Consider the following 60,259-nt stretch of genomic DNA (forward strand, 5'->3'; position numbering starts at 1 on the left):
AAAATCTGGCTTGCTTGTCCCTATCAGAGCTAGTCATTGTGGGGCCATATCTGAAGGCCCCAGGAAATCCAACCTACTTGATGCAGGTTGAAGTGCAGCCTCTATGTCACCTATTGAATCCTTGCTCTCTGGCAGGAGGACAGGGTTGTATATGGTTGAGGAGAGTTAAGCTCTCATTTATCCACTCAGCCAGGGCATGACCCGCTCCATCCTGCACTCAGCCTCTACCACCACCCAACATACTCCAAGCTGTGCCAACCACATCTTGAGAGCTCTTCTCTCTTTAGGAAACATGGTCTGTTCCCAACACAAAAACTAACAGGTATAAATTGCCTCCCCAGGTTCCTTGTCATCTCTCACAGAACCGAGATGAAACAATAACCAGATAAGATGGACTGGCCCCAAGAATGGTCCCCAGTATTCAAAGTAACCCACAAGATATGTGCCAAGCAGAACCAGGGTGCAGTCCAGCTGAGGCCCTGGCACAGACAGCAGCGTGGGATTCCAGGTATCTAAGGTGAGGATCAGCTGCTCCTAAGTTTCCTCCTGAGCCAGGAGGGCTGTATGAGGCTGAGCCAGTAGGTAAGACATGGAGCTGACCCGTGCTGGGCCTTCCTGTGCTCTCAGAGCCTGATGTCCAAGAAGTCTCTGGAGTGCTATCTGAGAAGGGCAAATGGATATATGGCAGAGATTTCTCTATCTCAGCTAACATGGGCAGGAGCATGGTGATGCTGGTGCACACATCAGCTCTTGAAAACCATTATCCAGAGGCTTCCATTAGATGCTCAAACATGCCACCTGATGCTGTCATCAACTATCAGGATGTTAGAGGTGCGGGCTGTGAGCCTCCTGCCCAGATGCCCTGAGCCTTCACCAGGCACCACCAGCATTGTAGATGCCTGGACTCGGAAGTTCGACAGTGGCACATGTACATGATTGCAATCTAGAATGTTTACCTTTGTTCTGGGGAAGCCACACATTATTTACTGTGTCTTCATCAGTTTTGGTTTTCTACTCTCCTCCCTTCCCTACTGTCGACTCTCCTTCCAAGTCGTTAAAAGTCTTCTGCCCTGCTGCCACAATTTGCTTATTTCACTTGGCCATTTGTTGATATTTTAGCCTGTCATGTAGAAGGAACATGGGACTTTCAAGCTTTGATAAGTCATGTATTTCGATTAAACAGAGATCCAGGGTCTATTTTCCTATAAACATCTCTTAATTCTTTCTTCTTTATGGCTAAAAATCTTACATTATAAATATATACCACATTTTAAAAATCCACCTGTAAGTTGATTGGCTTCTAGGCAGCCTCTTTTATTGACCTGCTGTGTAATGCACTACCAACATGAGTGTGTGCATATCACTGCAATATGGGGGCTTCAACTCTTCCAGAAAAATACCCATCATTGACGTGGCTAAGTAAAATGCGATTTCTGTTTTTAATATTTGGAATGATCTCCAGACTGGTTTCCCTAAAGGTTGCCCTAGTTAACAGTGCCCACGTCTTCTCCAGTATTTGTTGTTCTTTGAGTACTTGAATGGATCTCGCTGTTGACTTGCGTTTCCTTTATGGCTGAAGATGTTGAAATGCTTTGTGTACTTCTGGATGATTTGAGTTTCTTCCTTTGGGAAATGTCTATATATTTCCTAATTATGTGAGAGTTAAGAAAAATTTCCTCCCACTTCTAAGAAGGTCTCTTTATTGCTTTCTTTGATTTCAACAAGATTTTACACTTAATATACTCACTTTGACAATTCTTAGTAACATTTCTTGCACTACTGGAGTTATTGTTCTCTATGGCTATGGAAATCTTTGTCCATAGCCATGGCTTGAGATGTTTCCCTGTTTTATCTTCTAGCACTTTCAGTGTTTCTGTTATTATGCGTTTGATCCATTTTGATATGATTATAGTACAAAGTGAGAGATATGAGCTTAGTTTCATTCATTGTGCTTCTTATCCATTTTCCTCAGAACCACCTGTTAAGTAAGCTACCTTTTCTCCAGTGAAGCTTTCAGTCCCTTTATCAAAGATCAAATGGCTCAGTAAGGCTGGTGATGTTTGTCTTGTCTATATTGTTGGTCATTGTGTCTATCATTATGCCTGCACTATGCTTTTTTTCTTCCTACTTCTTCATTGTTGCTATGGTTTATGTTGGTGGCCCCCAATCCTTATACATGTACATTATGCATCTGTGATTTGTTCATTGTATATTGCTTAGATTGATGATGGTTTCAGTGCTTCACCCACATAGGGGAGGGGCCAGGATGTAGTGTAATGTCAGCAAGAAGGCATTTGCTCTCTTGCCGGTTCCTGCTTTGTTATTGGCAGCCACCATGAACTGCGGCCCAGCCATGCCACCCTGCCTTGGAGCCAACTGAGTATGGACTGAAACCTCCAAAATCTGTAAGAAATAAAACTTTCCTTTCCCAACTTCGGCATCAGGTATTTTGTCTCAGCGATGAGTAAAAAGTAACCAAGATAGTTGTATAATTTGAAATCCAGGATTATAATTCTTCAAGCTTTGGATTTGCTAAGAATTACTTTGGCACTCTTGAACTCTTGATTCTATACAAAAAAATTTATTGGAACTTATTCATAGTACATTACGATTCTCTTCATCATGGAGAGCTGATACATGTACGTGATATTTTTCAATTCCTTTCTTAAGCACTCCACTCCCTCTCATTCCCTCTCTGTACCTCCTGTGCCCCTCCACTGATGTGTATATTCTTTCTTTTCATAAGTACATGTGTGTAGTGGATGATGCTCCTAGTCCTTGGAGGGCCTTGGTGCACGTTCTCAGCACTACACGATTCCCCATTTTTCATTGATCTCTGCACTTCCCCTCCCACCTCCCTCCTTCTGACTTTCAGCTTCCTTGTCATGTGCTCTCTTGTTATTTACTGCTGTCTGTCCTTTGCTTTTTTTTTTCTTTATTTGTATATTGGTATTCTCATATGAGAGAATAGCTTATGTGTCTAATTCACTCCAGTTAACATATTCTCAACATGCATGAGGACTGTTATTTCTAGTTCTACAAAGAATGTCGTATTTTGATATGAATTCTGTGAAATGTACTCATAATTTTTGGTGGTACAAGCATTTTGACACTATTCATTCTGCCTAAGAAGAGGGGACATCTTTCCATTTTCTAATGGTCTCTTCCATTTATTTCTTCAGAGTAATATAGTTTTCATTATAGAGATCTTCCACGTCCTTGGTTATTTGTATTCCTATTCAAATTATTTAATCTTTGTGTAGTTACAGTGAATGCAATCATTTTCCTGATTTCTTTCGCTATGGGTTAATTGTTAGTGTATAGAAATTCTGTTAATGGTCATTAATTTTTAATTTTCTATAATTTTATACAGTATAAAATTGATTTTGTATCCTGTCACCTAGATAGGTTGCCTTGTGAGCTCTAAGAATATTCTCACAGCATTTTGGGTCTTTGGAATAGAGGATAGTATGACAACTTTTCTATTTAAAAAAAGATTAAGATAAAAGAGGACAGAACAATTTAAGTAATATAGTGTTTCAACACTAGATAAACCACTTAATAGTAGCTACCATAGTGTCTCTTTCCTTGAAATATTTAAGTGTACATTGATATATCATAGTATCAAACATAAAAAGACAGTGTAAAACCATTCAAGAGAATGAAAGCATTATAGAATATTCAGAATGAACTACAGGAAATGAACAATGGTTACTATAATATCTCCTTCTCTATAAGAAATTTGTTTATACTATCACACAGAATAAGATCCAATAAGACACAACATGATAAACCAATAGAGGCAGAAGAACAAAAGCTTGATGGGACTTCAAAATATCATCATATCATTATATCATTACTATATATCGTTATATCATCATTATATCATTACTATGTATCATTATATCATCACTAGCTAATATAGTGTCTCCTTTTCTTCAAAATAGCTATTCATACTATCACAGACAATAAAATCAAACAACCCAGAATAAAACTATTCAACTTAATGAATGAGAACATTATAAGGCTTCAAAGCAATACACTTGGGAATCACGATTACCACATACTTTCATGTATTCTTACCATTTCTTACATTAGGGAAACTATTTAGTATTTATATATGTGTTTGATTTATTTCACTTATGAGTATGCTCTCAAGCTGCGCTCATTTATTTATAAATATGTCAATATGATCATTCTTTATAGCTGAGTAGTACTCCATTGAATAAAAATACCACAACTTTTTTATCCTTTCCTCAGTTGATGGACACTTAGGTTGTTTCCAAGATCTGGCTATTACAAATTGTGCTGCTATAAACATGGGTGCACATATATCACTGTGGTATGATGTTTTCAGTTCTTCTAGCAATATGCCTTGCAGTGGAATACCTGGAACAAATGGGACTTCCAATTCCAGTTTCCTGAGAAACCTCTAGACTGACCTCCACAATGGCTAAACTCCCACCAACAGTGCAGGAGAGTTCCTTTTTCCCCACAGCCTCTCCAGCATTTGGTGTTGGCAGTTTTCTTGATCCGGGCAATTCTTTCAGGAGTGAGATGGCATCTCAGTGTGGTTTTAATTTGCATTTCTCTAATGACTAATGATGAATATTTTTTCATATATTTATTTGCCATTTGTATTTCTTCATCTGAGAAGTATGTTTTCATCTCAGATACCCATTTTTGGATTGGATCTTTGAATTTTGGGGATCAGATTTTTTAAATTCATTATATTTTAGGCAGAAGTCCTAGATTGGTTCCCAGTTTTTAGGTTTTATTTTCACTAGAAATTTCTTTTTATGTGCAGAAACTTTTTAATAAGACATGATCCCAGGTGTTGATTCTGGGAAGTATTTCCTGTACGGTTTGATTTATGTTCATGAATTCTCTACCTACTCCTATGTCTTCAAGGTTTTTACTCAACTTGTCTTCCAATAGATTTAGCATTTCTGTTTTAATATTCAGATCTTTGATCCATTTAGATTTTAATTTAGTGTATGGTGAAAGGCTTGGGTCTAGTCTTAGTTTTTGGCATGTGGAAAGCCAGTTTTTCCAACACCATTTATTAAAGAGACCGTCCTTCTTCTAGTGAAAATATTTGGCCCCTTTATCAAAGATAAGGTGGTTGAATGTGTTTGTAGTTGTGGTTGTATCTTCTAATCTATTCCATTGATCTTCAGCTTTGTTTTGATTCCAGTACCATGTTGATTTCACTACAGTTGCTTTGTAGTATAACTTCAAATCAGGGATTGTGATGCTTTCTGCCTTGCATTTGCTGCTTGGAACTATCTTTGCTATTCTAGCTCTCTTCTGGTTCCAGATGAATTTGAGAAGAGATTTCTCTAGATCTATGAGCTATGTTGATGATATTGTTATTGGGGTTGCATTGATTCTGTATCACAGTTTTGGGAGAATGGATATTTTCACAATATTTATTGTTCCTATCCATGAGCAAGGGAGGTCTTTCCATTTTCTGAGATCCTCTTCAATTTTTTTCAGTGTATTATAATTTTCCCTATATAGATCTTTCACTTCTTTTGTGAGAATAATACTTCAATATTTCATGTTATACTTGCTAGTGTGAAGTGTGTGTTTTCTCTTACTTCTCTCTCCCTGATTTTGTTGTTAGTATATAGAAATGCTATTGATTTTTGAGTATTGATTTCATATCGAGCTGTATTGCTGAATTTATTATATATAGGATTTTTTTCAATGGGAGTTAGGGGTCTTCCATGTAGAGTATCATGTCATTCGCAAAGAATGATAATTTAACTTCTTTTCATATCTTTACCCCTTTTATTTCTCTTTTTTGTCTAATTGCTCTGGCCAGTATTTCCAGTACTATATTAAATAGGAGTGGTGATAAGGGACATCCATGTCTTGTGCCTGAGTTTAAAGTAAAGGCCTTCAATTTTTGGCCATTTACTATGATACTGGCTGTTGGTTTGTCATAGATAGCATTCATTATATTGAGGTAAAGACCATCTATTCCAATATGTAAAGTTTTTATCATAAATGAATGTTGGACCTTATCAAAAGCTTTTTCTGCATCTATAGAAATGATCATGTGATTCTTACATTCGGCTCTATTGATATGATGGATTACATTTACTGATTTACATATGTTGAACCATTCCTGCATGCATAAGATGAATCCTACTTTGTCATGGTGTATAATCTTCTTGATGATTTGTTGCATCCTATTTGCCAATATTTTATTGAGTATTTTTGCAGTTGTGTACATTAAGGAGATTGTCCTGGAGTTCTCTGTTTTAGTTGAGTCTTTCTCAGGTTTTGATGCTAGAGTAATATGTGCTTCCAGGAATGACTTAGGATGGATTGCTTCCCTTTCAATTTCATTTAAGAGGTTGAGGTGTGTCGGCATTAAGCCTTCTTTGTATTTCTTGTAGAATTCCACGGTGAATCCAGCTGTGCCTGGGCTCTTCTTTGTAGGTAAGGAGTTAATTACATTTTCAACTTCATTAATAGAAATTGGGTTACTCAGCTCTTTTACATCTTCTTGATCAAGCTTTGGTACTTCATATAGTTCTAAGAATCTATCAATCTCTCCTGTATTATCAAACCTTGAGAATAGAGGTTTTCAAAATAGACGTTGTTGATCTTCTGTATTTCTACAGAGTCTTTAGTGATTTTGCCTTTTGCATTCCTTATTGCATGAATTTGAGCTTTTTCTTCCCTTTTTAAATAAGGTTTGCTAGGGGCCTCTCAATTTTATTTATTCTGATAAAGAGCTGACTTTTTGATTCATTCATTCTTTGGATTGATTTCTTAGTCTCTATTGCATTAATTTCTGCTCTGATTTTTATAAATTTCTTCCTTCTTTTGACCTGGGCTTGACTTGCTTTTCTTTTTCTAGATGTTTGAGGTGTAGCATCAGGTTATTTATTTGTATTTGTTCTGTTTTCCTGATGTCAGAAATTAGTGCAATACATTTTCCTCTGAGAATAAATGTCATTGCATCCCACAGATTCCATTAAGTTGTATTTGTATTTTTGTTTGCTTGTAGGTATTTAATTTCTTCTTTAATTTCCCATGTGACTCACTAATCACTCAATAGTGAGTTATTCAGTTTCCATGTGTTTGTGGGAATTTTGCAGTACCTTTTGTCACTAATTTCTAATTTCATGATGCTATGGTCTGATAACATGCATGGGATAGTTTCAACTCTTTAGCATTTATTTAAATATGTTCCATGGGCTAGTATATGGTCTATTTTAGAGAATGACCCATGTACTGCTGAGAAGAATGTGTATTTTAATATTGTTGGATGGAACACTCTGTATATGTCTATCAAGTCCATTTGTTCACAGGTGTGATTCAGTTTTGTTATTTCTTTGCTGATTTTCTGTCTGCTTGATCTGTCCCTTGGTGTAATGGTGTGTTAAGGTCTCCTATTATAATTATTTTATTGCTAATTCGGTTTTTCATTTCTATTAACACTTGATTTATATTACTGGGTGCTCTGGAATTTGCTGCATATATTTTTAAGATTGTTATCTCATGGGCTGGAGATTTAGCTAAGAGGCATAAGTGACTGCTTTGAAAGTGCATGGTCATGAGTTTGATCCCTGGTACCAAAAAAAGAACAAACAAGATTGTCATCTCTACCTCTTGAAGTTTTCCCCTGACCAGTTTGTAATGACCTACTTTACCTCTTCTGATCATTCTTGGTTTGAAGTTCACATTGTCTGCAACTATAATAGCTATCCCCGCTTTTTTTGGGTTCCTTTTGAATGAAGTATTCTTTTCTGACCTTTGACTTTCTGTCTGTATAATTTTTTGTTAGATTGTTTTTTTTATAAACAGCATATGGATAGATGTTATTTCTTGATCCATTCTGAAAGTCTGTTTCTTTTAATTGGTGCATTGAGAACAATTACATTAATGGTTATAACTGTTATACATTGGTTGACATGTTATCTTTCTGCTGTTGCATCTTTATCTTTCCATTCTGTTTGTCTGCTTTGTTTAGTGTTTTTTTCTTAAGTGTATTTAAACTCTCTTTAAGTACTCTTTGGAGGGTTGCTGTGGTGATCACAAAGTTCTTCAGCTGTTCTTTGTTATGGAAGTATCTTATTTCTCCATCCATTTTGAAGGACACTTTTACAGAGTACATCAGTCTAGGTTGAAAATCATTTTCCTTGAGGATCTGAAATACTTCACTCCATGGTATGTTTTTAAAATTTTATTTAAGGAGGAAAAGAAAAAAACAGAAAAAAGGTACAAATAATATAGAATTTCAAAAAAATAAACAATAGGAAATCACTAGTTAATAGATTACATATTGTCATTTTAGAAGTAGTTGATCAAGTTACAAAATTAAAGCATACAAAGTGGACATTCAAACAGTGAGACTGCAAACAGTTCTGTTCCATGACCCAAAAAAACTCAGGAATAGGGTTATCTCTTATACACTTAAATATATATGTAGTTATATCCTTGAGAGCACTTTCTTTTCCTCTCTTTTTTACAATAACAATTACACATTTTGGGTTTTATTACTCCCACAGTTCTTATTACTTTTTTTGAAGAGAATAAAACCAAATGTGACATAACAAAACAGAGTCAGTCAAATCAAAAGGATGGACATAGTACATGATGTAAAAACAGAATACAAGGTGATAAACAATGGTTACCATGATGCCTCTTGCTTCCTTAAAAAGAATCGCTTATTTGATCAGTTATAAAAAAATTGAACAAAACAGTTCAGAACAAAACCAATAAAACTTAAACATTGGAGACAGTACAAGAGTTCAAAAGAAGATAATAGTCAAACCAGAATTGGCATCATAGTAAATCTTATTGTCTTCAAAGTAGTTGCCTATACCCACAAATTGGATACTATCAAGCAAAACAGAATAGAGTAAAATCAGTCAAAACAAGATGGTGAGTGCAATACAGGATTTCAAATCAAATCCATAGGAAATCAAAGTGGGTTACTATAATATATCCTGCTATTTTTTTACTTATGTTTTCTGTTAATTAAAAAATAAAAAAAATAATTTAAAAAGGCGATTGACATAAAAGAGGACATAACAACTCCACAGCACAGATCAGAACATAACAATTTAAGCAACATAGTGTTTCACCACAAGATATCCCGACATAACAGTAGTTACTATATTGTCTCTTTCCTCGAAATATTTGAGTATAACTTTGTATAATGTAGCATCAAACATATCAACACAATGTAAAACAATTCAAGAGAATGACAGTATTAAAGGGTATTTAGAACCAACTAACAGAAAATGAATAATGGCTTCTATATTATCTCCTTGTCTATAAAAGCTTTTGTTTATACAATCACATGTAATAAAATCCAATAAGATATAACATGTTAAGACCAATGGGGACAGAAGAACAAAAGCTTGATGGGACGTCAAAACAAGATGATATAAAATCATAACTAGCTATTATGATGTCTTATTTTCTCCAAAATAGCTGTTCATACCATCATAGTCAGTGAAATCAAACAGCCCAGAATAAAACAATTACAATTAATGAATGAAACATTATAAGGCTTCAAAGCAATATAATGGGGAATCATGATTACTACATACTTTTATATATTGTTATCATTTCTTACTATTCATTATTTACACATGTGGGTTTGATTTATTTCACTTATGAGTATGGTCTCAAGCTGCATCCATTTACTTATAAATATCTCAATGTGATAATTCTTTATAGCTGAGTAGTACTCTATTGTATAAAAATACCACAGCTTTTTTGATCTATTCCTCAGTTGATGGACACTTTGGTTGTTTCCAAGATCTGGCTATTACAAATTGTACTGCCACAAACATGGGTGTACATATATCACGTGGTACAATGTTTTTAGTTCTTCTGGGAATATGCCTAGAAGTGGAATAGCTGGAAAAAATGGGGCTTCCAATCCCAGCTTTTTGAGAAATCTCCAGACTGACTTCGACAATGGTTGCAGGGATTCTATCTTTTTGTTTAGCTTCTCCAATTTTTTAACTGTGTCTTCTTTAGATATGTTCAGCACCTCTTTCTTTTCTTTTATGATTTCTTCTTTTCCCTGCTAGATCATTTCTAGTTTGAACTCCTTTAAAGTTTCCCATAGTTCCTTCTTTACTTCAGTTGCTATTATTTCAGGTGTATAGCATATGTTTTCTTCTATGTACATAGCTCTTAAGGATTCTTGGGATGGGCTGGAGGCTTGAGATTGTATGTTGGTCTTTTTCATTTTGTCATTTTCCTATATTTCCATGTTTCAAGTGCTATTCCAAGGGTTCCCCTGGGCCTGTTTGAAATCCTCTTCTATGCTCTCAGCTTCTGGGACTCTGTCCTCCCAGGTCCACGGATTGAGACAGGGTCACTGGGTGTGGGGCACTCAGGCTCAAGCCCTGCTGAGCTGGCCCAGTGTGTCAGGAACCTGCAAAGTTCCCTAGCTGATGGGATAGATGATCATAACTCCCTCCGGAGCTCAGGATGATGCAGGGACACTCACCTCAGGCCACCCAGTCTCCAGAGTTGAGAGCAACTTAGTTTCTTTCAAGCTGTTATGCCAGTTTTCATTAGAGCTTTTAGTTTCCTGTTAATCTCTTTGAACCTGCTTCATGTATTCTATGTTTTCTCTATTTTCTCCATCAAACAATTCTGCCCTTTTTTCTGTTCTTCCATTCCACCATCTGTTTTTTCTTGGGTGGTGCTTAGCATTTCTCTAACTATTCTGCTTATGTCTTGCTTCAGGTCATTAATAACTTCATTCCTGAATTTGTCTATGAAGCTCTGGAGATAGCACTTTATGTCTATTGGTGCCGTGTCTGCTATTGCATATTTCTCATGATTGGGGGCCGAGGAGCCTTTCTTGTTGCTCCCTCTTCACATATTAAATGCTAACAGTACATCTTAATTTCTTTATTTCTCAAATCTATCTGGACTTTAGCTATACTTAATTCTATCACCAAACAATTTTTAAATGACTAAAACTATAACATAGTTTTAATACTGTATCATGTATTATAAAAATATACATGGCACATATATTTACAGTATATATTTTAAAAACTCAACTTCAGATTGAGTGTGAGAAAAGGATTCAGGGATACAGCACAGCCTAGGACAGAGCAGGGTGGGGATGCTGTGGAAAGGATGAACCACGAGCCCTAGGAGGGGATGGAGGCTGGACCTAGGGTCTCAGAGCCCAGCAGCTTCTGGGCAGCTGTGTGCCTAGCACCAGTGTCTGTCCCCAGACTTCTGAGCACAGAGAGGGAGAGCAGGTCATCAGTCAAGGGCTTCAGCAGCCACCATGAGTCGCAGCACTTGAAAGAAAACAACAAAGTCTGGAAATAGAATCCCAGGAGGAGATGAGGCCACCTGCAGTGGGGATCTGGCTGTACCATTGTCACCTGCCTGTTGGTGGCCCAGGAGGGCTGCACATCAGCACTGACTGAACACAGAAGTGGCCAGGACCCAGGTGGTGCTGGGTTCTTGTGAGTCGGGCCCTTCTGTGTATATCCCCTGAGTACTGTTCTCAGAAGTTGGAATGGGCCTGGCCCTGGAGACAGTAGGGGCATATTGAGCATTTATAACCCTGTGACCCGCCCAGAAAGTCACCCTTGAGTGGGACAGACCTACCTTTCCTCCATTGCAGTTGGGAGAAACAGGTCTGACCTTTCAGGAAACCTGTACTTGGAGCCACAGGGGAGTGTGCTGGAGACAGTTACAGGCTTCCAAACATTTTGTAAATAGCAGCAACCTTGTTCCCCATGAAATCTAGCTGAAAGCCTAGTTTCAAGAATAAATGATGTCAAGGCAGAACTGCTTGGTGGTCATGGCCAGAGGGCAGGAAGTGCAGTTCCTTTTGGGGGTGATCACAGTGTCTGTTGTGCAAGCCTGGTCCTGAGACTGGCACATCTGCAGAAAGGCAGCTCTCACACATTCCACCCTTGTCTGTGTAGGTCCAGCCTATGGGCTGGGGCTTCTAACTCAGCAGAGGCCAAGAGTCTGGGTTCTCTGGGGCATGTGAATCACTTGAATTCGGTTCTCCCCCTTGCCCAATGCTGAGTTATGCCAGATGTTTATTCTGGGACTAGGGATGTTGTCTGGGTCTCCTCTTGTGGGACCAGGAGGCCCTGATCCTACTAAATTCACAAGATACTTTTTATTTGCATTTCAGTGGTTTGGTGCACAATTGACCTTGCACATCTTGGTGTGACTTGGGCAGGACTGTGTGTCCACACAAAGCTGCCGTGGTGGTAAAGGTGTTGGGTGGCTTCCTTCCTTTTCAGAACCACAACTCCTTATCTGGAAACCTGACCTTCCAGCTCTGTCCTGAGTCCTCACAGCCTAGCCCTCATGGGACCAGACATCCCAAACCCAGAGCCCTGTGTCCCCAGTCTGTACTTTTTGTGATCCTCTGGAGCTCTGGGCCACCTGCAGCTCAGGGACACCCCATCTCCAGACTCACTGCACAGCCACCTTCAGGAACCAGCACAGTTTGGGGCCTGTGGGTCCTCCATTCAGCTGGACTAACTCACTTCCTGAGGTCTGCAGGTGGTGCCCAAAGCTTTGGGATTTCAGCAGATGAGGCAACCAGGGAAGGAAGGTGACCTCTAATGGCCCTGGAGTTTAATGAACCAGGTGAAGTGTGTCTCTGTAAAAGCACAGCCCCCTACCTGCACACCTGAGTTTGCCCAGTTACACTAGGAGATTCCTCTGTGTGTAGCCAGTGCAGGCATGAGGCTGTGTGCCCCACTGGTCATGCTGGAACATACTGTCTTGGCAGCTGCTCTATCTCTGGGCTGGAGGCTGCCAGGCCACGGCCACAGATTTGAGTGGCCAGGGACATGGTGCTTAGCAGCAGATTCTCTATTCTGCAGTTCTAGTATAATGCTGTCCAGCTTGACATCAAGGTACTGCCAGCAGGGCTGACATCCTCAGGGTGTGAGGCCCTGGATACCCAAAACTGTGGTGGAGCTGATCCTGGAACTGGAGCTCTGCCTGGTCCTCCCATTACCTCTGATGCTGCATTATTCTGTGGCCTGGCCCCAGGGTCTGAGCTCAGGGATCCAAGTGTAGGCACTGATTCTTGTCTCTCTCTACCTCTGGTGATGAGAACAGGGCCAAGAGACAGATGTCTCACGAATAAAGGTAAGTTCTTATACCTCTTCCTAAGCTGTGGCCAGGGCTACTGTCTGCCCATTTTCCCTTTGCCTATTTCTATCCTGTGAGCCACATGATGGAGCCGGGGGCTCCTCCTACAGGAAATGATCTATGGATGCACCCAGAACTACTCTACTGATGCCCTGGGTGTTTCTTAATCCCTTTACAATAACCTCCTATCACAATTAACTGTCTGGCTACATCTTTGTCCTTCTTTCACTTTTAATTTTGGTCACTAAGTTGCTAACTAAGGTACCAGGGGAGATTCCATATTTAGACTGTCCTGCCTCAACTCCAAAAGTTCTGGAATTAACTATATGCAACACCTGACTTGGCTCCAGATCTTCCCTCACAGACTAATATTGTCCTTTAGACCTGTGCTGAAAAAGTTCTACATTTGCAAGCAGACCTCAGAATCTGTACCAGAGAAGGATGCAGAGAGATAGAGCTGGACAGCGCTGATGTGGGGCAAGAGACAACGGGACTGAGCACTAGGGAGAGCTGGGCCCAATGCCCTGACAGGTCCTGACCACCCTGTGCAGCTGCATGCTGGGCACCCTGTGTCTGAGGCCCAGAGAGGACAGCGGGTCTATAGTCCTGGCCATCAGGAAACACTGTGACCTGCAGCCCCAGGAAGCAGCAGCCCCAGGAGGAGGTAAGGAGGCCTGGAAACAGAGCTGAAAGGAAGGGAAAACACCTTTGCTTTGTTGGCCTTGCTGCACCTCTGTTCCCTGCGGGCTGCTGGCCAGGAGGGCTCAACTCAGCACTGGGAAGGAGGTAGTGCACAGGGCTCTGATCTGCAGGGCTGTGATTCAGGCCCTGACCCCAGGCTTCCTGGCATCCTGTTGTGGGAGTTGCACCTGGCCTGGTCCTCAAGGCACTGGTGGTCTCTGTGCCACAGTAACTCTGTGCCTTCCAGGAAGCTCCCTTGAGGTACTCCAAGTTTCCTATGCTGGAGTTGGGAAGGCAACTGTCACACTCAGCGCCCTTGTCTTTCTCTCTGGCACTGAACTTGGTAGAGGCTTCTAATCCTTTAGTAAAAAACAGAAACCTTCATTCAAAATTCAGTCTATCTCCACACCCAGTTTTAAACTGAAATCAGCTCAAGTCAAAATTCTGTGGTGCCAGTCACCAGTAGGCAGGACATAGGGTCCTCTTGTGAGAATGGTGGTTACGGGTTTGTACCATAAGGTCTCCAAGCCGGCACTGAGCCCTGTGGATCTGCCAAGCCTGGGGCTGTGCTCAGTGGATCTGTTCTCCCCACTGAAGTCTTCTCGGGTCCAATCTGCCAGGGCCCCAGAGTTCAGCCCAGGCCAGAAGTTTGTGTTCCATGGTGGCACTGGTTGGGGCCTGTGAGTCCTGGAACAATTTCCCTTGCCCAAGAGGGCCAGGAGGGTACAGTGGGTGCAAGATGGCTGCAGTGGCTGCAGTGGGTGCAGGATGTCCCTTATGCCCCCCAAGCTCCACTTATTAAATTTTTGAAACAAGTTCTGTTAAAGCACAAAGTGGCTCAAACTGGGTTCAGATGTGCAGTACTCCTGCTTCCCAGAGTGGTGGGATTATAGGTGTGCGCTACCCCACCCAGCTCTCTGTATGTTTTTGCAAATGGACTCATTTCTGAGCCTCACATGTACAAGCAGTTTCCTCTTTGAAGTTCTCAGATAGTGTCTTCTCTCCATGCTCAGAAGCAGGACCTGGTGGACCCTGGAGAGGAGGACCCTGACATGGCATACATGCTGGGAGAGGTAGGCTTGAGAGAACTGGGGGCACAGAGACATCTGAGTGTCTGGGCCCACAGGGAGGATGATGTCTTTGTGGGGGGTAGGATGTCTCAGGCCAGTGGGGTGGTGGGGTCCCAGAAGCTGCAGGAGTTTCTAGGAATCACTGGACATGGAGAGACCAGGCAGCTGGCCTGGCCTCTGCTTGGGAGAGTACAGGAAGGAGTCACAGTTGGCACAAGGTCCTTAAGTCTGGTGATATGTTTAAAGTGCTAGGATAGGAAAGGAAGCTTTGTGGGGACCAGGCAGCTGCAGACACTGCATGGGAGCTGCAGGACAAGAGGATAAACATGTGGACCCACAGTGAACTCCAGCTGGAGACTTAGGCAGGGCAATTAAAAGCTTAGGTCCAGCCTGTGCTACTTGGTGTGTTCTACGTCACCCAGTCTATTTACAAACCCCGAATTCACTTACAAACTTTACTTATCAACTTTCATATTTACTTTATTTTAAATATTTTAAATGTGTTTCACATAAACAATTTTTATTTTTTAAGTTTTAAAATTTTTTGTTTGCTTTTTTGAAACAGGATTTGGCTACATTGTGCAGTACAGGCCCTACAAATAGCTCAGATTTTGCGTCAATTATAAACTGCAAAATAGCACGGGGTTTTACTCTGAAAGGAACTCCTACTTCATAGCAGGCTGGAGTTAGAGAAGAGATCCAGTCCAGGGTTTGCCATATTGGAGAGTGTTTAATTAGAAATGGTTATGGTTGATACACTGTGTCAACTTCAGAAGCTTAGAAGTTTATCTGACAGACTCAGGTGGAAGCCAAGATCCTTGCTTGTAAATGTCCTCATCTTGTGCAAGAAGGGGGCATAGAGATTTTGAGAGGGATATACCGGCCCTGGAAGAGGGTATTCTGTGTATAACATAAAGGAGAAGAAGAGGCTTGTTCTTCCCCATTTTGCTCTGGCTGCTTTTGCTGGCTGCTACCTTGAAGTACTGCCATGGTGCAAGCAGAATATGGACTGAAACCTCCACAAACTGTAAGCTAAATGAACTTTTCCTCCCTTTCTCTTGAGCTGTTGAGTATTTTGTCTAAGAAAGGAGAGAATAGTAATCAAGACAGAATTCATTTTGAGAAGGGGTTGTTGAAGCCTAAAATACAGCATGTCTTCAGTTTCTGTTGTTGCCCTACTACATGTAGGAGGAATTTTTGAGGGGTCTTTTCAAGACAAAATTCATAATGCAGTTCAGGCTGATCTTAACCTCGATTTGTAATATACACTGATATCGAACTTGCAACAATTCTCCTACCTCAGCCTCTCAAGTGCTGAAATGACTGATATGCACCAACATGCATGGCTCAACGTGTTGAGATTTTTTTAAAACCATGCTTTTTCATTTTTTCCCATTGATTTTGTAGTATAATAGAATTTTCCTCTTTTTTCTTCCTTTTTTATTTTGAAAATAATAAAACAAAATGTTATCTTCAGTAAAATTTCCCATATCATTTCACGGTAAAATTGAACATAGAAGTACAGAACACAATCAATAAAAACAAAACATTGGAGACTTATAGGACTTCAAAAGAGGGTAAGAGTCAAACCAGAATGGGAATCATAGTGAATCTTATTGTCTTCAGAGTAGCTTCCTATGCGCCCAGACTTGATGCTATCAAACATAACAGATTCAAATAAAATCAGTAAAGACAATACAGCAATCAAACAAAACAGATTCAAATAAAATCAGTCAAAACAAGACAATGAAACGAATACAAGGCTTCAGATTAAGTTAATGGCAAATTAAAAATGCTTACAATACTATACCCTATTATCTTTGAAATAGCTGTCCAAGCAATCAAATCTACTTCACGTAGACAAACAGGAACAGAATATAACCAAATTAAACAGGGCAATGAAAAAAATATGGGTTTTAAATCATGATAATAGATTAACAATGTCCACTGCCTTCTCTTTTAGACAATTCCTCCCCTTTCACTTTCACAGGGTGTGTTGTACATTTTGGATCCCACTAACAGATTTAAGTTTTAGATTAGGGAGGCAAGCTGCTATTAACTTAAATGATTCTGAAGCTTTTTACCCATGAGCATGATCTCAAGTTGTATACGTTTATGTCCAAAGAGCCTCAAAGTTTTCCTTTATTATAGCTGAGCAGTTCTCCGTTGTATAAAAGTGTTATGTCATTCCAACCAATCTGCAGCTGATGGGCGAGCTACCACACTTTTTTCTGGTTCTCTGTCACATGGAGTATTATTTTCTCATCTTTAACCTTTAGTCCATAAACCATCTTTCAGGTTAATTATATTTCTTATATTGAGCATCTTGATGGACCCTATCTTCTGATCCATTCTGTCTGTGTTTCTTTTTATTAGTAGAGGAAGGCCATCTAGGTTAGTGATTATGGCCAACCTTCTCTGCCTCATCTTTGCCATGCTTTTTTTCTGCCACTGGTTGTCTGTTTTTCACCTTGAATCCACTGTCTGACCCATTCATTAAGCCCCCTTTGCTGCTGTTCCTGAAACCATGGTCTTTTTTCTGTCTCTCTAGACTGTCCTTCAGTATTTTTTGTAGGGTTGCTTTGGTGGTCAGGAACTCCCCTAGTTCTTCTTTGTCATGGAACCACCTTGTTTATTCATTAATTTTGAGAGAGTTTTGCAGAGCACATCAATCTGGGTTGGAGAATATTTTCTTTCAGGGTTTTGAATACTTTGCTCCAAGTTCTTCTTGATTTGATGGTTTATGTTGAGGAGTCTGTTGTGATTCTGATGGGTTTTCCTTTACAGGTGATCTGTTTCTTTTCTCTCACAGCTTTTAATATTCTGTTCTTGTGTTGAAATTCTGGGATCTTTATTATTATATGTCTGGTTATAGATTAATTTTGGTTATAGCTGGCTGGAGTTCTATATGCCTCTTATATCTGAATATCATTCCTTTTTCCTACCCTTGGGAAGTTTTCTTTCAGTATTTCTGTAAATAGCCTTTGTATTTCATTTGTGTTTACCCCTGCTTCTTCACTCACATTTTTTTATTCTTAAGTTATAGATCCTCTTGTTGTCTTCTAGCCTTTGTATTATTACTTCCTGATTTATTTGTAAGAGATCTTTCCTTTCATGATCACATGTTGCAAACCTGTCTTCAAGGTTTGATGGTCTACCTTTACTTTCTTTCCAGCAGTTTTGCCAGCTTTCAATGGAGTTTTTAATTTCCTAGTAATCTCTTTGAATCTGTTTCATGTACTCTTGACTTTTTTTACATTCTTCATCAAAGGTTTCCCTTCTATTTCTATACTCCTCTATTCTTCCATCTGTCTTCTTGAGAGATGTTTAGCATTTCTCTTATTATTTTTCCTATGTTTTCCTTTACTTGTATTAATATTTCTGTTTTGAGTTCTTTTATAATGTCATGAAGATATTTCTTTATGTCCGATGCTATTTCTTGAGAAATTGTACATGTGCAACCCCAGATCTCTTCTGTGTTTACCTTTCCTGGGCCAGTACTGTTTGGGTTAATGGTTGGCAACTTCCTTTTGTTTCTTCTTCTTGTCATGTTTCTGGTTTATTCCAGAAAAGTGAGTAGTGGGTCCCTGGCATGTGCTGTATTGGTTACCATCACTCTGAAATATGCTGGCCATAGATTGATGACCTCCCTGTCTAATGATGACCACTGAAATACAAGCAGGATCAGGGTGGGCTGGCCTCTCCCTTGTGATCTGGACAACCACTGGGAGTCTTCATCCCATTGTTGTGTGCCTTGTGGATGGGAACATTCAGAGATAGTTTCAGGGAAACCTCATCCTTGGCTACTGGATCACACACAAGGGCAGGACTCAGTCCAAGCAATTCTTGCCAACCTGCACTGTGCTAGGAGTGGCTGTCTGAATCCACTGCAGTTCTGGTTCCAGGCTTATCATGCCTGACTCCAAAAGGTCACTTGGCCAATCACACACTTCCATGGGAAGACTGAGTTTCCCAAACTCATCTGCAAATGATGCAGATATCCAAGACAATGTTGTTCTCCACTGTGCTGTTCTCCTCAACAACCACATGCTCCCACCAAGGCCCTTGTGTTTGCCAACCCACAACTTCACCAGGACCACATGTCTTTGGATTCTAGCAACATTTCATGCACAGTGGGACCTGCTCTGGGGAGACTGCATCTGGCTACGGCCTTCAGTCCATGCATTTCTTTTCCATTTTTTCTTTCTTTTTTTTACCCTTTAGTTTCTTCCTGGGTTGAGAGGATGTATCTCCTTTCATCCGATCTTCTTCAGGAGGCTATATTCCCGCATGTGAGCTGTTTCTCTCATAGAGCTCTTCACTTTGCTGCTTACTGATTCACTATGTTCCCAGATTCCACTATTTGCTCCCTTTTAAACTGTGTAATGTTTCTTCTACTTTTTTCTTATTTGGCTGGTTTTTTATCATTTTTCTTTGTCAATTCTGTTGCTTTTATCTGAACCTATTAATTTTCTGTTACTTCTTAATAGAAGCATTTAATTTCACATTCCACTCTCTTTTCCTTTGTTCCTTTATATATTTCAAATTTTGCCTCATTCATGCATCTATTCCTTACCCAGTTCATCTCTACTATTACTTATATTCAGTCTTATAATTGTCAGATATTCATTTAATTCTATGTTGTAATTGCTGAATTCTTTTCTGTTGTTTATGATTCTTAGTTTTTGAATTTCACAGATTTTATTATCTATCAATGTTTTTTAAATTATTTTTATTGTCAAAATATCACAAAAATTTAGCGATGATTAAGGCCAAACTTTGGAATTGGTAATTATTTTCCTTTTATAAAACACTAACTTTATTGAAATATAATTCACATAATATACAACTGATCACCTAAAGTATGGTTTAATAGTTTTAACTATCTTTATACAATTGGACCACCATCATCAAAAATCAATCTGATAATCTCATCATCCCCTTAGTCATTACTGGAACTTGCAATCTGCCAACCAAACACCAGGAAAATATACCCTACACTGGGTCCCCTGAATTTGCCTCTTCTGGGAAATGTTGAGGCCTGGGATCTTGCATCACTCAATGCTCTTCATTTGGCTGCCTTCTCTCAGCATAGTGGTTCTAAGGTTCCTCCAAGCTGCATTGTGGACTAGTGTTTCCTCCACCACAAATACCATTTAATGCTTGAAGAGATCCGTGTTTATCTGTGTATCAATTCATGGATACAGAATGACATACTCACTACCATGTAGTCAATACAGGAACCAAGAATTGAGAGCCAGGATCCTGCTGCTGACTGGGAGGCCTAGCTGAAATGGTGCTGTTGGAATGGATGGCTTGGAGGGTCTCCCTTTCCCAAGTCCCTTTGAGCAGAGGGTTCATGCCTCAAACTCGGTGGAGTATTCCTCTCAGGTTTCAGCAGGATGAGATAGCATTTGGGGAAGAAGATACCACCCAGCAGCCCTGCAGTAGAGGCCAGGATGGAGAAGACCTCCACAGCTACTGTGGCCTTGCCCCGTGCACTGAAGTATAGGGGCAAGAAAGCTGTCCAGACGCTGCAGAACAACAGCATGCTGAAAGTGAGGAACTTGGTCTCATTAAAGGTATCTGGCAGGCCCCGGGCCAGGAAGGCCACAGAGAAGGTTCCTATGGCCAAGAGGCCCAGGTAACCCAGCACACAGGAGAAAGCAATGCCAGAGCCCTCGTGACACTGGAGCACAAGGTGGCCAGGCTCTGAGGCTGTGTCTCTGTGTGGGAATGGTGGGGAGGTACCCAGCCAAACCCCACAGAGAATGATCTGTACTAGGGAGGCAGCCAGCACCACAGAGGACGAGGCACAGGGCCCTAGGCATATGCGGACTCTCTGTCCTGGCCTAGTGGCCTGGAAGGCCAGGACCACAGTGAGGGTCTTGGCAAGGACACAGGACACAGCCACAGTAAACACCACTGCAAAGGTGATCTGGCGCAAGAGGCAGGTGGTGGTTGAGGGACGACCAAGGAATAGCAATGGACTCAGGGCACACAGGCTCAAGGAGACTAGGAGCACATAGCTGAGGGCTCTGTTGTTGGCCCTCACCACTGGTGTTTTCTGGAACCACAGGAACACCCCGAGGATCAGGCATGCCAGGCTGGCCAGTGCCAGTGACACTACTGTGAGCACAAGGCCCAGGGGCTCATCAAAGGCCAGGAAGATCTCTGTCCTGGGAAGGCAGTGGTCTTTGCTCTGGCTTGAGTACTGCTCATCAGGGCACTGAAGGCAGCTCTTCATGTCTGTGGGAGACACACAGAACTGTGTTGGGCATGTCCCCTATACAGAAGCAGCTCTACAAAAGAAAGGTAGTGCCACATTTATGGATTATTCTTAATCACCCCTAAAATAAGGTGGGCATAGAGTCAGTGGAAGTTGGAAAAATGTTGACCTATGTATTTGTGGAGTTTTAAAATAATTTTATGCTTTTGCAAGAGGTCAAGCCCAAACCTTTGTGCTGAGCTACATTCTCAGCCACTTATTAGATCTTCTTTTGACACAGAGTCTCCCAAAATCACTATGTCAAATGACTGGGCTGGAAATTGTAGTCATTGCTTTATTAAAAGTGTCTGGGTCACATTGTATGTTTAAAACTCATTTGTCTAAGGCTTAGTCTCCAGAACATAAGAAGGTGTTTGTAATTGCACATAGGAAAATTGGATGAGAACTAATTAAGGTTCAGTGAATTCTTAAATTGGGCATAATCTCACATACCTGGGCTCCTCAGAAGAAGGGACTGGGACCCCAGGAAGACATACCTACAAACCCAGGAGACAGGACTCAAAAATCCCATCCTGCTGAAACAAAGCTCAGACTTCTACTTGCAGAGCTGGAAAGAATTGTATTTGCATGACAAAACAAGCCTGGGCTGTGGGGTTAATTACCATACACCCATGGGAGGGGACAGCACACAAATGGAAAGCAGAAGACATCATGAAATGACAAGAATCTCACCAAGGCCTCCAAGGATGGAAGGTTAAACCAAACCCAAAGGTCAGGATGAGGGGAACTGGGCGGGGTAACCCTGCTATAGGCCAAATACAGATGAGTGCACATGAGGGGAGGGTTCCTTGGGATGCCATCTCCACTATGCTTGTCCACGGGGTGCAGTTCAGGACACATTTTCCTAAGCATAACTGACAATGGTTTTTATTCACCAAAAGTTCCCAGAAAATGGAGATCCTGTACCCTCTTATGTGAGTGGTCATCCAAGATTATGCTTGATACACTAGAATGCAGCAGTCCACTTACCTCTCTGGTCTGCAAACTGTCCCTCTGGGCAGGGCCGGCACTCAAAGCAGCAGTGAGGGGCTCCCTGTTGGGGGATCTGGCTGGATCCTGGTTCACAGCTGGTGCTGCAGACAGAGCTGGGCACCTGAGGGCAGGCAATGTGCAGGGGGTCAGTAGAGACCCTATTGGCACAGGGCCCAAGAAATCTTGACGCAGCAGAGAGGAGTTCTTTTCTCTGCACCAGCCATTGTGCAGGGAAAGTGTCCTGTCTGCTCTCAGGATCCATATGCAGAGGGAGTAATCATGAGACTACTGGGCTTCTGGTCCAGAGGATGCATGTGGCTTCCTGGGGGTTGAGGACATTCAGAAAACTCTGTACGCAGGCCCCCTCCCATTGCTGTTGGGTCCCATATCTGGAATCTCTAGTGCCTGCCCCACATCATCTCATACACACATATGCTAAGTCTCCTGCAGCACAGGGGATCTGTACAGCCATGTTTATCCCTCCTCTGCCCAGTGCCAAGCTCCAGGGACTAACAGAGTAGAAGGACTGGGTACAGACACATGAAGAGAAGCATGAGTGCTGTGTTCCTCAAAAGGAAGCAGGAAGCTGGGCATAGAGTGTGTGCCTGTAATCCTGGTATTTGGAAGGCACACACAAGAGAATCTCCATGAGTTCAAGGCCAGCCTGGGCTACATAATGAATTCAAGGCCAGCATGGACTACAGAATGACACACTGTCTCTAAAAACCAAAACAACGAAAAAGGAAATAGGAACCCCACATCAAACCCACAGAAAAGCTCACAAGTCCACTGAACATGAAGCTGTATCCCTGTAGGAAAAAGTCAACAATGGAACCTACATCTCCTATGAAAACATGGGGCACCATGATAGAGATGCTACAGGGACAGAGCCAGTCCAGGCTACACAGAAGGTGACTGAAGTGACTCCTGAGCCAGAACAGCCCTAAACATCACTGCCAATAGTGAGAACATGTGGCACTGGGTCATGGAAGAGGCCAGCCCTGCCATACAATGCTGCCTGGGACAGGTGTGGTGAAGAGTTGTGGCCACCCAGATCCTCATGAGCCTGACTTTGAGACCGAAGTGGAGAAAAACCACCAAAGATTGCCACTGCCCCAATTCACTAAACTGGTGTGGTTCTCTTTCTTTCTTTCTTTCTTTCTTTCTTTCTTTCTTTCTTTCTTTCTTTCTTTCTTTGTTTAATATCCTCCCTGTCTACAAAGAGTAAATCAAGAACTTTCTCACCAGCCATGTTTCTTCATTTTTCATTTTAGCAAAAGCTCTCAATATGTCACCAGGCATGGCCTACAACTTGCAATTCTCCTGTCTCAGTTTCTTGGGAAGGTGGAATGAAAAGTGTGCAACACCAAACACAGAACAATGATTTTGTATTTTTGGGGACTAAATGCCTTTTAACGCTCACAAGAGTCCACTTTGGACAAACAGCATAGCTGAACTACAGCTGGCCGATTTATAACCATTCCCATTTCATGGCTCAAGAGACAAGCTCCTTGGAACTGAATTTCCCCCACTCCAAGGTTCAGGCCCGAGTCTCTCTGTGCACACATCAGACATACCTGGACACTGTCCTTCAAGAGGATCATCATTCTGTTCTCCAAAGATGGATGAGGATCCACCTTTCCAATGTGAACAAAGTAGAACTGGCCCTCAGGACTCCACTGCCCTTGGAGAACATCAAATTTTGTCACCAAATCTCCATTGGCATCGAACATGATGTGGGTCCCATCAGGGGTCTGGAAGCTCACTTTCCTGAGGGGTTGCAGGAGCTGGGGAAGGAGGGTGACATGTAGCCTGGCCAGTGCCTTGGTTTGGGTTGGCAAGTGGAGCTCCAGTAAAGGCCACCTTGTCCATTAGGCACATGGATCGCAGGTGCCCAGGAAAATGCTCCACCTTTAACTTTCGGTAGAATCAAAGAAAAGTTTAAAAATAAGCCATATTTAGCAATAAATCAGATCATCATTAACTTTACAAGAAAGTTATTCATTACATTTTCATTATCTGTTCCATGGAAGCAGGAACCCAGGGCTACTATGGCTGTTGTGTCCCATCCTGGGCTTCCTGTCCTATCCCGAGTTCAATACCTCCTCTATTGGTGGCATCCAAGCAACTCCCTGCCGTCTGCACTCCCAGCACAATCCAGCCCCTACATCTAGCCTACTTTCAGCCCTATGTTGATTCTTCTCCTTTGCATGGCCTTATAACAGATACCACTGAGGCAACCACTCTCCTGCCATGGAAGCAGTTTACACTGCAGGCTGAATCTCAGATCCATCCTCCTTCAGGGAGGATGGATCTGTCTTGTGCCCACCACTCATTCCTCACTCAACCATCCACCTCACCACACACAGACATCACATCTTTGTGGGTTTCTAATCTCTCTAGCCTGCCCTGCAGTCAGCATCCTGACTGTCCATCCATTCCGAGCCACATGTATTCTTAGTCTCCAACCAGGAGAGGTCCCTGAATCAGAGTAGAGGTTACAACAGCACTCCATTCTTCCTCAGCCTCCACCCTGACCTCCAGCAGCACTTCCCCAGGAGACAGCTCTCCACTCAAGGCAGAGGATATACACTTGTGCTGTGCCTTGGTGGGGAAGATGTTTTTCACCGGTTTTGCCATCCATTGGATGGCAGCATGTTGGAGTCATCAGGCATCACAAACGGGAGAAAGTTAGAATCCAAGCATTAAACACACACAGCAAATCATCAAGCAGCATACACACCATGACAAAGTAGGATTCACCCCAGGGATGCAGGCATAGTTCAATGGATGAAAATCAGTAGGTGGCACTACATGAACAGAACCAAGGGGGAAAAAACTATAGGATCATATTAATACATGCACAAAGAGCATTTGAAAAAGTCCAGCAACCACATGATAAAACCTCTATAGAGAACTGGAATAGATAATCATTATTGCAATTTAATAAAAGCCATCTATAACAAACCAATAGCCAACATTTTTCTAAATGTTCAAAAACTCGAAGCTTTCACTTTATATTCACAGAAAAAGAAAAGGCAGTCCAATATCACCACTCTTATTCAACAGAGTTTTGGAAACATTAATCAGGGCAATTAGGCAAGAGAAAGAAAATCAATGAAGATTGCAAAGGAAAATTTAAATTTCCATTATTTGTGGATGACATAATACTCTACATAGAAGACTCCAAGAACTCCATCAAAAGACTTCTATGTTGAATAACCAATTTCAGTCATGTAGCTGGACACAAAATCAACCTTGAAATTCAATACCATGCCTGTATGCAAATAACAAACTCACTGAGAGAGGAATTAGAGAAACCACACTTTTTACAATGGCATAAAAAGTGAAATACTTAACAAATAATCGAAAAACAAAATAAAAGAAATTTGCATAGAAAACTACAGTATGCAAAAAAGAGATCATACAGGATACCACAAAATGTAAAGATATTGCTTGATCTGAGTACGAATAACCAATATAGTGAAAATGGCCATACTCCCCAAATTGTTAATGCAACCCCATTCAAAGTACCAATAGCATACTCCACTGAATTAGGGAAAAAAAATCCTAAAATTCATTAGGAACCAGAACGGACCTAGAAGAGCAAAAGCAATTCATGGCAATGAAAGTAAGGCAGACAGCATCACAATCACTGACTTGAAATTATACTATAAAGCTACCATGATAAAAACAACATAGTGCTGTTTAAAAAAAGACCTGAGAATCCATGGAACAGATTAAAAGATACAGAAGGAACTCCAAACACACTCAACCACCTTATATTTCTCAAGGGAATCAAGCAACTTCACTGGAAATGAGATGGCCTGATGAAAAATATAAAAAAAATATAGAATATATGAAACAGATTCAAAGAGATCACCAGGAAATTAAAAACTCTATGGAAAGATAGCAAATCAGCTTGCAAGAAACTAAGGATAGATTATCCAAACTGCAGGACAATTTTGCAATGTGGGAGTATGAAAGGGTAAACCTTTTAAAAATAACAAGGAAATAAGCAGTAACAATACAAAGGCTAGAAGATGACGAAAAGATCTATTATTTCAGAATAAAGAATGTGAATGAAGAAGCTGGGGTACAAACAAAGGAACTACAAAGGTTATGCACAGAAATAACTAAGGAAAACTTCCCAAACATAGGAAAAGGAAATGATATTCTGATATATGAGGCATACAGAACTCCAGCCACCTACCACCAAAACAGAGCTACACCCAGGCACATAATAATCAAGACCCCAGTAATTGAATATAAGAACAGAATATTAAAAGCTGTTAGAGACAAGAAACAGATAACCTACAGAAGAAGGACCATCAGAATAACAGCAACTTCTCGACACAAACCATCAAGTCAAGAAGAGCGTGGAGCAAAATATTCCAAGCCCTGAAAGAAAATAACCTCCAGCCCAGATTGATATGCCCTGCTAAACTGTCTCTAGAAATTAATGGAGAAACAAGATACTTCCAAGACAAAGAGGAACTTGGGAAATTCTCAACCACCAATCCAAGTCTACAGAGAATACTCCAGGGCATTCTAGAGAGAGAAAAAAGTACTAGGATTACAGGAACAGTGGCAGAGAGGTCTCAATGAATGGACCAGAAAACAGAATGAAGAAGATAAACAAATCACTGATGACAAACAAGAGCAAAACAGAAATGAGGCAGAAAAGATTTTATTCAAAATTGATATGATTGATAGTATCAAGTCTGAGAGTACAGGCAACTACACTGAAAATGAGAGACTCTACAATACACATTCTGGTTTGATAAATGCCAGTTTTTGAAGTTCTATACTTTATACAAAGTTATGTTTTCATTAATACTGTTATGTACTGATATATTCAATTATACTAGGTCTGATGATATAGCCAATTCTATTGGAGATAACAAGAGACAACACAGGAAACATGGTAGAACTCTTTATACAACAGTCTTATATGTTTATTTCATTTCATGTGTTTATAGAAATATGTTTTGTTTTGCCATGCTTTATTTTGTTTCTCCCTCTAATATAGAAAGGATAGAAATACATGTTAAGACTCATACATGTATAGAATCTGTAAACAGTTTATGAGAACATATCTTGTGACACATGATGAAATGAACAGATACTTTGAAGAAAAAAAGACACTAAAACCCAGTGCTGAAACTAGAGTATCATAATGTGAAACCAAGCAATAGTATTGTGCTTTGTTCAGAGTGATATTAGCCTGCTTGGGTTTATTCAATGTCAATATAATAGAAGATTTGGATAACTGCATGTATGTTTAAGTGTACAGGATTGATAACCATATTTCTAAGTTTTTGCTGGATCGTTGAACAGAACTGGTTGCAATCTCACTGTTTTAATCCCCACTTTATATACTCCACTTTAGTATCTAAAACAACTATTTGTAATATGACAATCTGTAATCATCAACTAGTGATTTCTTACTGTTTATTTTTTCTTTGAAATTATGTATTATTTCTACCCATTGCCTGTTTTGTTTAGTCTTTCTTTAAATTAAATTTTTAAAAGGCACTACAGTACCCAGTGCTGATCACGGTGTCATGATGTGAAAATCAATAGAGACTTCTCAGATGAAGAATTAGAAACATCCAATAAATATATGAAAACATATTTAACATCACTGGTTGTTTGAGAGATGCAAATTAAAACAACACTGAGTTCCCCCCTCACTCCAGAAAGAATGGCTATAATCAATAAGTCAACCAATGACAAATACTACTGGGGCTGTGGGGAAAAGGAAGCCTTACCCACTGTTGGTGGTAGTGTAGACTGAGGCACCTACTGTGGAAATCAGTATGGAGATTGCTAAAAAAAAAAAAAACTAAACCTAGAGGTTTCATTTGACCCAGCTATTCCCCTTGTCGGTATATTCCTAAAAGAATTCAGAGCATCATACTACAGTGAAAGATACACACCTGTTACTATGTTACTACATCAGCACAGTTTATAATAGCTAAATCTAGGAAGTAGCCCAGGTGCCCACCACATAATGAATGGATATAGAAAATATGGGTGGTGGAGTTTAATACAATGGATAACTACTCAGCCACAGAGAAGGATAAGCTTGAGACATTTCTAGGTAAATGAATGCACCTTGAGATATTCCTTTAAGTGAGATGAATTGGACACACCTATTCACAAGTTGCACTGTATTTCTGGCATGAGAAAACCAAAGTATAAATAACCACCAAAATTTATAATAGATATTGAGAATTGTGAAGGAAGTGTCCAAGTGGGAAGGAGAATTGGGGAGGCAGAAGGAGAGTAAAAAGGAAGGCAAAAGAAAATAGAAGGAAGAAATTGGAAACTAAGATTTTTTAAATAAAGGAGAGGATGGAAAATGAAGGGAGGGAAGAGGCTTGGGGTCAAAAAGAATCAAGATATATTATGTACAAATTCCCTATGATGTATGCCATCATTATCTATGTATATTATCAATAAAATGAATTTTTTAGAAAGATACTATTTTAAAAGCCTGCTGATATTTTATAGAATTGTGTCAAATCCATGGAGCACTATGACAAGAATGACATCATAGAAACTTTGAGTCTTCCCATCTCTGAAATGTTGCTGCTGTCTCTTTTTAGTTAGATCTTTTAAGTTTTCTCTTTTCAATATGTTGTAATTTGTAATTATAGCAGTCTTGAATATCTTTCATTCATTTTTTCCTGGATATCTGAAGTTATCCTATGCTATTATAAGTAGTAATTTTAATTCCTTAATTGATTGTTCCAAACATATCAAACTTAACTACTTCTCCTATTTATGTTCTATGCAAAAATCTTTGCTAAATTCAATTTGTTCATTCTAAAAATTTGTCTTTAGACATAATAGCATTTTAGGAACCTGTGTCCATATCATCTCTGAATAAAGAGAAGTTTGTTTCTTCTTTTTCAAAAAATAAAAACACAGAGCTTTACAGACACTTGCATGGCTTCCCTCAGGCCAGTAGCTCACTTTTCAATGTCAAGTGGTCACCCAGCCTCTGGGTCCTGTAGAAAGAACTCATAGAAAACCTCACCTGTGGTCCTTCCTGTCAAGACACTGCAAGGGTCTACTGAAGGATCCCTCTGGACACACTGACTTGGAGCAGCGATGGGGATAACATGAGGGACCAGGAGGTCAGGGAAGGGATATGGTTATCTGTAGTGGAGAGGCCTCCTGGAGAGAACAGGTTTAGCAGGGGGTCATCCTCAAGACCCAGAAGTCAAGCTGGGCCAAACAACACCTTTGTACACACAGCCTGGGTCTCCTGAGTGGCAATGGTGTGGTGTGAAGCTTGACATGGCCAAGAAGATAAGAATACCTGGAAAGCTTAGAGACTTAGCCAGACCCTATTTCAAATAAAACAAAAAATGAGCAGTGGGCCTAGAGCCTTGGAAGCACATCGCTGGGCTAATCCATGGAGCTATAAGGAAGAGTTGTTAGTAACAGCATATCTCATGCGTATGAATGACACACACTCAACACTCTTTGCTATTTATCTTAAGGTCAAATATGGATCATGCACTTATTATAAATCCATGATTGGTCTTCAAATCTCAAACTTGGGACCCACACCCAAAACTTCTCACAATAATTCTGAAATTTGAATCTCAGGAGGCATCTGGGATGAGCTCAACGGAATCACACCATAGAAATAGAGTACATCTGAGCCCACAGAGCCAGTATGGCTTTGGGACTCCGGGTCCAGTGCTCATGTCAGACATCTCTGGGCTGTAGCCCCAGGAATCGGCCCAAAGGGTGCCATTTTTTGCCACGGCTGCACCAAGGATGTTGGTTCTCTCCCTTCCCTGTGACCCTACTCACCTGCCAAGGCTGGAAGTGTACAGGATCTCCACATTCCCTGTTCTCATTCTCACAGAGCACCATGTCCTGCAGGGCATGGGCAATGCTGTAGACAGCTGGATATGCGGCCTCCAATCTACTCACTTCCTGGAAAGGGTACTTGTGGTCTCTCAGAGTCTCATTACCTGAGCAGAGCTGCATGTCACTTGGTTCAGTGTCAGTACTATGTGGCCACCTGCACCCAAAGGTGGCTTCCCAAAACCTCCTCAAGAACATGTCCTCTGGTGTCCGGCTGGGGTGCAGGTGGGCAAAGAACTCTGAGAGTCCATGTGCATGGCTACTGCGTAGCTTAAGACCAAATGCACCCTGCAAAACCCAGGAGGCACCAGGAGTGGCCAGGGCGATCACTGTGTGCACAAGAGTCTCACTGACCCAGACCTGGCCAAGGACACGGATGCCTACCAGCCTCTGAAGGATAAGCTGAATATTGGAATTACTCAGGAAGACCAGGACCCCCGTGGCTGTGCTCTTCTCCATCTTCTGCGCAATGGCATCAGTCTTCTCAGGAGACTGATGGGAAGGGACGTGCAGATGGAAGTCGATGCAAACACCCGCCTGGCCCAGCTCCTGGCTGGCTAGATTGCCAGCCTGCTGCCCAAAATCATCATCCTGGGTGAGAATACCCACCCAGGACCATCCCAAGTGCAGCACCAACTGGGTCACGGCGTAGGAGGCTGTGAGGTCACTGGCTCGGGTGCGCAGAAAGGATGGGAACTGGGTCTTGTCACTGAGGGTGGGCAGAGTGGATGCATAGCTGACCTGTGGGGAGTTCCAGGGCACAGAAAATAAACCAAAACTCAGAAACAGACTGGTCACAGGTCTACATGAGAAATAAGGGTGAGACAAGCCAGTTCCCTTGTCTGGCTTGGACTTTCTCCCAGACTTGCTCCTCTAACAACCACAGTCCATTCCCACCCTCAGTCCTGGCAAGAGGGAAAGGTATTCTACCAAGTCAAAGCAGAGTCTAGACACCATCATGGCTTCAGAAGCACAAGGCCAAACACAGATCAAAATCTGAATAAAAATCAAAGCCCACCACCATGATGACTGCAACAGGCACACCTCACCCACAGAGACACACTTTCACTGAGATTGAAAAGATGGACAACCATATTTCCTGCAGCCAAAGCCCCAACACTTGTAGCAATAACTACTCTGAACCCTCACAAAGTGAACTTCAAACCAAAACTGATCACAAGGGCCAAAGGAGGTTATGACAGAGCCAACATTGGTGTCACAGTCTGTGATCTCAGATTCAGGAGGACAAGACAGGATTATTGCTACAAGTTTAAGGTCAACTTGGGTTACACAGGCAGTTCAAAGATAACCTGAACTACAGCGCGAAGACCCTATCTCAACACAACACAAATCAAAAACAAAGAAAGGCAAAATAAAAATCATTACATTAACAAGAAACAAGATTCATACATACTACTTACAGCATCAACACACAGAGACAGACAATAGCTGTAGGTATTAACGTACTGAATGCCCATGACACAATTTCATAAAGCAAAAACTGCATAACATACAAGGATACATGGAGACTATTATAATCACAATGGGGAGCTTCAAAATCCCCATCACAAGGAGACAAGGCAACCAGACAAGATGTCAAAGAGAAAAATGGGGTGGTGCCTGAGAAAAATGGGCTGATCCCAAATAATAACTAGAATGGTACTAGAAAAGCAAGAGCAATCCACATACAAAACCTGTTGGAGGAAGTATTCATAAAGATCCAAGTGAAAATTAATGATATTAAGAATGCCGAAATACAACCAATGAATGAATGGGTTGGAAGTTGCCAAACTTATCCAAAAAGGGGAGGAGGAGACACACACCACAGTGATTACAAATTAATAAGATGAAGTCACCGCAGACACAAGTGAATTTCAGTAAATTATGCAAAAGTTCTATTTTGAAAACTTCTATTGCCCTAAATTGGAAACCTGGAAGTTAAGTATTTAACCTACACACAAATTACTTATTAAAAAAAGACCCAAGAAAATATGAAAATCCTAGGAGACCAGTAAGAGGCAAAAAATTGATGCAGTAATAAATATTCTACCAATGAAAACAAACCCCAGAACCTGACAGATTCAACACTGAATTAAATCAGACCTTCAGAGAAAAGAGAAGGCCTGCATTCCCACACTCTTCCAGGAAGGGAAGAAAGACTTCCAACTCACTCCCAAAGCCATCAGGGCCCTTAAAAACCAGATAAAGACACAACACAGAAAAGCCATGTTAACTAACCAATATCTTGTCCAATCTTAATGCAAAAATCCTTAACAAGATACTAGCAAACAGAATGCAGATCATTAAAACGATTATATGTCATGACCATATTGGTCTATGAACAAAAGAGAATTAAATTATCTCAGTGCTAATAAACACATTGACAGAAGTGGCAGGACACAAATCAATACAAATAACCTTCATCCATTTATTTATTTATTTTTGCTCATGGTTCAATCTCATTTGGCTAAATTTTATTTATTATTTTTAGACTTAATAGGCATTTCATTTTATTTGATTTTAGTAATTTATTTATTTTTTAAACTCATTTAAAGGGCATTTATATACAACAATAATGAACCCAAGGAGAAAGAAATCAGGAAAAGAATTCCAATTTTGATATCATAAAAATTCAAACATTATAATCAATATAACCCATAAAAGAAAAGGTCTCTATGATGAAAACTGTAGTATTCTGAATAAAGAGACAGAGATTAACACTAGTACATACAAAGGTATGCAGAATCACTAACCAAAATGGCCATATTACCAAAAATAACATGTATATTTAATGCAGTTCTTTAAAAGCAATACCATCTACATTCTTTAAAAAACTAGAAAAAAACAATCTTAAAACTTATATGAAACCAGAAGAGGCCAGAAGAACCAAAACAATCCAGAAGAAAAAGAGCAAAGTAAGAAGCATTACAATCACAAATATCAGGTTCTACAAGGAAACTCTAACAATGAAAACAAGAAGCATGAGAGTAGCACAAAACTCAACACAGAGACCAACAAAACAGTAAAAAACATGGAAACAACTTCAGTCACATTCAGTCATCTGATCTTTGATAAAGCGACAAAGTAATAGTTACCTCAGGGAGAAGCTCTTGCCCTGCTCTCTGCTTCTTGGGTGTCATGAACTGAGAAGCTTTCACCTGCCATCCCCTTCCACCATGATGTTTCTGCTTTGGAGCCAACCAAGCTTGGGCTGAAGCCTCTATAAGCAATCTGCACAGGAGACTTCTGGGAAGATGGAAAAATGGTGAGCAGCAGAGAAATTGTGTGTCTGAGATTTGGTGTCCAGATGCTGAAATATGGTATTACCAAGAACAGAAGGAGGAAATGTGTCCCTGGAGCCCAGCAAGGGAACTGAAGTGAAAACTGAAGGCCAAAGGGAGACCAAAGAGAGAGACCTCAGTGCAGAAGAAGGAGGTGGCAAATGGGGATTCCTCTCTAGACCTGACCACTGTGTAAGAAGGGTGGCTTGAATCTGGAGATGCAGAGTGACTACCACCAATCCCACATTGAGAAATGCACCAGTGGAACAGAGCAGTGGGCACAGTGAACTGCAGTGGCTGGTTCACTATGTGGGTTCAGACACCCCAGGAGAGGGACATTAGTCAGTAGCCATGCTGGAGAGCTGCCAGTTGAGCTCAGAACTCAGAGCAGCTGGAGGTTGGCTCCATCTAGCAGCTGTAAATGTCAGGCAGAGGTGAAACTGAATTCAAGTGAGCAGGAGGTCAAGAAGGAAAACTCAAGTGGCAGGGAGCCAAGTTCAAAGCAGCAGGAGACAAATGGGGTGTTAGAGGCTGGACATATCAGGTTCCAGCGTCCTAGCCAGAAAGCAGCCAGAATTTTAGTGGCATTAAAGGTGCCAGCATCCTAGGATTATCTGTGACCCCTGCATCATCCACAGCTGGCTTTCTGGGATTAATTAACATGGATCGGGGCTTTACCTACCTATACATGTCTAACAGAGACAGCAGAGACCTGTCCTGAAATGCACATTTTCATCCTTTATTTTCCTTTTCTTTTGTTTTGTTTTCTTTTTGCTTGATTGTTTGTTCTAGTATTTATATGTGTTAACATTGTATTTAGTTTTTGTTGTTTTTGTTTTCATTGAATTGTTTGTATTTCTTCCTTCTCTCTCTACCTCCTGTCTTCTTCACCAGTACAGCAAAATTCACATAATCTTCCTTTGTTCTCCAGCCTTACTTCTAATCACTTCCTTTTCTTTTATCTCTCTGTTTTCTCCCTAACCACTTAAAAATTTTTCTTCCCCAGCTGGGGGCATAGCTTAGCAGCATTAAGTGCCTGTCTGGCAAGCACAAGTTCCTGAGTTGAAATCCTGGGTACCAAAAACCAAAGCTTTTTCCTTCGTGAAAGTAAAATAACTATACTGAGGGCATATCTATTGTATACAATTTTTTGGTTTAAGGGGACAAAGTAATAGTTACCTCAGTTTGTCATTTCCTAAATTGTGTTTGATGCTATTGTTATTACTGACTGTACTACTTTAGACAAGGTGACATATTTATTCTAATAAGTTCTTCCTCATATGCCAAGAATTATATTGTCTAAGGATCATAAACAATACTATAAGCAAGATGCAAAGAATCAGGGGCTAGGCCACATGGGAAATTATTTTTCATCTCCAATAAATTAAAGAGGTAGGATCTTACAACAGACTCAAGTCCAAAAGACAGATATACCTCAAAGACATCTCTGAGAAGTAGACATTTCATAAGGGTTCTCAAAATTAGCATGAAATCTACTTGCCATAAGGAATCTATAAACATCAACCCAGAATTAAACAAAAAAAATAAAGAAAATGGGAGACACTTAATCAAGACTCAACACCAGACTTCCAACTTGACAATACCAGGGTGAAAATGAAGTGAAACAATTCAAAAGCCACCCACCTGGACTCTCTGAAGTGGTAACAGAGGAAATAATGCAGATGAATGAGGCTCTAGAAGAAAATCAAATCATCAATAATTTATCAGATAACTGCAGAGGTGGTGACCATAATGAAAGACATTGTTAGTGACTCTAGAGGACATATAGATTTGAAGAAAAAGAGGAGCTCAGAAAAATGATGGAAACCATGAATGCCTGACATAGGAAAGATACAGAACCTATGAAACAGATTCAAAGAGATAATCAGAGGATTAAAAATTGCATAGAAAGTATATGCAGCAGAGTGAGTCAATGTAAGGAAACAAAACCAGATGTAGAAGACAGGATTGCAGCTAGTGATCATCAAAAGAAAGATTTTTAAAAATACAAAGGTGCCACAAAAAATAAAGCCAAGATCTGCTAGATGATGCAAAGGTTAATAAAAGATTGATCAGAGTCAATGAAAAAGCAGAAGATAACACAAATGACATAAGAAACCTGTTCACAGAAGTAATGGCCAAAAACTTCCCAAGCTTGAAAAAATAACAGGTAAGTCATACTATCCAATTAGCCAGATTTAAAAAATCTACAAAAGAGCATACAATTGTCAAGATTCCAAAAATTCAACACAAGAACAAAATATAAAAGCTTGTAGACAAAATAAACAAAATGGGGTTCCTATAAAGGAAAGTCCATCAGAATCACAGAAGACTTCTCAGCACAAACCATCAAGTCAAGGAGAGCTTGGAAGGAAGTATTTAAAACCCAAAAGAAAACAATCTCCAATTCAGATTTAAGTACTGCACAAAATTGTCTTTCAAAATTGATGAAGAAATCAGATATTGCCATGACAAACAACAAAAAGAAATTTATGACCACAAAACCAGCACTCTAAAGAGTTTGGAAGGACATCCTAGACACAAATAACAAGGAGCACAACTCCATAAACTCCAACAGAATAAATCCACCAGACAAGAAATCAGGAAGGCCAAGTAATTAAACAAGGTAGAAAGGCAGGGAAACAACAACAGGAAAATAATATGACAAGGAGAAGTGATACATGAGTAATAACCATCAGTGTAAATGTTCTCAATTCACCGATCAAAAGAAGTAGACTTGCAGAACAGACCAAGAGATAAGATCCAGTGATATGCTGTGATTCAAAACTGACAGTCAGCTTAACACCAGCTGAACTAAGTCAGCATGGTGCTGACCATAGAGAAAAGTTGCCAGCATAAAGAGAGACATGGAGCTGGAGAAGTGAGGCACTGTGGGATCTCCTACATGTTGCTGTTTGAGCCATTGGTGCTCCTGGAACTAACATATGAATTACCAATGCTAAAACAAGAGGATATAAAAATTCTAAATAAATCAATGTCAATCAGTGAAACAGAAGATGTAAATAAAAACCTAGCAACAAGGAAAAGCCCATGCCCTGAAGGATTCACTGCTGAATTCTGTAAGAAATTTAAACAAGATCTAATTGTGCTGTTTCTCAAACTCTTTAATGAAACTAAAAGGGAAGAAATGCTCCCAAATTCCTTCCTGAAATAAAATGTTGCTCTCATACCAAATTAAGGGAAAGATCCAACTAAATAAGAACTACAGGAAAATCTGCCTAAGGAACATGGACTTAAGAGTCCTCACTTCACTATGGGCAAACAAAAGGCAGAAAATCACCCATAATATTATATCTCATGACCAAACATAGTTCATCTCAGGGGTACAGGGTTGGCTCATATTATGAAAATCACCATTTAATTCAGCATATTTCCACAATCAAGGACAAAATCATATCATCATCTCAATAGGTGCAAAAAAGCACTTGATAACCACCATTCATGATAAAATACCTACATAAAACTGGAATGGATTGTCTTTATCTCAATCTAATAAAAGTCATCTATAACCACCTAACAGTCCAAGTACAATAAATGGTCAAAAATGGAAATCTTTCACTCTAAAATCAGGGACAAGACAATCTCCTCCTTCATAAGAACTTGACATCAACTATCACCACTCTTATTCAATATAGTTCTGGAAATAATGTCCTAAGCAATAATGTCCTAGACAAGAGAGAGAAATAAACTAAAAAAGCATAGGAAGCGAAAAGATTATATTATCATAATTTGTGCATGACATGATACACTACTTAGAACACCCCGAGAACTTCCCCAAAACACTTCTAGATTATTTTATTTTATGGAAAAAATAAAACAAAATTTCAAAACAAAGTAATAAGAGAATAACTATAGTTAACATACTGCATATGGTTATCTTCAAAGCAATTCATCAAAGTACGAGATATAGGCATAAACGATTCTCTAAAACTACTAGAACAAAGGCTTATTAGCAATAAATTAAGAGAAACTAGCAGTATAACTATCTCATACATTTTTTCTTTTCCTACCTTTCCCTTTTCCTCCATCGTAGTTCCTCTTTCCCTTTGAACAATTTCTCCCCATTTCACAATTTCTATTGCACATTCTGGACCTTGTTTCCTTTTTCAGTTTCTCACACCAAGAAGACTATATGATGTTGTGGTCACAATCAATTATGACCCTAATTTATTTAACATAGGAGTATGGTCTCACATTGCATCCATTTCACTATAAAGGTCTCAAGTTTATCCTTCTTTGTGGCAGAGTAGTACTCCACTGTATAAAAAGACCACATTTTTTTCTATTCCACTGTTGATAGACATTTGGATTTTTTCCAATATTCAGCTATTACAAATTGTACTGCAAGAAAGATGCATGGTTCTGGGAAAACATGGAAGACACATAACAGCAGCCACGGAGGCTCTCTGAGGCTGCCAGCTTAGAATCCAGGAATGATGCAGTGTAAGGAGTCTTAAGCAAGGGGAGATATATACCCTGCCAATCTAAGAACAAACTAAGCTGAGAGAAACCAACTGAAAATGCAATCCCAGTGCTATAACCAGAAGAGATAAAATCTCTGTGGGAAAGCTGTAACCCATGCCTCTGGAAGCCGCGATTTGAATTTCCTACTGCTGCTGCTCCACTTGAATCAGCAAAGCAGGGACAGAGAGATGCACAAAAGCTCTAAGAGCAGGAATTGGTGAACCGAATGGAGTTGAGAGCAGGAGAGGGAGGGAGCCCTGAATCGACCTTGGTGAGGGAGAGGAAAGGAGATGCTTTAATAGACTAGGAGGTTCCAATAGAGGACATTCTGGGACCAGGGAGGCTAGCCAGAAAAGGATGCTGCAGTGACTTTAGTCACATATTCCCCCTCTCAAGAGGGATTGGTAGGAAGTGCTTGGCATGGGTGACACCACAGACTGTGACCCAGTAGGCTAGCCCAAACCAGATCCCAGCACCTGGTGGTACACCCTAGCAGTGAAGCCCTCAGTAGGTTGACCTGGAGGGGCAGGCCCAGCAGAGTCTACCCAAGTCTGTGTCTCCCTAGTACACTGCAGTGGGCAGGAACACATAGCCGGCAGATTCAAACAAACTGTAACCAACAAAGAAAAAAAAACTGGACCTTCTATATACGCTTGTATGGAAGGAGCAAAAAGTATGGGAAGAGGGAGCAACAAGAAAGGGTCCTCAGTCCCCAATCCTGAGAACACTGATCCAGGAAAGGTAAATGCAAAGGAGAATGAGGACAGAAAACATGCAATATCAGACACAGCACCAATAGACATAAAGCAATATCTCTGGAGCCTCATAGACGAGTTCAAAAGTGAAGTATTAATGGCCTAAAGCAAGATATAAATAGAATAGTTAGAGAAATGCTAAGCACTTCCCAAGAAAAAACAGATGGTGGAATGGAAGAACAGAAAAAAAGGAGAGAATTGTTTGAGGGAGAAAATATAGAATACATGAAGCAGGTTCAAAGAGATTAACAAGAAACTAAAAACTCTATTGAAAGCTGGCATAACAGCTTGAACGAAACTAAGGATAGGTTATCTGAAATGCAGGACAGATTTGTAAGGCGGGAGCATGAAATGAAAAACTTCTTAAAATAACAAGACAACAAACAGCAATAATACAAAGGCTAGAAGATGATAAGAGGATCTATAACTTAAGAATTAAGAACATAAAAGAAGAAGTAGGGACACCAACAAATGAACTACAAAAGCTATTCACAGAAATAATCCAAGAGAATTTCCCTAATTTAGCAAAAGGTAAAGACACTCAGATGTATGAGGCCTACAGGACCCAGCCACTTACAACCCAAATAGAGCTACACCCAGGCATATAATAATCAAAATTCCAGAAATCCAATATAAGAACAGAATATTAAAAGCTGCCAGAGACAAGAAACAGATCACTTATAAGGGAACATCCATCAGAATTACAGCAGACTTCTCGGCACAAACCATCAAATCACGAAGAGCACCAGGGGAAGTAATACAAGCTTGAAAGATAATAACCTCCAGCCAAGTTTGATATATCCTGCAAAACTGTCCCTAGAAATTGATGGAAAAACAAGGTGCTTCCAGGATAAAGAGGAACTAGGGAAATTTGCAACCACCAATTCAACTCTATAGAGAATACTGCAGGATATTCTAAAAAAGAAAAATACCAAGATTCCAGAAACAGTGGCAGAAAGGCCACAATAAATGGAGGAGAAATCGAAATGAAGACAAACTAACAACAAATGACAGAAAAAGATCTCAACAGAAATGAGGCAGAGAAAGTTGGATGGTAGGAACAGCTATTTTGGAGAAAACAAGACATCATAATAGCTAGTGCTGATTTAATATCCTCTTTTTTTGAAGTCCCATCAAGCTTTTGTTCTTCTGTCTCCATTGGTCTTAACGTGTTGTATCTTATTGAATTTTATTATATATGACAATACAAACAAAAACTTTTATAGACAAGGAGATTATATAGAAACCATTGTTCATTTTCTGTTAGTTGATTCTAAATACCCTGTAATACTATCATTCTCTTTATGGTTTTACATTGTCTTGATATGTTTGATGCTACAGTACAGGAAGTTATACTCAAAGATTTCAAGGAAAGAGACACAATGGTAACTACTTTTATGTCAGGATTATCTTATGGTGAAACACTATTTTGCTTAAATGGTTACGTTTTGACCTATGCTGTTTTGTTGTTATGCCTCTTTTATCTCAATCTCCTTTTTTTATTATCTTTATTATTTTTATCCTTTTAATTAAGGGAAAAATAAATAAAAAATAGCAGGATATATTATAGTAACCCACTTTGATTTTCTATTAACTTGATTTGAAACCCTGTATTGCTCTCACCATCTTGTTTTGACTGATTTTCCTCTATTCTGTTTTGCTTGATGGTACCAAGTTCGAAAGTATAGGCAATAACTGTGAAAACAATAAGATTCAGTAGGACGCCCATTCTGGTTGACTATTATCTTCTTTTGAAGTCCTCTAATGTCTTCAATGTTTTGGTTTTATTGGTTTTGTTGTGTACTGTTTTGTTCAATTTGATTATAACTGATGATATAGGCAATTCTTTTTAAGATAGCAAGAGGCATTATGGTAACCATTGTTGATCACTTTGTATTTTGTTTTTACATTATGTATTATGTCCATCCTCTTGAATTGACTGTTCTGTTATGTCCCATTTGGTTTAACACTCTCTTCAAAAAAAAGTAATAAGAACTGTGGGAGTAATAAAACCCAAAATGTATAATTGTCATCATACAAAAGAGAGGTAAAGAAAGTGCTCTAAAGGACAAAACTGCATGTATATTTAAGTGTGTAAGACAGATAACCATATTACTGAGTTTTGTTGGATCATTGAACACAACTGTTTGCAGTCTCGCTGTTTGAATGTCGATTTTATATGCTTTAATTTTGTAACTTGAAAAACTATTTCTAAGATGATAATATGTAATCCATTAACTAGCGATTTCCTGTTTATTTTTTCTGAAATTCTGTATAACTTGTACCCTTTTTCTGTTTTCTTTTTTTCTTTTTCTGCTTAAATAAAATTTAAAAAAAAGAAATATGGGTGAGCAAACATTGCTGTGGTATGATGTTTTTAATTCTTCCAGGAAGATAGATACCCAGGAGATGAATAGCTGGGTTAAATGGGACAGATGATGCTAGCTGTGTAAGGAATCTCCACACCGATTTCCACAGTGGGTGCATCAGTCTACACTACCACCAACAGTGGGTAAAGGTTTGCTTTTTCCCCACAGCCCTACTAGCATTTCTTATAGGCTGATTTCTTGATAATAGCCATTCTTTCTGAAGTGAGGTAGAATCTCAGTATTGTTTTTCATCTCTCAAGTAACCAATTATGTTAAACATTTTTCCATAACTTTATTTGCTATTTCTACTTCTTCATATGAGTAGTGTCTATTCATTTCAGATGCCCAATTGTGGACTGCATCTTTGAATTTGGGAGATCTGGGTTTTATTTTTCATTTCTTTCTATGTTATAGATATTAGTCTTTTATCTGAGGGACAACTTGGTTAAAAAATGTTTCACACACTGTGGATTGTCCTTTCACTCTATTTGTTATCAGTTCAGTAGATTAGAACATGCAGACACAACTCCAAACTCACTCATTAACTTATCTTTGACAAAATCTAACCATGTTCACTGGAAAAAAGATAGCCTCTTTGATAAATGGTCCTGCAAAAACTGGCTTTCCACATGGTAAAGACTAAAACTAGACTCTTGTCTATCACCATGTAGTAAAGTCAAGGTGGATCAAGGATTTAAATACTAAAATATAAACACTAAATCTACAGGAAGAGGAAAGAGGTAGAACTAGTTACTAGGGCCATTTAAGAAATCAGTCTTGGAATCCTCAAAAAACTAGGACTACAGGTCCCAATTGACTCAGCTATTTCCCTGCTTAGCATCTTCCTGAAAGAAATCAAGGTATCATATCACAGTGATATATGCATTCCCCTATACACTGGCACAATTTGTAACACCTAATCTTGGAAACAGCCCAAATCACCACTAGCTGGTGAATGCATAAAGAAGATGTCGTTTTTGTATGCAGTGCAGTACTACTCAGCTGTAGGGAGCCATGGAAGCTGGAGATTGATGTGTAGGGCTAAAGCAAGGCCAAGCCAGAGAAAAGAAAGACCAAAACCAGATATGTAAACAAGTTGTTCCAGCACCAAGAAGGCAAGGGGCCAATGGGTTGCTAGGCAGATGGGCTGAAACTGACATCATTTTTCCCAGGATGTAAATAAAGGTGCTTCAGTCCTTCATAGCTCCTTTCCTCTCCTCAGGAGATTAAAGGCTCCACCTGACCCCAGCTTTGTCTTTTCTTTGTTTCTCTCATCCTCTTGTGATCCTTAACCTCAAGGATCTCAGTAGCCATACTGAGTCAAGACACTCAGCCTCAGAGAAGCCACTCGACACATTTGTAGGTAAATGGATGCACCTAGAGACCATGCTCTTATGTGAAATAAATTGGATACACCTGTTTAAATACTACATTGTTTCTCTAGCATGAGAAATCCAGTGTAAATAAGGGTTAAAATGTGTAATAGACATTGAGAAATGGTAAGAAAATATTTGAATGGGGAGGAGAGTTAGAGGGGGGAAAAGGGAAAGGAAGGAATGAACAAGAAAAAAGAATAGAAGAAAAATAGAAACAAACCTTTTGTAAATAAAAAAGAAGAATGTTTCAAGGGAATGTAGGGAAATGGGGAAAGAAGCGAGATATGTCATGTACAGGGACAAATTTCCTGCAGTGAATGTGATCATTCTGTGTATATCAAATGTACCAACTAAAAATTGTACCAACATGTAGAATCATTTGTGATCTGATTCTAAGAAAAAGGAGAACCACAGAATGTTCTCCCTGCCTGAGGAGAGGAACTCAGGAGAGACACCGACATTGTGCTCTGCTGCTTGAGCTAGGACTCTTTCCATTCTCCAGTTTAGAAATATATTCCTATTTGAAGCGTACATAAAATAAAACAAATTGAAAAAAAAAAAAGAATTACAGGAGAGAGGAGAGCAGGGTGAAGAAGTAAAAATGGTGAAGATGCAGTAGGTAAATGTACCAATTCCTCAAAGAGATTATAACAATAAAATTTGTTTGTAACATAAACATGCACCACTAATAACAGTAATATTAGAATGAGTTTTAAAGCTTATCTCCCAATCCAAATCGGCCTCTGACTTCTGTTTGCTAAGTGGCATCTCCAGGCTTTTAAACTCTTGTGAGTCTCTTGCACACAGTACAGTTCCCTGGACCTGAAGGCTCTGGGGCGCTGTTTGCAGGACGCACTGCTGTTGTGTGTGACTTCCTTCTCTTGCCTTCTGGCCTGTTGATGCAGGGGAACTGCCTGACCCCACAGAAGAGTTCTCAGTGACTGGCAGGGATGCCAGGCCAGTCATGGCAGACAGTGGGGTGCACAGCCCATGCCCTGTGACCACAGGATGAGACAGGCTGCACACATGGTGTGCCCTTGCTTTGGGACACGGGCCCATGTAACAAGGCCCTGAGAAAAGCAAGGTAGCTTTTGGTCTGACCACAGGTGGAGATGCACTAATCATGCTGCCTGACCGCAGGAATCTAAACAGGGTCCTATGTTTCCTGTCACTTTTTTTCTCTTTTTCCAAAAATAGACAAGGTAGGTAGATAGTGATAGTGAACAGTGCATCTTTAATGATGATAGAGAACTCAATATCCTTTGCCAAAATGTCTCCATTATATTTTATGGTCTCGGGAAGAGTTTAAAATGGAGGATTTTCGAAGGTTGATTTTTCTCCAAGTATAAGTAAAGAGTAAAAAACAAGACCTCAAAATTCATTGTACAATAAGGACACAAAAGTAAACTACAATCCCATCTAACAATCTACAGTCCATCTCTCTCTTTTCTGACTCCCATTGATTATATGTATACTGTTAACTATCAAGAAAAAAGTACTTGGGACAGTTTAAAATATTAAAGGAAATGTTGTCACTACTTTGTTTCCTTAAGGAGTGTTAACTGATATTCCTTAGGAAAAGTTCTAAGTGACTACACAATTTATATTTCTAAAGTTGAAATTAAGAAAAAATCAGATTATTATAACTCACCATATCCAATGCATCTAAAGTGGACTCTGATTTAATGTAATTGTTTTGTATCCTACATGTCTTGCTTTCCTGCTTACTAATCTATGTCTTCACAATTGAATAAACAACCTGTACCTGCTTGATTTTTTAAAAATTTAAGTTCGTATCAATTTCATTTTTATTTTCATTTTTTTGCCCTTGCAAATATCTGATCATTAGTGTCTTTCTTAAGAAAACAGTTATATAGACAATAAAGGGAAACAAACTCAAAATATCACAGAATGCTGCACACATGGCTTACATCAAACTTGCAAATAAGAAGCTTAAAGATGGACAGAAAAAAGGTTATATGACTTATATAATATATCCATCAATTTCTGGTATATGTGTGCTTGCTTTGGCAGCACATATACTAAAAATTTCTGGTGTATGTGATCCTCTAAATGTTCTATGCTAGTTGGCTTATAGATAAATAGACATCTATGATATTAGCTCAAATATTTTGTGTCCGCATGTCTTATCAGTGAGCTAATTTAAATTGGTTGTTAAGAGTCAAGATGTCTTTAAAGTTAGTAATATGTTAACAGTTTGTCATTTTGTCAGTCAATAAAGATAATATTCATCTTTAATAAACTGGTTTTATAAATGCAATGCCCATTGCTCTTGTATGTAATAATTTAAGATTTTGATAGCTAAAGATTATACATAGATGTATTTTATGAATATTAACTAGTTTATGGTTTATCATAAAGAATCTAAAGTAATTGTAAAGAAAATAAAAATAGAATACCGATACATGTTCATAACAATATCTTGGTCATGAAATATTGGATATAAATTCAAATACTTTTTTGTGCCGGGAATCAAACTCACAACCTCATACTTGCAGGGAAGGGCTTATGCTACGGAGCTAAATCCCCAGCTCCATACTCTTCACTTCTTAAAACTCTAGGAAGATAAAAAATATTTGGTCACTTAATGCATTTTCATGAATTGCTTATACATCAAAGTGTCAGATTTCTTTCTTAGGTTTACTGAGTGAAATAATATAATTTCATATTTGATATATAACGTAAAAATATAAAATACATGGAGAATCTGTCCAAAAATTGTGTACACATTTCAGCAGCTTGATTTACTAATAAATGTCTGGAAGGTAAGAGCCACATCTTTGAGCACCTCTTGTAATTATAGAGGTGAAAGATATCTTGTATTAATCTCATGATGTCTCAATAAATTTAGTATTAAAATATTTATACAAGTTTTTTTCCTCATTTACACACTTTTGTTGCATTCTGTGTGTTTAAAGTAATTTCATGTCTATATTCCTAGTTTGATAATGCTTTTGGTTGCAAACAATTTGGTCCACAAAAAAAAGTATTTGCCAAAATTTTATTTTTGTTTGCAAACTCCACATTGGGGGAGAGACAGGACCATGGGCATCTCTCCCATACAAACGTAATCATGGCTACATCTTTCAAAATTGTGAAACAAACTCAGTTCATGAACCAAGATAGATACGCTCATAGACAGATAGGACTAGAGATTAATATATCTGAAGAAAATGATGTTCTTAGTCTAAGCTTTCATGCTTAAAGTTTACAGTTAAGACTACACACAACGAATGGATGCATTCTTTGATGCAATATACATCATATCGACCTCTTAAACAGCGACATAGAAAATGGTCAAAAATTTTAATATCTCCTTAAATATGGTACTACCATGCAAGACATGATTTTCATCTATTGGATTTGGCTAAAGAACCATTCAGTTATTCGATAAGTGAGGTACAATCCAGGCTTGGTGGTACACACCTGTAACCCCAGTACCCTCAGAGAGCTGAGAGAGAAAAATCACTGAGAATTTGAGTTCAGTGAGGGCCACATAGTGAATTCAAGTCCATTCTAAACCACAAAGTAAGACCCAATCTCTAAAAGTCAAACTAAAGAAGGAAACCAATGAATGAATGACACACAATACGTATTAGGAAATAAGTCCCTTTATGGTCATCAACACTGTTTCCTAGGGTCCAGGAAGTTTACAGGTATTCTTTGACTCAGGTCAGTATTATTACATTATGTAAAGCTGATCAAGGAATCTAAATTTGGCCATAAGAGTAAAACCTAAGCGAATATATAGAACAGTTTTTTTAAATAACTCTGGTGCTAATTATTACTAGCCTCTTGATACATTAAATGCATTTATGTTTTCTGAGTATACAAATCCTCTAAAACACAAAATTTAGAACACCTCACTATGGTGGTATTCACTAACAAAACTGTTTAACTGTAGACTTTTTCAGCTTTTGTTTATGTAAACATTGCTTAATTTTATCATGAAAGTTAGATATCCTAAACACTACACATTATAGACAGTAATGCTTTAATATTCAAAAATAAGGTTTTGGCCACCTATCACGTACTTCTGTAAACAAATACATCCTACTTTAAAAGTCATTTTATTTTTGAAAGGTAATGAATTTAGGTGAGACTTATAACACTTAATATTTTGTAACTGAACAAATGCAGACAAATGATAAATTCCTTTATCCCAAGAGGGCAATTAAATTATTCTTTTAGATAATAACAAGAGTTTAATGATTCTAGTATAAGAAAGCCAACATAACCATTATACTATAATGCTGTTTGCTCTTGATTTTAAATTTTGTTTGTGAAACTTTGTGACTTTTATCTGGTAATGTTCTGCGGGAATAGGTCTTCTGTGAGACAACCTGCACAGTGGATTTGTGTTTCAGTTTGGACACTGTTCTCAAATAGGTTCACCACCACTGAACTAGAGGTTCCAAAATGTGTTCTTTAGCCTCTTTTAGTATATTCCCAGTGTTTTATCTTACTGTAATTTCAGGTACCACTCAGGTAAAGATTTAACTTTATATATAGCTGTGCCTATAAAATAAAACTGGCAATATAAATTTTTTAGCTACTGTACTTTGTCAACTTTGTGAAATAAACTAAATTTTTGTTATCTATTTCAGACTTTATGTTTATATTATCTCAACCAAACTTTACAATACATCTTCACGCCTATGAAATAGAGATCAGATATAGGTTCTAATTCCTATGCTTAAAAAATTAATGTCCCAATGTTCACACAAAGAGATGTGTTTTGTTTAGTATATTCTCTTACCATTGTTATAAATTTTAAATTGATGATTTTAACAAAAAGGAAAGTGTATGTACACTTAAATTCTGTCTATTTTATTAAGGTAAATACAACTAAATAAATAAAGGTTAATATTAAAGATAAAAGATTTCTACCGAATTCTACTGAACTTTACCAGTTTTGGAGCCACTATCCTTCAATACTCTACCTTTTCTTTCTTGCTCAAGTTTGCTAACGTGGTTATAACAAACATTAAGCATCAGTGACTTGCTAATGTCTTTGTCCACCTTTTCAGGCTATCAAAAAGTAATGATTTCCTCACATTACAAACGCCCTCAAATTTTGTCTCCTTCTGAACAGTTCTGGTGAAACTTTGGATCCCTAACTAGGGAAGACCAATGCTTCTGTTCACACTGCAGTGGTTATAAGAAAATAGAACCTTCTGACACTTCAGAGTACAGAAGAAAAGTCTCAGGTTTGGGAAACATGATAAGATACAAGAAAAAAAATAGGTAACAAGGCGAATTAGAACTAGACATCGTACTTTGAGGAACACTGCATTTCCACTGCAGAGGTGCAGTTGCCCAAGGTGATCCATATCAGCATTGCCTTTAGGCTCCTCTTGTTCCAGATCCATCACACCCAAAATTCCTTAGGGATACTCTATATTTATAAATTGATTTAAATCAGGAAACAGAGAACAAGAACTCAATATCAGGGAAAGGAACAGATTGAAAGAATCAAAGGAATGTCTAAATTGCCTGTCTTTTAAAAAAAGATATAAGTATAAGTGGTCCAATACTTATAAATAGGCTGGTAGGCATCTGTAGTGTGGGCCAATTTTCCTGGCACTTCTATCCCCTGAAGGGAGGCAAAAATATTTCCAAATCCAGAAAATAATTCTCTCTTGAGGTCTTGTACTATATTTCTTTGTGTAAATTTGAATTTTCTACCCAATAAAATCCTTCCCATGCCTCTTACTGACTAGTGAAAATTTCTTTTCAAGAATGGGAGGCTATCAACCTGCAAATATTTTCCACAGATAGAGAGCACATTCTTTATCTCAGCTGTAAGAACCACCTCGAACCCAGGACAGTGGGGATCCCTCTGGCTGGATTTGAACCTCAGCTCCAGCTCCTGGCAGCTAGGTGTGCTGAGGCTGTCACTGCCTTGGATCCAAAGCTGTCTGCTCCCCCAAGTGGCAAGATCAGAGCTCTCTCATTACAAGGGGTCATGGAGAGAACAGGGTCAAGTGTGCATATGACAGCAGGACCCTCCCACAGCAAGCGGCTCAGTGTCACCATCCCCCTCAGCCTCTCTGCCATCTTCCTGGTTCTGAAGGGACAGTGTCAGGAGAACTCACCTGGGGAAACTTGTAGAGCCCCAGGAGCCTGGCCATGGCTACAGACAGGGCTGAGCGTGTGTCCCCCACCATGGCAGCCCGGGGGGGACCACGGTGGCATGAGTAATTGGGGACGGGATCTTCCTGTCCCGTGAGGAAAGCTATGGTCTCATGCATGGCCCCATGCACAGAGTCCCCGGAGTTGCGAATGGAGAAGCCCAGCGTCAGGTTGGGCAGCAGGTGGGTGCTCCTGTTGATCTCCTCCACAGCAAAGACAAAGCTCTGAGCCACCCGGTAGCCCCAGCTGGACACACTGAGGAGAGAAGCCCAAGGTCACAGTCAGCACAAGGCAGATGGGGCAGGCTGGCATAGTCAGTGACACCTGTATGCATAGCACACACAGTTTGGGTGACAACTTGCATTTCCATGGAACGTGCGCACAGAATGCACACAACGTCATTCAGAACAGACAAGGAGCAGGCAGGTTGGAGTGTGCTTGTGCACACCTGTAATCCTAGCACTCTGGGAAGCTGAAGCAGGAGGATTGCAAGATCAATCTCTGCCTGGGCAATTTTGCAAGATCATGTTAAAAAAAAAAAAGGAGGGAAGGAAGGATGGAATAAGCAGGGAAGAAAGAGTATTAGACACATTACTCAATGTTAATGCCATGTGTTGAAAACCAAATACAGAAAAAAAAAAACACACCATAAAGTGGGCCAGGTCCAGGAGGTGCTGGACAGGTAGACTGGCCATATGCATAAGCATAAACTCTGATGCCCAAGCATGGTAAAGGCCACCAAAATTAATGTGTATTTCAAAGTTAATAAGACTTTAAATTTGCTTTTTATCCCCTCCCCCCAAAAAAGTCCATACATGACATCATGGATGCACTGATCAGTCTAATTTCATCTTTCTTTTTAAAAACCTTCTTTTAACTTAATCTGTCTATGATGTATATACACACATCAACATGCTGAAGTGTGACCCAGACATATATACAATTATTATTCATTAATTTCCAAACATAACACCCAGTGAAGGTCCTAAAGGAACAAGGAAAAACTGGGGCATTTCTGATGGTAATACAAAATGTTGTCATTTTAAGAAACATTTTGAAAATTTCAATAAAATTAAACATGTATGATTTATTCATTTTTTAAAGAGTAGAATATATTTACTGAGAAAAAGAAAGCTTCTACCCAAGAGGCAGACAGAGGGCATCATTTTTAAAAATTTTATTTAAAGAGAAAATAACAAAAGAATGTTAGAAATAACAAATAATTTTAAAAACTGAACAGTAAGAAATCACTAGTTGATAAATTATATATTATCCTCTTAGAAATACTTGAAGTTACAAAATTAAAGCATACAAAGTAGACATTCAAACTGTGAGACTGCAAACAGTTCTGTACAACTAGATCCATGCCTATCACCATGCACAAACCTAATGTCTAAATGGATCAAAAACCTCAGTATTAAAACAGAGACACTAAATCGACTGGAAGACAAGGTAGGTAGAAGTCCTGGAGACATAAGGGTAGGCAGAGAATACATGAACAAAATGCAAACTACATGGGAAACAATTCAAAGAATCAACAACTGGGATCTCATATTATTGAAAAGTTTCTGCACTTCAAAAGAAATCACCAACTGAGGGAAAAGAAAACCCACAGAAAGGGGTCTCATTTGATTTAAAACAGAAAACTCGAGTGCTTCACTGGAAACTGAAGGACAGAAAAAGGCAAAGGGAAAACAGCGGAACCTGAGTCCCAGCTCCTGAGGAGCAGTCTTAAGCTCCATCAGTGAGAACACCTGTCTCTCATCCAGCCCTGTTCCCAGCTCAGAAGGAAAAGAGTCCCAGGAATGCTTGCCCCAGCCTGTAGCCCCTGAGCATAGAACACAGCATGCACATGGCTACACAGGAGCCAGCCGGAAGGAGATGCACAGAAAGGGTCGCTAAGCACTGGGAGCCAGATGATCAGGCAAAGAGCAACATGTGGGGACCTGTAGCACCACAGCATGGGGACCCGGGGACCCTGCTCACCGTGAGGATGCTGGCCCTGCAGGCAGTGCTGTGAAGTCCAGGGAAACAGCATTGTAGAAACGAAGGATGCAGAAGCTGCCACCCAGCACCACATCCCCTGGACGCTCGAAACGAGGGCTATGGCTGGGCAGCCGCCAACCCACAGGCCCAGGGACCGCCAAGAGGGCACCTGCCAGGGTGGCCAGCAGGGCATACAGCCTCATGCCTGCACTGGCTGTGACCAACAACTGTGATTAGACCCCTCATACCTAAATAAAAGTGGCCAGGCTCTTATCTGGATGCCCCTCAACTGGGGCACTGAATCCCACGGCCATTACACCTTGGGGAGCTAGGTGATCCCCGCTGGCATCCCTGCTGGCAGCAGGCTTTTCCCCAGGGAGCTGCACAGTGGGGCAGGACACCTGGTGTCCCCAGAACTTCAGGTGGCCTGGGCCTCAGGAGGGTCCAGCCAAGATGCAGTAGAGACACAGGGCACTGTGTCAGAGAGGACTTGTCCCAAGAGAGGCTATCATGTGAGGATCTGGGAGAGAGCAGGAAGGTCAGACTCCCAGACTGGGACGCAGGGCAGCAGCTGTGAGCAGAGAATAACATACACAGTGTCATCACCAGTGAACGGTCCTGCCAGGCCACATCAAACTGTACATCACCTGTGCACTGAAGAGTGGAACAGAAACAGCCCAGAGCTCAGAGAATTCAGCAGCAATTGGGCTTTTAAGCAGGGGAACAGTGTCGTCCTGCACCACACTGCAGATATCTTAGGGTCTGCTAGGAACCCAAGGGGAAAGTTCTAGGGAAAACCAGTACCCCCAGGAACTAGGCTTCTAGGGTGGGCTAAACTTAAGAGGCCCTGGCCACTGGTTGGACCCATGCAGGCTTGAGTGAGTGGAACAGACACATGGGACTCAGAAGCAGGCTTGGAGACCCTCATGGCCCAAAACACATCCATCATTGTCACGATAGGACCCCGTTTCCTGCCTGCCGGTTCCTGGCCACTACAGAATTCTGCCTTGAGCTGATTTCAGTTTTAAACTGGGTGTGGAGTTAGACTAAATTTTGAAGGAAGGTTTGTGCTTTTTACTAAATGAGTAGAAGCCTCTACCAAGTTCAGTGTCAGATGGGAGGACAAGGGCCCTGAAGGTAACAGCTGCCCTCCGAACTCCAGCATGGGACTTTAAGAGGCCTCAAGGAAACTTCCTGGGAGGAACAGAGTTACAGGGATGCCATGAATGACCAGTGCCCCAAGACCAGGCCAGGTACAACTCCCAGAACACAGTGCTAGGGAGCCAGAGAGGCAGGGCCTGAGTCCCAGACCAGGAGATCACAGTCCTGGGCACCACCTCCTCCCCAGTGCTGAGTTCAGCCCTCCGGACCAACAGCCCACAGGACACAGAGGTGCAGCCTGACCCACAGAGCAGAGGCAGCCTCTCCTCCCTTCTGCTTTCTGTTTCCAGACCACCTTAACTCCTCTTACGGTTGCTGGTCTCCGGGGCATGCCTCTCACAGTGGCTCCAGAGGGCCTAGATTGCCAATCTGCTGTCCTCTCTGGGTCCATTTGCCTGGACAGACAGAGCACACCCAGCCCACAGCTGCACAGGGCCATGGGGCTTCTTCAGGTTGGTTGGGCCTTCAACCAATTCCCAGAGTTGAGCCACCTTACCAAACCAAAAGGCCTCAAATGAATACAAGGCTGTGTCTCTTTAGGAAGGACTTGGTGAACTGCCAAATGTTATCCTGCAATCCTTTCCCCCTTCTCCAAAAATCACTAAGGCTCTTGCCAAGGTAACCGTGTATTTGCAGAGGTAAATTAGTAGACATTTAGAAGACAATTGGATACTGGTCCTCAACTAAAGCTGATTCCTGGAAATCTCATGTGCCACTGTGGCCCTCCAGTAGGCAGGCATAGGGGCCTGTCAAGCTCAGGTAATCAACGGAGATTTTGCCAATGCCTGGCTTACATGGGTCCAGTGTGATTCCAAATTCATTCTGTGGTCATTTCCTAAGTTTCAGAATGCATAATTGAGGTAGATAGAGATAGAACTTGGCAGAATCCTTACACTAGTCCCCTAATCTACAGAGTTAAAAGCATAAAGTGAAACCATTAGAGTTGCCTCTGCCTGGGAAAATAGTAACAAAGACAGTATCACATCCCTGGGGGTATTGCTGAGATTGCCACCATCAACAAGGACTTAAAAGACAAATGAAGGATATCTTCCACCACACAGCACTTAACTCTCCTATTTGAGCTAGGCAGGAGAAGGACGAGCCTCAAAGAATGATGTGGATTACCATTAGATTAATCAATTTCAGATGTGATTTCCTTGCTTGAAGAAATTAACGTATCTCCTGGTCCCTGACAGGCAACAATTGATTGGAGAAATTCAGTGTTCTCCATACTTATGTGTAACTCCTACCAGAAGTAATTTGCTTTCAATTGGGAAGCCACACCTTTTTCTTGCTACCTCAGGGATACATTAATGCTCTATCCCTGAATCATAACTTAGTTGCAGGAATCTTGATCATCTTTCTCTTTCATAAGCCATCACATTTGTCCATTACATTGACAAAATTATGTTGACTGGACCAAGGGAACAGGAGGCAGCTGTCACCTGGGACTTTTTGGCAAAGCATTTGTGTGACAAATGATGAAAAGTAAATTCGACTGAAATTCACACCCCTCTAATCTGTGAAATGTCTGGGAATCTACTTGTATGGGACATTTAGATAAATCTCTTTTAAGGTGAAAGATAAAGTGTTGCATGTGGCTCTCCCTCTAACCAACCCTGAAGCACAACATCTACTAAGCCTCCTTGAGTTTTGGAAACAACACATTCCTCACTTAGCTGTGTTGTACTTGCCCATTTCCAAATGGCTCGAAAGGTGCTAGACTTGAATGTGGCCCAGAACAAGAGAAGGCTTTGTCATAAGTCAAGCACAGTCTAAGATACTGGATTGTATCAGTGAAAGATAGAAATTCTGTTTGAGGTCTGTGGCAGGCCACAAATCACATCATAAACCTTGGGGAGCTTGGAGCAAGGCTCTGCCATCATCTTCAGGTAACTATACTGCCTTTCAAAAACAGATCATGGTCTGCTCATGGACATTGGTGGAAAATGCACAGTTGATGATGGAACACTAGGGTACCACACAGCCTGAACCACCCATCATGAACCGGATCATATCTGATCAGTCACTGTGTTGGACATTCACAACAGCAGTCTATCATGAAAAGGAAATGTTTTACACATGACCAAGCCTAAGCATCTCCAGAGTACATGAGTTACATTAAGAAGTTGCCCAAATGCGCATGGTACCTACGCCTTCTCTGCACTGTCCCCCAAAATGCACTGCCAGCATCTTGGTGTGTATGCTATCATCATCAACAGTGGATCAGAGACAGGGACATGGTTGCCGGATGCATCCCATGTTGGGAAGGCATTATCTAAAAGCAGACAGTTGCAGCACTACAGCCCCTTGCCAAAAATGGTCTAAGAGACAGTGCAGAAGGAAATTTGTTAAGCAGTTGGAACATCAGGAAGGGCATGTGGTCATACAGTTTATTAGGAAGAAAAAGGCCAAATACACAAGTATGCTCTGATTCATGGGCTGCCTCAAGTAGTGATCAGGTGAGCAAATGAGGGACTTGAAAGGAACATGGCTGGAAATCTGATGTGACAATAGTTCAGAAGGATGCATCTAGAGCTCTGTACATAAAGTCAGGATATAAACATACTGATCAAAAGCATGAGGGGCTAGGGATTTAGCTCAGTGGCATAAGCGCCTGCCTTGCAAGCAGGTGGTTGTGAGTTCAATCCTTGGTACCGATAAGAACCAAAACACACACACAGAAAAAAAGCATGAGCAGACTCCAGCACAATAGCACTTTACTAATCAATTGGACAGATGGTGCTCCTGTTGGAGAGCAGTGAAGGTTTCCTTCAGTCTCCCCTATCATTGCTTTATTGGCTCATGATCAAAGTGGCCATAGTGTCAGTGGTGGAGGTTTTACTTTGGTACCCACTCAACAAAGCTGACCTGGCTACAGCCACTGCTGTGTCTCTCATGTTCCAGCAGCAGAGACCAACATGGAGCATCTGATACAGCAGGATTCCTTGGGGCAGTCAGCCTGCAGCCTATTGGCAGGTCAATTTTGTTGGACCTTTTGCATCATTGAAAAGGTATAGACAGGCATCCCAGGTATGGAAACTCCTTCCCTACACCCAGAGCTTCTGTCAAAACTCCTGTCAGTGGACTAACAGAATACCTTAGCTACCATCACTGTGTGGTGAACAACATTGCTTCTGACCAAAGAACTCATTTCATGGCCAAAGAAGTGAAGCAATAAGCTTATGCTGATGCAATTCACTGGCCTTATGTTTGTCACCCTCTGGAAGCAGTTTCATTGATAGAAAGGCAAACTGAGAGACTTCTGGGAGAACATGGTGGATAGATAACAGCAGCTATGGAGGCTCTCTGAGTTAGCCAGCTTAGAATCCAGGAATGATGTGGTATGAGGAATCCTAAGCAAGGGGAGATATACCCTGCTGACCCAGGAATGAACTAAGCTGAGAGATACCAAATGAAAATGTAATCCTGGTACTATAACCAGAACAGATAAAATCTCAGCGCAGAAGCTGAAACCTGCACCTCTGGAAGCCGTGATTTGAAATTCCTGCTGCCGCTGCTCCATCTGAATCAACACAACAGGGACAGAGAGGCGAAACCTCTGAGAGTGGGAATCAGCAAACAGAGTTGAGAGTGGGAATGGTGGGGAGGGCTGCATTGACCTGTGGTAAGTGAGAGGAACGGTGACCCTTCCATAGACTATGAGGCTCAAACAGAGGGCATTCTGCAGCCAGGCAGACTAGCCAGAACAGGACACTGCAGTGACATTAGTTCCATATTCCCCTCAAGCGGGATTGGTGGGGAGCACTTGGCCTGGGTGATGCCACAGACTAAGACCCAGTAGGTTAGCCCAAACCAGGTCACAGCGCCTGGCAGTGCACGCTAGCAGTGAAGCCTTCATTAGGTTGACCTGGAGGGGCGGGCCCAGCAGAGGCTGCCCAGGTCTATGTCTCCCTAGTACATGGCAGTAGGTGGGAACACCTAGCCAGCACAATTCAAACATACTGTAACAGACAAAGAAAGAAATTGGGCCTCCTATATATGTTTGTATGGAAGGAACAAAAAGTAGGGGAACAGGGAGAAACAAGAAAGGGTCCTCGGCCCCCAATCCTGAGAACACTGATCCAGGAAAGGTTAATGCAAAGGAGAATGACGACAGAAAACATGCAATATCAGTCACGGCACCAATACACATAAAGCGATATCTCTGGAGCTTCATAGACAAGTTCAAAAGTAAAGTATTAATGACCTAAAGTAGATATAAGTACAAAAGTTAGAGAAATGCTAAGCACTGCCCAAGAAAACAGAGTTGGTGGAATGGAAGAACAGAAAAAAAGGGGAGAATTGGTTGATGGAGAAAATAGAAAAAACATAGAATACGTAAAGCAGGTTCAAAGAGATTACCAGGAAACTAAAAACTCTATTAAAAGCTGCCATAACAGCTTGAAAGAAACTAAGGATAGATTATCTGAACTGGAGGACAGATGTGGGAGCATGGAATGAAAAACTTCCTAAAAATAACAAGAAAACAAACAGCAATAATACAAAGGCTTGAAGATGATAAGAGGATCTATAACTTAAGAATTGAGAATGTAAAAGAAGAAGTAGGGACACAAGCAAATGAACTACAAAGACTATTCACAGAAATAACCCAGGAGAATTTCCATAATTTAGCAAAAGGTAAAGATACTCAGATGTATGAGGCCTACAGGACTCCAGCCACCTACAACCCAAACAGAACAACACCCAGGCATATAATAATCAAAATTCCAGAAATCCAATATAAGAACAGAATACTAAAAGCCATCAGAGACAAGAAGCAGATCACTTTCAAGGGAACACCCATCAGAATTACAGCAGACTTCTTGGCACAAACCAGGAAATCATGAAGAGCATGGGGGAAATAGTTGAAGCTTTACAAGATAATAACCTCCAGCCAAGATTGATATATCCTGCACAACTGTCCTTAGAAAATGATGGAAAAACAGGGAACTTCCAGGATAAAGAAGAGCTAGGAAGTTTGCAACCACCAATTCACCTCTACAGAGAATATTGCAGGACATTCTAAAATAAAAGAAAAATACCAAGATTTCAGAAAAAGTGGCAGACAGGCCACAATGAATGGAGCACAAAGGAAAATTAAGAAGATAAACTGACAACTAATGACACAAAAAGAGCTCAACAGAAATGAGGCAGAGAAGGTTGGATGGTAGGAACAGCTATTATGGAGAAAACAAGACATCATAATAGCTAGTGCTGATTTAATATCATCTTGTTTTGAAGTCCCATCAAGCTTTTGTTCTTCAGTCTCCATCGGTCATAACATGTTGTACCTTATTGGATTTTATCATATGTGGTAATATAAACAAAAACTTTTATAGACAAGGAGATTATACAGAAACCATTGTTTATTTTCTGACAGTTGATTCTAAATACCCTGTAATATTGTCATTCTCTTGAATGGTTTTACATTGTCATGATATGTTTGATGCTACAGTACAGGAAGTTATACTCAAAGATTTCAAGGAAAGAGACACTATGGTAACTACTTTTATGTCGGGATAACTTGTGGTGAAACACTATTTTGCTTAAATGGTTATGTTTTGACCTGTGCTGTTTTGTTGTTATGTCCTCTTTTATCTCAATCTCCTTTTTTATTATTTGCTTTTTTATTTTTATCTTTTTAATTTGGGAAAAATAAAAAATAGCAGGATATATTATAGGAACCAACTTTGATTTCCTATTAACTTGATTTGAAACTCTGTATTGCTATCACCATCTTGTTTTGACTGATTTTCCTCTATTGTGTTTTGCTTGATGGTACCAAGTTCGTGAGTATAGGCAACAACTGTGAAGACATAAGATTCATAAATACACCCATTCTGGTTTGACTATGATCTTCTTTTGAAGTCCTGTAATGTCTCTAATGTTTTGGTTTTATTCGTTTTGTTCTGTACTGTTTTGTTCAATTTGATTATAGCTGATGATATAGGCAATTCTTTTTAAGATAGCAAGAGGCATTATGTTAGCCATTGTTAATCACTGTGTTTTTTTGTTTTTACAGTATGTAGTATGTCCATCCTTTTGATTTGACTGACTCTGTTTTGTTATGTCACATTTGGTTTTATTCTCTTCAAAAAAGTAGTAAGAACTGTGGGAGTAATAAAACCCAAAATGTGTAATTGTTATTGTACAAAATAGAGGAAAAGAAAGTGCTCTAAAGGATATAACTGCATGTACATTTAAGTGTATAAGATAGACAACCATATTACTGAGTTTTGTTGGATCATTGAAGAGAACTGTTTGCAATCTCACTGTTTGAATGTCCACTTTAATGCTTTAATTTTGTAAGTTGAACAACTATTACTAAGATGACAATATGTAATCTATTAACTAGTTATTTCCTACTGTTTATTTTTTCTGAAATTCTGTATAATTTGTACCCTTTTTCTGTTTTTTTCTTTTTCTTCTTAAATAAGATTTTAAAAAAGAAAGACAAACTGGCCTTTGAAGTTGCAATTACAGTGCCACATAGGTGGTAATACCTTGCAGGGCTGGGACAAGGTCCTCCAGAAGGCTGTATATGCTTTAAATGGGCATTCACTCGATGCTATATCTCCTCCCACAGCGACTCATGGTTACAGGAATCTAGGAATGGAAGGGGCAATGATACCGTTCGCCATGCCCCTAAGGATCCTCGCACAAAGTTTTGGCTTCCTGCTACTATAACCTTATGCCCTTCTGAGTAGAAGTCTCAGTTCCACAGCAGGAAGGCTTGTATCAAGAAGCAGAACAAGGATTTTATTTAACTAAGCTTCCCTCTGGTCATTTTGGGCTCCTCATTTCTCTAGGTAAACAAGCTAAAAAGGTGGTTATAGTCCTGGTGGGGTGACTGATGCAGACCATCAATGAGACAATGGGTGCCTACCCTACAATGGAAGAAAGAAAGTATATATGTGTAGTAAAGAAAGCCCTAGGGCACCTACCAGTATTACCATGTCCTCCTATTAAAATGAGAAATAACAAAAACCCTATCTGGCAGTATGACAAATTCCCCAGAACCTTCAGGGTTGAGGTATGTGTCTGTGCTAAGTAAAGAACTAAGATCAACTGAGCCACTTGCTGAAGATCATAGAAATAAACAAGGGGTAGTAAAAGATGGTAGTTATAAATACTAGCTACATCCACATGACAGGGAAACAGAAGAGTATAGTAATTTTCTTTCCTGTTTTGTTTATTTGTTTGTGCACATATACACATACAGTGAGCAGGTATGTTTGTCTTCTTTCTTCATACCATGACATTGGTAGACTTAATACCTGCTCTTGAATATCACTAAAACTGTAAGTTTGCAGTATGAAATGTTAGTAGAAGAGTAATCAGTTACCTAAAGACAAATTTTGCCTTCTATTCTGGGGAAGAAGTTGGCATGTTTCCAGTTGTGCACAGGAGAGTTGTACCATATCAGACACAACCGTAAGCTTCCTATTTGTGTTTGGAAACTAAGGGTCATTTAAGCAGCTGCATCTTCTTGACAAGGGATGGATGATGATTATTAGGTGCCAAATAGAGAGAGGTGGATGAGAAGTGCCTAAGGGATCACTGGAACACAGTTCTGGGATGACAGGACAGGTCCATTCTAGTTATGGGTGGTGCCGACCACGAGGCGCCAGGGCTTTGAACCCTGGATAGAATAAAAAGGGAAGAAAGGGATCCCTCCCTTTCACATCTTCAGAAAACCTCTGCTGTTTGCCATTGCCTGAGGACTTTTCTTCACCCATTCCTTCATGCTTTCAGCATGGACTCTATGGCCTTCCCCTGCAGACTCCTTGATATTTTGATGTGGACTCACACTGGACTTTGCAGTGAGCTCTTGGTCCTTTATTTCACCTGGAATGCCCCACACCAAGCCCACAGTCAGTTTGCGTGCTTCTCCCTCTGAGTAAGTGGCCACTGTAAGTCCCCAACTTTGTATGAATCTGTTCTCCTACTGAACCTAAATGACTCACACAGATCAGTAAAAAGGGCTAGGATTCTGTCTCTACTGTAGACAGTGTCTATTTGAGATGTTTCATATCACTAGAATCCCAGTGCTCGTGGCATTCAGTGTTTGCCTTCCTTCATTCAGCCAAATGTTTCCAAGGTGTTTTACCTTGTGTATATGTAACCCTCCAGGCCACATGCAGCTACTAAGTGGGGCTTTTCAGAGATGTCTGGATCTACAGAGTGTGCTGCTAGGGTTAAAGGTATGTGATTCCTAAATTAGCTCAGTGATTGTTATGGCACAGTTTCAGGTGTGCATAATGTGAAGGCCAAGTGTGACAGGAGGGCTCCTGCCCTAGGGCATGGAGACTGGATGCAATGTAAGACCCAGTCGAGGGCTGCTGTGTTGCTGGCTGCTTCTTGGACTTCGCTGTTTGTGGCCTTCTGTTCGCCAGGAGCTGTTTCTCCTATGTGATGCCCCTCTGCCAGGCACCCTGCCTGGGAGCCAGATAACTATGGACTGAAACCTGCCAAACTGTGAGCCATGATAAACCTTTTGTTCTTGAATTTGGGATGTCTGATATTTTGTCTGAAAAATGAGAAAATTAACTAAGACACATGCTTTATCCACCTATGATTTTTTAATAATAACCTATGTCTTTTCATTTTCAAAATATCCCACTCAGAAATACTCAGAT

At 40.2% G+C, this 60,259-nt stretch overlaps 1 protein-coding gene across 1 annotated transcript; it reads right to left on the reverse strand.

Moving 5' to 3' along the window:
• Positions 1-20,178: 20,178 nt before the first annotated feature.
• On the reverse strand, positions 20,179-50,659 carry LOC100716808 (extracellular calcium-sensing receptor-like). The gene is made up of 6 exons (XM_063254048.1): positions 50,457-50,659; positions 48,434-48,725; positions 29,992-30,789; positions 23,733-23,942; positions 22,153-22,276; positions 20,179-21,143 (listed from the first exon to the last, which is right to left on the reverse strand). The coding sequence occupies exons 1-6, from the start codon at positions 50,657-50,659 to the stop codon at positions 20,179-20,181; spliced, it is 2,592 nt and encodes an 863-aa protein (XP_063110118.1).
• Between the last annotated feature and the right edge of the window lie 9,600 nt (positions 50,660-60,259).

This window comes from Cavia porcellus, unplaced genomic scaffold (assembly GCF_034190915.1).
Source record: "Cavia porcellus strain 051 isolate PalLab524CR breed Dunkin Hartley unplaced genomic scaffold, mCavPor4.1 scaffold_7, whole genome shotgun sequence".
NCBI classification, from domain to species: domain Eukaryota; kingdom Metazoa; phylum Chordata; class Mammalia; order Rodentia; family Caviidae; genus Cavia; species Cavia porcellus.

Excerpts from the sequence above, each read along its gene's own strand:
- LOC100716808 (XM_063254048.1), bottom strand. The coding sequence starts at position 50,659 with ATGAGGCTGTATGCCCTGCTGGCCACCCTGGCAGGTGCCCTCTTGGCG. Across the intron at positions 30,790-48,433 it reads GGCTCTACAAGTTTCCCCAG|GTCAGCTATGCATCCACTCT; the intron begins GTGAGTTCTCCT and ends AACTCCCCACAG. Across the intron at positions 22,277-23,732 it reads TCTTGAAGGACAGTGTCCAG|GTGCCCAGCTCTGTCTGCAG; the intron begins GTATGTCTGATG and ends GCCTGCCCTCAG.